We start from the raw sequence: 72,089 nt of genomic DNA, 5'->3' as shown, positions 1-72,089 counted from the left end.
GTAAAAAAAATAAAAATAAAAATATAAACAAAAAATAAAAATTGTAGATCGAAGTAGTAGACACAAAATTTCAAGAAAAATAACTGGATGTCCAAATTAAACATTAGACTTCAGGATAAAATCTACTTTATTTATATGATATTGAATAAATTACTCAACTCTCTGTACCTAATTTTTTTTTATTCCACTTGGAGTTGTTTTAAATACTATTTTTTTTCTTAAAAAGAATATACAATTGCACCAGAAAAATCCTTTAAAAAATTAGTGTCTCCTTTACACTAACTTCAGTCAGCATATAGTGTTTCCTCATTCTCTACCATGAGGAAATTTCTTTCTGTTCCACCTCCTCCTTCTTTGTTTAGGACTCTAAGGACAACATCAATCAGGATTAAGCCACATTATGCCTATGATGCACTGTTTAAATGAATTAAATTGAACCAATAGAAACTGTAAGATTATGATAGATAGTCTCTTAGCAGGTCAAAAACCGTATTATGGAACTTTCAACAGCTTTGTGTTAAATTTCTAAAAGCACATTTTAGAGGCTTTTAAAATTTGTCAGATAAAGGTAAAAAAGAGAGACCTTATGTGAAATTGCTAGAACTTTTCCCCTTGACATTAAATCATCTTTAGGAATAAAACCTTTTTCCTGGGGTAACAAATACAATGACTTTGAATTTATTCTTGGATTCTTGGTGCAGATATGCTCAATAATCTGAGACTGAAATGAGTTGTTTGCTATCCTTATCTGGTAGAAAACTTTATCAGAAAATATTTCAAAATTACATATATACATATTTATATATATAGTATATATATGTATATATACATATATACACACATGTATAAATAAACATAGAATTATTCTATTGTTTTTATGTATACATTTACCAATATTGACATATTCTTTGGATAAGAATCGATTGACAGCCTGTCAAAACCCAGGTCATCTATAATATATTTTTTAGGGATACAGCACTTAAATAAAGTTCCTACTCTCAAAATGACAGGGAAGTGGATCAGGATAGGCATTCCAAAGTTATAAATGTAACTTCCATGCAAACACACAGTGAACACATGTGAAATGTTTACATTACTAAAGAGGCAACCAGCAGAATGGTGATGAGAGAGTGTGAGATGCCAACATATATACTTAGTAAATAAAGACAAGAATGTTAAAATTGGATCGTAAAATTATAACATAAAATCAAAATTGACCATAAAATATATATTTGGAATTATTACTTCTATAAAAAAGAAATTACTAGCATTTCTATCAGAGAAAATTTATTGGCAAATTATCAATATTCTTCAAGATTATCAACTATCATTTTAAACTCTGGGCCATAATGAACAACAAACAAAAAAGGTAAAATGGGATCTTTCCTCTGGCTTCTTCTGAAAATGATGTTAAGCTGGTGTTTTGGACAATTATCTAGGATAATATTAAAAAGATACACAGCTTTTCTTTGCAGTATTTCTAAGTTTAATTAATTGTTATGAATTAATGAGAACTGTATGAGAAAAATGAGTAACTAGAAATTTCAAATAATGTATTGGTGTGATTTGAAATTTAGGAAGTACTCACCTGATATTATCTTTACAAATGTTTTAACCAAAAGAATGACCTGAAAATACTAAGTTCTAAACACGGACTTTGATCATGTGAATGATTTTTAATATTGCTATGTTTCATCCTCTAAAATTTGTTCTTCTGACCTAAAAATTGTAGTGAATGCTTGTGATAATTTTCTTTACTGCCCTGGTGGCCCTCAGTAATTAACTTTTGTTTTCTTCATAATCCACCATTTTAATCTTCCTAAAATGCCATTTGGTAGATGCCAGATACAGCTGCTATCTACCAAAGTCTCCCAATCTCAATGTGGCTGTACATCCCTTATCTCCTCCATGTGCAGGAGGAGATTTGCAGCTTCCATGGTTATTATCTCAGCCCACCCTGTACAACACAGAATCCAGCAGGACTCTCTAGAGTAAAACCCTCTGCTGAGCCATCTGTTCATATAGGACAGTTTAAAATATTATTTGCATTTGCTGGATCCCACAGGAAACAACAGTAAAATTCCCTCCTGGTCAAATCTGTGATATAGATATTAGCACTGAATTTTAAAGCCAAGTGTGTGAGTGTGTGTGTGTGTGTGTGTATTAGTTTTTAAAAAATTTTTTAGTAAGGGATAATACAACACTCATTAACTCAATTGGGAAAGTATTTCAGCCTCCTATTCCCACACCAACTTGTCATCACCATAACCAGATGTTAATACAAAAATAAAAACCATAATACATAAAATCCAACTTAACATTTGAATTAGTGGACAACCATCTCCACACTGAACTTTCTTTTTTTGTTGGCAGATCTCAAAGAAAGAAGATTCAGACAAGCTCAGGATAATAACATGCCTTTTCAATTCTACCTTGATACCAGGTTTGAAATTTAAAAGAACAAAAATGTATGTTGATAAAAAGTAATTAAATAATGACTATAGATTATATTAAGGTTTTAATACTGAATCTGATCAATAAATAGTCAAAACCTTAATCTTTAAAATTAGAACATGTATGTTATCTTTTAGGTTTTTATATTTTCTCCACAGTGCTTAAATAAAGAGCTCCATGTTACTGCTCCATGATTCATACACAAACTATTCCATTATCTTATTCTTCATAAAATAATTGATTCTACTCAAAATATATACTCCCAAGTCCCATAAAGAGTACTGCATCACAGTTAAATACTTGAATATGAAAAAACACATGATATCAGGGAGTCCACTATAAAACATCTGAGGAAATGACATGGCGACCTTGTAGAAATTGCTCCTTTTGTTCAGCTATGCTGATTATAACAATCCAGATGCAGGCTTAATTTTAGGATCTCTTCTACAGATAATGAAACTCCTACTTCTTTAATTTTCTCTATTTATTTTTTCTCAATCCTGTAGTCCTTAAGGCAAGCCTATCGTCTTTAGTTACTATTAATTTTATCTTAAAATCAATTATTATGTTGGATATATTAGTATAGTTTGTTTAGCAAATTAAATGTACGAAAAGAAAAAGAAAAATAGTTAAAATAATTTCTGTACTACTACCATTAGAAAATAGGCATCAGTATTAAGATTAGGTAACTATAATTCCTACTTTATTTTCTTACAGAAAATTGGACCCATACATGAAAGTGGTCTTATAAAAAATTGATAATATTTTTATATGAGGTAATTTTAATGTGAATTCTTAAATTCTACTTAAATCAGTACAAGAAAAATGCTGGATTGAAAGTGAAAAAAATGGCTAAAATTCACATAGTTTCTTCAAGGCAAGAAATTTTAGTTCCTAGAAGAGTTCCTCAAGGGTAATAAGAAAGACATTATAACAAGTTTTATGATTTTGGAATCACTACATTCCTTTTAAATTCATGTCATGATTTTAAGCAATTTCATTCGCCTCTGCTATGAGAAGATTATTATCTCTCACACATTTTTTCTACTCTTCTGTTCTGATTTTTATTAATTCTATTATCATTTTCTTAGGTCCCAACCTTTAAAACATGTTATTATTTTCCCAACAATAATTTTGACAATCATCTAGAAAGTACTTCACTATGTATACAACCAGGGATAAAAAAAAAATGTGCTCTATATGTGTAATAATAATTGTAATGCCTTCCACTGTCCTATATAAATAAACATAAAATAAAATTTTTGAAAAAGAAACTGCTTCACATGTAAATGAAATAACTGCTCAAATTGGTCTTATCCATGACTTATTCATTTTTCAGTCCTGTATTTCCATACGTATCTAAAATGGCTAAATTTATTAGTCAAGTTTTTCCTCCCTCCCTGCCTTTTACCTTCCTTCCTGCTCTCTTCCCCTTTCCTGCTGTTTTTTTCCCCTAAGAGTTAATATATGCTTGCTGACATCTTTTAAGATGTCAATCTCTTTACATATACAGTAATGCTTGGGTTTAATATTTTTGTGTCACGTTTTCTTCATAACTTTATAAGTACTGCTTGAGTATTTTTTTACACTAATGTATCTACAGATGAATTGATATCAGCTTGATTTTAATCCTTTAGTATATTATTTCCTTTTGTAAGTTTCAAATTTTGCTTTCCATTTGTTTTCCTTTTGCATATACTTCACATTTGGACTCTGTGTATCCCTAAGAATATGGAGTATTTCCTCTGTGTATCCCTAAGAATATGGAGTAGAAATTTTGTGAGACAGGTTCTTCAGAACCTATGCTCAGTGGATATTTTGCACAATTTTTTTTTTTTTTTTGCACAGCAGGACACTGGTGATAATTGTAGGCTTTTTCAGTAGTTTATGTACTTTAGTTTTAAACTATATCTCATTGTATGAGTTAATTCTTCTCCAATCTGCTGCTGGTTAGTTTTTACCTGTCTGTTTACCTGTTTTTTTTTTTTTTTTCTTTTTTTTTTTTTTTTTTTTTTTTTTTTTTTTTTTTACTCTGTCTGTACATTATAATAATTTGGAAAGCATTATTTAAAATCTTAATGTCTTGGGCTGGGGATGTGGCTCAAGTGGTAGCGCGCTCGCCTGGCATGCGTGCGGCCCGGGTTCGATCCTCAGCACCACATACAAACAAAGATGTTGTGTCTGCCAAAAACTAAAAAATACATAAATAAATATTTTAAAAATTCTCTCTCTCTCTCTCTCTCTCTCTCTCTCTCTCTCTCTCTCTCTCTCTCTCCTCTCTCTCTCTGTCTTTAAAAAAAATCTTAATGTCTAGAGATACTGTCTTTAAAGATACTGCCTTACTTTGTCTGAAGTAAGATTTGGAAATTAGTAGCTTTTAAGCCTTTGCATCTGATTCCATCTTGCAGTCACATTCAAGCCTCATCCTACTGATATCTTTTGCAGAGGAAGCCTGTCTAATTTATTTTCCTCTTACTATTAATTCCATTGCTCCCCGAGGGTTGGGGGGATGAAACCCTCTCAGCTTGTTCTCCAGGTTTGGGTTCATTGGAAATTATAGGTCTGTCTTGGTTTACTAATCAAGTTTCTAATGTATGAGAGAAGGTTTAGCACTTGACAGCCTTATAACATCCTTATTTTTTATTTAGTTCCTTTGTTGCCAAGTTTAAAGTTATGGTCAATAAGCTGCTTTCTTATTTGTTTGTTCATGAAATTCCTTTTTTTTTCTGCTCAATCTTATCTATTTTATAAGATATTGACAAGCTTTCTTTGGCCATTTCCTTTAATCTGCTTTTGCAGATATATACATATGCTCATTCTATTTATTTTTAACATTTATAATAATGTACAATATAGAATTACATATTAAAAGCTATTAAACTTTTATGTGGAATATGGAGTGTACATCAATTTTTTAAAAAGATGCTTAACTATGAGATCATAAACAGAAGTTTCAATAAATTTCATATGAGCTTCAGAAGAAAGAACATCCACATTAGTATGTGTGCCTTATCCTTTGCACAGGGTTTACAGATAAAATGTCAGTCTCTAATTAAATTTGAGTGTCAGAAAAAAACATTTTTTTTTAATATTTTTTAATAGTTTGTGTATAACTGACATTCAGATTTGACTGGGGACATATATTTTTATTGACTACTCTGGAAACCCTACCTTTGAGAGGACAAGAAAAAAAATGAATAGAATGAGGTGAAAAGAGGTGATGAAGCACAAAGCTACTGAAATAAGTTGTCTTATGTCTGATTTCTTTGAAAAAGTTTTTTTTTTAAATCTTTCTTTTACACCTTTTCTCTTTATCATTATCAGTTCTCACATATGTACCTTGCTGTGAAGTAAAAGTATGTTTTCCAATACTGTGTTCACTTTTAAATGATCTGAATGGTTGAACATGATTAAGGATGTGCATACCATAGAACTTTATTCATAAATGGCAGCAAACAAACTATAGCTACAAAAGCAAGATGAGCAACTGCAACTTGGAAACAAGGTAGTCATAAACAAGAGTATTAGACAATCCCAAATGTACAATGTTCAAACATAGAACAAAATTGTTAATAGACACAATAGTGATACACAATTGTAATCCAAGTGACTCAGGAGGCTGAGGCAAGAGGACTGTGAGTTCAAAGCCAGCCTCAGCGAAAGTGAGGTGCTAAGCAACTCAGTGAGAACCTGTCTCTAAATAAAATACAAAATAGGGCTGGGGATGTGGCTTAGTGGTTGAATGCCCCTAAGTTCAATCCCCAGTACCCACCCCCAAAATCTTTATTAGATATCAAGATAATTATTATTTGTGGGAAGAAGGAGAAAGGACTGTTTGGGAAGGAAACAAGGAAGGTTTTTGAAGTACCAGGAATATTTTATCTTTGAATTAGGTATTTTTAGCATAAGTATTCATGCTGTGATAGATAACTATATATAGATAACTATATATAACTAATACTTTTCTCAATGAGAAATATATTGTAAATTTTGAAAAGTCAAAAAAAAAAGAGAATGGGTTCTAAGTATACAACATTGTTTAAGACCTTGAAACCTCTTAAGAGATGAAACAAACAATCTGTATTATTAGAATATTTTTATTTTATTGTTATTATTGAACTAGTGTATACAGAGATATGAAAAGTTTTGAATGAAGTATAAGAGTTATGAGAAGGCAAATTAGTTTGTTACTTAATGTTAGCCATCAAATTTTGCTGACCTAAAATTATTATCATTAAAATTATATAAATGCAAATTTCAAAGAGAGGAATAGAAAATTTTTATACATGATGTATCATTTATATTTGATTCTTTTCCCTTATATTACTGTTATTTAAATCATACACTAGAATTCACATGATCTTAGGTTATGTTCAACAGAATCTTATCCAATTCAATATATTAGAACTCTCTAGACCAACTAATTTCAATGGTGGCACAAACTGCTCTTAAGAATAAAACACAATTCTTTTACCTACCAGGGTAGAAATCATGTGACCTACTTCATCTTAGTGACTAATCCCAAACCACTCAGCTTACTCATTTCATTGACTGGTTTAATCAATAATGTAAATAAAATCTGCCCTAGTATCATTATCTTTCTCATCATCATCATAATCACGCTTCTCAAATTAGAGTTTAATATATAATGTTATTTAAACCTATTAAACTCTGTATAGAAGGTACTGTAACCATCTTCATTTATAGTTGAGGAAATAAAAGTCCAGAGTTTATGTGGTTTGCCTAAGATCATACAGCTAGTGCATAGCTATTTTATGAGAAGCAACAGAGAGTAAGTTATTTACAAAATTTACTTAGGTTTAAATCTTTAAAAGAAAATCTAAATGTAAAGGAAAAATTTCTTTAGTAAGAAATAATAATTATCTATCTTGTCTAAAACACAATTTAAAAGTACTTTTACTATCTTCCTTATAATAGAATGTGTAAAATCTTAGCAATAAAAACTAGCCTTAAACAATGGACCATTATATCAGCACATACTGATCCATTGTCACCTAAGCAAAGGCAAACAGACTTAAGTCACAGATTCAATATATGTAATTCATCTCATATCCAAAGGTCATTGAAATCTTATGCCATATAATACAGTTTTCTCTATTTTGATTGTAGTATTTATTTTAATTTGAATGTCATCATATCCTATGTACATTAAAGGCTTGTTGTGTAGTTTTAATTTTTTTATCTAGAGAAGAACAAATAGGGATACTAAACTAAAATTTTTTTCTAAACTCTTATTAATAGCAACGACCCAAATAATTCCTTCAGACTACAGGGACAAAAAATAACCATACAATTCTCTCAGTATATCATATATATATATATATATATATATATATATATATTTTGTAGAGTTGTTCCTTTCCACAAAATTTCTCTTTGTAAAATTTTTGGAATTTAATTTTACTTAGAAAATTGCAGAAATTACATAAAAAATTCAACCTAGTGAATTCCCTACGTTCTGAACACTTCCTAGGGATAATTAAAAAGCAGACCATACACACATTATGTGCATGGTCAAGAGCTGGCTTCCTTCCAGTCATCCCAGTTGGAGAAATCATAGGTCTGTGATAGGTCTGTGTGATGTTCTGCCTCATCTCAGGCCCTGGGCAGTGGAACCAGTCAAATGGGCTCACTGAGGTTTAGGGAGACTCTTGAGAGAAAAAAAGATTTGGAAGAAAGTGACTAGATTTTTTCCTAAAGAGTCCGTCTGTCAGTCTGTGTCTCTCTTTCTCCGTGACACATTTGGCTGTAGCAATAGCAGTCACATACTCAGACCTATCTGGGAACAGTTCTCAGGAGCAGTGAGTATTATAAGCCCATCCATTAGCAGATGTAAAATTAGAGTGATCAGGTAGGATGATTAGTGACATTTTTTTTGCTAACTTTATTTCATCAGATATATGCCATGGCTGGATCTGCTTATGAAAATGTTAGTTCTTTTACCTGGAATGTCTCCCAAAGTCCCATGTGTTCAAGGGCTTTCAGGAAATGATTGGATCATGAGGGTCTGACTTCATCATTTGTCCCTTGATGGCTAAATGGACTACTAAGAGTTGGGACCTAATTGGAGGAAGTAGGTTACTTGGGCTGTGCTCTGGAAGGGTTTATCTTCTCTCAAGCTCCTTCCTCACTCTCTTTTGGCCTTTTGGCTGCCATCAACTGCACAGCTCTGATCTGTCATGTACCTGCACTGTGATGTTCTGCCTCATCTTGGGCCCTGAGCAGTGGAGCCAGTCAACTCTGGAGTGGCACCTCTGAAACTATAATCTTAGATAAACTTTTCCTCCTCTAGATTGTGTCAAATATTTTGTACACAGTGACAAAAAAAAAGCAAAAACCTGAATAACATAGAAAATGAAGAGTCTTCTGTTTCTCATTCTGTTTCCTTTTCTTCAGGAAAGCTACTTGACTGGAGTATTTTGGAAAGAAGCAAGAACAACTGGGGGAAAACATATTTTTCTCTCTTTTAGGCTCCAATAGAAAAGTTATTATATACTGATTAAAAAAATTAGAGAGAGAATACATATGTATTATTGCTGTGAAAATACCAGAGAAAATTCAAAAATTGGAACGATATCAGGCCATTACATATGGAACTAAGAAGACAGCAGTGACATGGATGAAATTATGAAAGGGAACACCTATTTTCAAAATAATAAATGTTATAGTTTAAGATTGAATAAGAAAGTCATAGCCTAAGATGATGAATATTTTAGACTTGAAGATAACGTTGTTGGATCTGGGTGCCATAAAATAATCTTCTAAATCTTTTGTAATATCAGAACCTAAACTTAAGAGAGAAGACTTTTCCTGGCAGAAGACCAACCATAAAAACTGAAAGAACATCCTTGAAGAACGGTCTTCATATTGAGAAAGGAAGAAAATTGGTAGATCTAGAAGCAATCTTGTGCATTTGTAGGCAGAGAATTCCACAACCACAAATTCTGGAGCATGGTGGAGAGGGTAGGGTGCAGGCTGTAGATAAATATTCTGTCATGGACTACTTGTCCCTAGAGATAACCAAAAGAAGAGGTATCTTCTGCAAACTTTCTAGAACCAGGGCCCAAATCAGCAAGCTTTGTCACTTGAGTCTAAAACGGATATTGAAAAGATTCCTAAAAATATAGTTAAGTACATGACATTGAGGCTAAACGTACTACAATATGACTTTTCTCCTATTTGTCCTCTGTTATTACTTAACCTATAACACTTTTTAGGCAATAGTCAAAATATAACAAAGAAAATATTTTCTGCTTGTATAAGTATGTAATTTCTCAAAGAAGGATTGTATTGGTTAATGTATGAAAATAGTTATTCTTTTATTATATTGACATTTATTCTAGATCAAATTGTCTGATTCAAGGCTAAAGAAACTGCTAAAGTTATTTTCCTATAGGAAATTTCAGCTTTGTGGAACAGACAGAAAAGAAAACTAGTGCATTGAAGAGTTATGCTATAGGAATTAATTAGCAAAAAGAGTCACCATCAGCAATGTAATCACAGTGTAAGGTAAGATTTATCTTTGAGAGTTATAGTTTAGCTCCAAGTAGATGATGGCTAAGTGGGCTCTGAGAGTAGGAAAGAGGGAAGAAGACTTTTATTTTTTTTTTAGCTCAAAAATAAACACATGGAGATAGAACACATAGTTTTCCAAATCCAAGTTTGATATATTTTATATGGGAAGTTACTGAAAGAACCTGCTTGCCATATTAACACATGACAGAAAAGGAGAAGTAAGACAGGAGAGGGAAGAAGAGAGAGGGAAGGAGAGAAGACAAGAGGGATTGAACTCATTCTTTAAAAAAGGGACAAGTCTTACCCCTGGGGGTGAATCTCTCATGGTCTAACTATCTCTTTGTAGTTTCATATCTTAACGCCTTTGCAATGGCAATTGAATTGAAACATGAGTGAGTTTTGGAGGGAAAAACTGTTAGAGGCCACAATACTGCTCTAAAAGGCAACATTTAAAGCTAAAGGATTTCATAGTGATATACATCTATGCATGTATGTGGATGTGTGTGTTAGAAGGTTTATCAAAGTACTATGGGAACATTTCCTCCACTGATGGAAAAAATAAGATGCAACACTGAAGTATAGTGTTTACTAAACTTTCAAATGAGAGAAAGAGTTGATGTTTTAAAATAAGATTTACTTGGCATAGTCAGGCCATTAAGCAGGTGCAAGAATAAATGGGTATAAAAATAAATAGATAAATAAACCTGTAGATAGACATAACAATATTGATATTGAACTCCCAATCTCCTTCATTTGCCCAATAATATTTCACCTCCCTTGGAAATCAACTCCACAGAGGAATTAGAAAGGGAAATAGGAGTTCATTAAAGTCCTTCCTATTGTTTATATTCTTTCTAATATTAAATATCTAGCCTGGGAAGCATAGATACAGTAAGCAGAGAATAAGGCTAACTTTTCCTAGTTAGTTATTACAAGAAGAAAATTTACTATGGCACATGATTTTTTTTGAATGTAACTCAATTTTGAAAATATACAACTAATATTAAATAAAGGTACAACATTTTACAGAAAAGCTTTGGTAATTTTTAAAATTTGCTGCCCACATAAAATATACTAATATATATTTAAATAAGCAACGTTTATTGTAAGTCCACTAAAAGAAGACAGGAGGAATTATTGTTTCCAGGTAGTTAGAACTTCTGAAAATCGAGAACTAGGAGGCCAGATGGTGACACTAAGTGATGTACATTTTGGAGCAAACTTTTGCTGTTGATAAAAATATAAAATATTCATGAAGTAGAAATCCATATTTTTTATCTAGGAAAAAAATTATATTCTCATACAGATAGATTTTTTTTAAGTAGGCTGAAAATTCAGCATTCAGCCTATGTACAGTTTAAGAGAAAAGATAATGATAAAAGGAAATAAAAACTAATCAGCAGTAACTTAGAAAATAGATAAACGTCACAGGACTACAAATTCACTTCCCTCTCTACAAAAGAAGTAGACTCTACACACTAGTGACTCTGCCAAGGTTTTAACATTCAGTAATATCCCACTAGTGCACACTAAAGAAAATGGAAAGCAAATGCCATGCCAAGATTAGACATTTGCAGTTCTGTCTGCTTTTCCAACTCTCATCACACTCAGACACCAGGGACCGAAACAACATCATTTTAAACTTAAAAGCAAATTTTGTCATGTGAAAATTGCAGATGAAATAAATCCTAGATAACCATGCCCTTTTCTCTCAGGGAAAAAAAAAGTAAACTGGATTATAAGGATCAAATTGCTCCACTGCTTTGAGACATGTTCAAATATTCAGTTATGCACTATGCATTTGCAATTTATGCATTCTTATTACACTTCTGGTTTTGCCATGTACTAATGCTAGATAAACAGATTCTCTGCAAAATAAACTCTGCTTAAGAGATATTAAAGTTAAGACATGTGCACATGAAAGCCAGCAAATGCAAAGCTAAATCTGTCTCTTGGTGTTTAGACTGTCCTGCTGGGGAAAGAACACACATACCCAAATGCAAGGAAAAGGATCAAAATTAAAGGTTAGCATGCTGAAAATATTGTGTATATCTATTTCCATCCTTGAACTTCAAGTTCAGTAATTTGAACTTTTAGTCAAATATTGTCTATTTCAAAAGACAAAAATCAGTATTAGAAAATATATGAAATTATACAGTTTACAAGTTTGATTTTTAAAAATATACTAAATAGCTGTTATTTTTTTGTCCTGTGACAGTGGTTTATTCTCCAAAAGTAAGAATGAGTTGACAACATTAGTATCATCTTGTTTATAATTACTTAACATTTATGAAAACATGACATTTTCTAATTTTTGTAGTTTTGTTGAAGCACAATTAATAGAACATATAATTCACTCATTTTAAATTTATAGTCAATGCTGTTAGTATTATATTGTTATTAGAATTTAGTATATTTAAAGAGTTGTAACCTTTATCACAATCAATTTAAAATAATTTTATCAAAACAAAACAAAACACTAGACCATTTTCAATCTAAGTCCCTATACCTCCCAAGCCCTAGGGGACCACAAATCTATTTTTAGTTGTATATAGATTTTCCTTTTATGGAAATTTCATATAAATGGAATAACATAATATCTTGTCTTATGTGACTGATAGCTTTATTTAGCAAATTTTCAAGTTTCAACATGTTATATCATGGTTTAATAATTAATATTTACCCAAATATTCCAGTTTATGGATCATCCATATTTTGTTATTCGTTCATCAGTTAATGTGTACTGGGGATTATTACATCTTTTGAATATCATACATAATGTTGCTATGAGTATCAGTGTTCCAGTATTTATTTGAATAAATGTTTTCATTTATCTTGAGTATTTACCCAGGAGTAGAATTGTTATGCCAAATGATAGCTCTATTTTTAATATTTTGATGCACTGAGAGCTTTACCAAATGGATGAGTCATTTTTCAATCCTACCAGTAGCATATGAAAGTTCCAATCTTTCCATATACTCACCGGTAAGTGTTGCTATCTGATTTTTTATTGTAGCCATCTTAATTGGTAGAATGTATATCATATCATAGTTTTGATTTACATTTCCCTAATGATTAATAATGTTGAACATATTTTCATTTGCATATTGACCATTTATTTATGTTCTCTGGAGAAATACCTAATCAAATGTTTTGTTCAGTTTAAAAATTGGGTTATTTGATTAATTATTGAATTATAAGTGTTTTATCTATACTAGATACAAGTTCCTTATAAGATATAAGATTTGCAAATATTTTCAGTTCTGCAGATTGTTTTTTCACTTTCTTGGTAATGTCCTTTGAAGTGTAATTTTTTTTTTGGGGGTGGGTACCAAGGATTGAACCCCGGGGAACTCCACCATTGAGCCACATCTCCTGCCCTGTTTTGTATTTTATTTAAAGACAGGTCTCACTGAGTTGCTTAGCACTTCACTTTTGCTGAGGCTGGCTTTGAACTCGCCATCCTCCTGCCTCAGCTATCGGAGCCACTGGAATTACTAGCATGTACCACCACGCCAGGTTTTTTTTTTTTTTTTTTAATTTTGATGCTGTCAAATTTAGCTTTTTTTATTGGGATGCTCGTACTTTTTCTGTCATATCTAAGAATCTATTGTCAAATCAAAAGTCACAGTGATGTACTCCTATAGTTTTCTTCTAAGATTTTGTAGTCTTAGGTTTTGCATTTAGACATTTAGTACAGTGGTATGTGATTGGTATACAACTTCATTGTTTGTATGTGGATATCCAATAGCCCCAGAATCCTTTGTGAAAATCCACTATTTTACTCTATGGAATGTTCTTGGCATCATTGCTGAAAAATCCATTGACAATAGACATATGTATTTCTGGAATTTCCATTCTATTAATCTGTTTAATAGATCACTATACTGTTTTGTGAAAAGTTTTCAAACTAAGAAATATGAGTGTTCTAACCTTACTCTTCTTCAAGAATGTTTTGGCTATTCTGGGTCCTTAATTTTCCATATGGATTTTAGGATCATCTTGTCAATTTCTATAAAGAATCCAGCTCATATATTGAACAGCGTTGTCACAAATCCCTTGATAAATTTGGAGAATATTGCAATATTAACAATATAGTGTTTTCAAATCCATGAATACAGGATACATTTCTGTTTATTTAGTTCTTATTTTTATTTCTTATGATAATGTGTTTTAGATTTCAGTGTACAAGTCTTATGCTATTTTGTTAAATTTGTCCCCATACAGTTTGTTATTTGTTGAAATCAATAATTGAATCTGAATTTCATTTTCATATTTTCATTGTTGAGTGTAGAAATACAATTTATTTTTTATATTGGTGAAATATCTTCATAGTTCTAAATTTTTCTTTAGTGGATCTTTTAGGATCGTGTATACAAAATATTTTGTCAGCTGCAAATAGAGACAGATTTTTCTGCTACCCATCTAAAATTATAATTATGCCTTATATTAATCTTGTATAATTTCCTTAGCTAGGAGTTCCAGTGTCTTACAGAAGTTTTCCATTTGACATATTTCTTACTTTTCTTTAATATGCTTATTTGTCTTCAATTTTAAGAATTTTCTTAAATATTTCTTATAAGGGAAGTTTGATGGTAACAAAATCTCTCATTTTTTTTTCAGTCTGAATTTGCAATTTTTTTTTCAAGTTAGTTTTCCTGGATATAGGAATCTTGGTTAACAGTTTTTTTCTTTGAGCACTATGATTTTGTAATCGTTTTGCTTTCTGGCTTCCTTTGTCTGACAAAGAGCATTATTTTAACTGAGATTTCTCTTGCATATAAGGAGCCCTTTTTCTTCTGTTTGTTTATAAAGGGTTCTCCTTATTTTTTGACTTTCAACATTTTGCCTTTCAACATTCTACTATGAAATGTTTGTAGTTCTTGTATTCTATTGCCCTTCTTAATAGATATATTAACAGTTTCCACTAAATGTTGTAAGTATAAAGTCATTATTTATTTGAATATTTTTCTATTATTTTCTATTATTTCCCTTTTAGAACTCCCATTAATTAAATTAGCATCTAATGGTGCTCCACATTTTTCTGAGACTCCATTCATTTATCTTCATTCCTTTTCTGTTTTCTAGATCATGTAGTCTCTATCTCCAATAGTGTTTACCAGTTATTTTCCCTCCCATTTTAGATCTATTATTGAGGACCAAGGCAATAGTTTATTTTCATTTTAGTATATACTTTTCAACACTGGTATTTCTAATTGCTTATTTTCTAAAAAATATTTCAAACTGTTATTGAAAATCTCTGTTTGTTGAGATATTATTATCATATCTTCCTTTCCTTCTTTCAATAAATTTTCTTTTAGCTCTTTGAACATATTTGTGATGGTCTCTATCATAGTTTGAAAGTGATTTGAGGGTTCCTCAAGGGTCTATGTATTGGGAGCTTGGTCCTCAGGGTTTTGATACTAAGTGGTTGTTGAACGCTTAAGTGATGGAGCAGAGTGGGAAGTACTCATGTCACAATAGATATGAAGTAGATCTCCTGGAAGCCTACTGTAGATCTGATGAAATTATTGTTATGAAAGGAACAAGGCTGGTCCCTCCCTTTCTGTTTCCAAGAAAATGGTTGTAATCTTTTCCTATACCCATTTTACCCAGCCTGTGATTGGCCCTCATCTAGACCAAGTAATGTCATTTGGACTTTGAACATGCAGAACTGTAAGCAGAATAAAACCATTTTCTTAATAAGTAGCTTGTGAGAAGTATTTCATTAGGATAATGAAAAACTAATCCCATCATTTGATGAATATTTGTTAAATCCAATGTGAGATAGCTCTCTCAGGAAGTTTCTGTTGCGTGATTATATTCTGTGAAAGAATTTTCTGTGTCTTTATACACAGAAAAGTCTGAGGTATAGATACCTCAGAGACTATATCATAGCAAGTCTGAAAACTAATCACTCTACAATTAGTGCTTACTATTAAAATTTATTTATCTATCTATCTATTTATTTATTTATTTTTTTAGTGACCAGCTGGAATATCTTAGTGACATTCATTTCCTCAGTTCTTGGAAGGGTCAGACATTGTTTTGGAAAGGGCACAGCCTTTTGCATGCAAATAGTCCCTCTAGAGCACCAGTTGGTGTAAAAAAAGATCTCTTTGACTGTCCTTTTTCTACTGATCACATTAGAATTTAAAGACTGTCAGTTGATTGTTTTATGTCTTCAATAATGTTCCTGGACATTAATTTCTCCATAGATTAATATCAATTAAAACTGACTCCTTTGCAAAAATAGTTTTTTAAGTTTAATTGAAATTTGTTTTGACCCCCAACAGAACTCTACTTAGCTGAATTTTCCTAGTTGTATCCTGTCTAATTTAGTTCATATCTCCAATAAGTTATTAATCTCTTTTTTCAATTTTATTTATTCTAATTTGTTATATATGACAGCAGAATGCAATTCAATTCATATTACACAAAGAGAGCACAATTTTTCAAGTCTCTGGTTGTACATAAAGTAGTCACACCATTCATGTTTTCATACATGTACTTAGGGTAATGATGTCTGTCTCATTTCACTGTCTTTCCTACGCCATGGCCCCTTCCTTACCCTCCATCCCCTATTTCCTATCTAAAAGTTCCTCTATTCCTCTCATCACCCTCCTATTATGGATCAGCATTCTCATATCAAAGAAAATATTCGGCATTTGGGATTGGCTTGCTTCACTTAGCATGATATTCTCAAACTCCATTCTCCAACCTGAAAATGCCATGATTTTATTCTCTTATAATGCTGAATAATATCACATTCTGTATATATACCACATTTTCTTTATCCATTCCTTTACTGAACGGTATCTAGGTTGGTTCCACAATTTAACTCTTATAAATTGTGCTGCTATAAACATTGATGTGACGTGTCCCTGTAGTATGCTGTTTTTAAGCCCTTTGGGTATATATCGAGGAGTAGAATAGCTGGTCAAATGATGGTCCCATTCCCAGTTTTTCAAGGAATCTCCATAGTGATTTCCATATTGGCTACACCAATTTGCAGTCCCACTAGCAATGTGGGAGGCGAAGGGAGGGGGCATGGTGTTAGAAATGATGGTGGAACTTGATAGAGATCATTATCCAAAGTACACATATGAAGAAACAAATTGGTGTGAATATACTTTGTATACAACCAGAGATATGAAAAATTGTGCTCTACACGTGTAATATAAATTATAATACATTCTACTGTCATATATAAAAAAAAATTAATAAAAATTTATTTTTGTCATCTTTCATAAATAGGATATACAACATTATATAGAAAAAAATATCTAAAATCATTAAATGATATTACCAATGTAGTGTTTTCATCATTAAATGTATTTTAACACGTTAAATAATTATGAAATATTTAAAATTCAACCAGTTTGTACTTGCTCACATCTGTATATTTTACATACTTTTTGCATATTAATGTAGAATGAATCAATTCCTGAAATAATTTTTGATAATAAACATCTTCTCTTCTGTTTGTCTTTTCAGACTAATAAAAATTTGATAGAGAACTATTAAGAAACAGAAGAAACACAGGAGATATAGAATGTCACACAAATATGTATATTTCTATTTTTTTACTGAATACTATTTCAATGAAAAGGAAAAAAAAATAGGTATTTTAAGCTAATTTTACCTTTTTTTCCCTCTTTAATGGAGTATTAATTTGATTCTATAATCACAAAGGAAACCAATAATGTTTTTAGCTAAATTTTGTCTCTTTATTTGCCTTACCTATATACATAGTTTATACTATTTAAAACTTATTTTTTTATTCTTATTTTTATACCACCAATAAGTCTATGTAAGGTGCTGACACATGCACATATCTAGCAACCAGAAATGTATTTAATTTTAAAAGGAGGTCAATATCCTTTCCTGGCTATCAAAATCCAATTAAAGCCTATTCTTACAAAATAGACCCAAATTGGGAGATAATTGATAGAACACAAATCTATATACCTACCTGCATTCACAGGACACACACACAAGCACATACATATATCAAAGCATGTATTATGACAAAAATCAAGAATTTAAACCAAATATATATGCAAAGTTTCCCAGAAAAGCAGTTTAAATAAGTGGTGACTTATTATAGATTACCCAATTTAAATTGTTACAATAAAGCCATCTGTGCATATCCACAGATGCACAGTTTGCTGCAAGTACAGCAGTTTACAGAAGGTCATATGCTAAGTTTGGACATCCAGGCCATTTCTTTTCACTGAATTTTCAAAAGCAGATTATGAAGAAAAGTGTTTGAATTTAATGCACATGAACACTTAGCAATATTTTTGCATTTGACATCATCAAAATTGATTGCAGTTTAAAGATGTAGTTACGTGTTTTCTAACCCCATATTGAACATATCATAGGAAGTCAGTTTCAGCGTAATTGCCTCATAAGACATAGTTATTTTCTTAATATGTAATTCAAACTTGTGCCTTGAATAATTTTGTGATTCAATCTGTGATTAAATTTAATTTCTCTAGGTTTTAAAAATCTAATATTCTCTCAATAAAACTGCAATTCTGAATAGAAATTAATTAAAAACCAAGCATTTTATTATGTTGAACACCTTAACCAAGGGTGATTTTCATCCCAAGAGGACTTTTGGCCATATCTGGAGACAACTTTTATTGTCACAGCAGAAGGAGAAGTTGCTTATGACATGTGGTATACAGAGGCCACATAAACTGCTAAACATTCTACAATGTTCAGAATATTCCTCTTTATTACATATTAAACAAAAAATTAAATAATTCTGAGCTTGAAAACCTTATTATAACTTTTAATCACATTTTATTGTCATGTCACTACATCATACAGACATGCATGGCCAGTTTGCTTTGTTACTTGTAAAAACAAGAAGAATTCACTAGGTGGACCTAAAAGTAGACAGAAGATGGCAGGCCAAAGAGTCTGTTAACTTGGACTATTGCAGGAAGATATTCAATCTTAAAAGTGAGAGAACAAAGAGACAGATTAATAATAATAATATAGAGTATGTTAGTGCTATGTGAGACAATATAAGATTTTATTAGCATATAAATGGAATCCCAGAAAAAGACAGTAACATTTTAAAGACATAATGATCAGTTTCCAAATTTCTTATAAGCATCTCAGTAGAATTCCAAAATGTTCAGCGAATTTCAAGTTTAAAGACAAAGGAATGACATTTAAGAATAGTATAGCTAAAGCTTTGAATGTAAGAGACAAAGTGATCTCTAAGATTTCTAGGGTAAAAAGAAGACAAATGATATACAGGGAAATGATAATATAAACTGTAGCTCTGTTCTCTTTAAACACTCTAAAGGACCAAGGAAAAATAACAACATTTTTTTTTAAAAAAGTAGTACTGTTCATCCCAAATTCTATAATCAGCAAAAATATCCTTCAAAAAGTAGAAATTAAGAAATTTTTCAATCAAATGAAAGCTGAGAGAATATTTTGATCATAAATTGCACTACCAGAAATAAAGATGCCATGTTGAATTAGTATTTATATTGTGTGTAGAAAAAATATATTTAATAATAATAGCTAATGTACAGAAGATGAAAAGTAATTATACTGTTACAAGGTTTATATTTTTTTAAAAATATGGAATGTGAAGTGATTTGATAACCTTAAATGAAGTGGGGTAAATTAACTAAAGATTCATTTTGTAATCCCTAAATGTATAATAAAATGCATTTGACTAAAAGTTCTGCATAAAGAATATAAGCCATCTGTAAAGATCATGATAATCCAGAAGAAAATAAAAAGGAGAAAGAGGGAAAAGACAAATTGATGGGAAAGATACACACACAGAGCATATATTTAGACATGAATATAGTGTATAATAGCCGTGTTAAACATAATGGTCTAGCCACTTAAAGACTCTATTACCTTTGGAAATAAAAGTGTAGTATATTTACTGAGCCTCTCTCATTTCTACTTGTTGTTTGACACAATATATTTATTGCTAAATATGGACAGTATAATAAAAATAAGAGAATTATTTGTATCTTTTCTTTGTCCATTATTATTTATGTATTTTAAAGTGCTGTTACCAGGTACAAATTTGGATTATTATATTTTCCTTTTGAATTTGATCTTTTGCAAATATATAGTGCTGACTTTATCTCTGATAGCCTTCTTATTTGATGGTAAAATTTATCTGATATTAATATTGTTATGCTAGCATGCTACAGCTAGCTTTTACTTTTAATCCACGGGTACATTTAAAGTCTATCTCTTTTAATCAGCTTATAGTTGATTTTTACATTTTAAAATTATGTCTGACAAACTATGAGTTTGTTGAAATGGAAGAAATAAAATGAGGATTTTTTTTCCTGAAAAGTAGTAATCAAAAACCATTTTGGATTAACTAATTTCCATGTGTAAATTTAAAACAATGCTTTTGACACACATAAAGATTAAAAATTCTACCAGAGAAGTCACAAAAATAATGCAGAGTAATCTGTCAGTGCTCGATTTGCAGCTCTTTGTTTTCAACACAAATTGATGTAACACAAAAATATTGTGTTCCTGATTTATTCTTTCCACCAGCCAATAGCCAAGTGTCTTCCAAAAATTTTTAGGTATGTACCACAAAAATAAGAATTTTACATTGATAGAGAACACACACACACATACACACACACTCATGCACAAATTGGAATAATAACTTTCATGAAACAGTATACCCATTTATAATAAGCAACAGCTATTTGTTCTACACTATATATTATTTTATTTTATTTTGTTTTGTTTTAGCCTATCCTATTTATTATTTCAGGGATTAGTTCCTTAAATTAATTTTATGACCTACTACTGAATCAGCCCACATTTAAAAAAATTGTTTTAATGCTCCAATGAATATATTTTGTAAGATTAAGCTACGAAAATGAAATCATAATAAAAACTGAAGTATTTGTAAATATTAAGTTTATATTAGTCATATTTAAATTAGAAATATCTGAACTATACTCCATTTAATTAAAAATACTAATAACCTGACAGTTAATATTGCTTCTTCTGTGAAATAGGCACAATTTGCTGTGTACTACTCAGTAACTCTGCCTCTTTTCCTGTTAAACTAAATGGCTTTTATGCATAGAAAGGTTTCTTCTTATGAGTCCTAAAAAATCAATTCTTATAATAACATGTGTGGAAGGAAGGACAACTTGAAATATTGATGAAGAGAATTAGAATACAATAAAGGTCAAGAGAAGAAAATCATCAGAAGAATACAAGGTAGGAAAGAGAAAAATAGGAAAAGCATATTCAAAGTCTGACAAATTGGCAAAGAAGATGGAAAAGATAATAAACTTGATGTTGCCCTTGTGGAATGAGAATTCCAATCTAAAGAGTTTGTGGGAGCAGAAGCTCTTAGTAATGACTGTGTAAATGTACTGAGCACTTCTCACTTGTCAGGTGCTGCTCTAGGTGTTGAACATGTGTCACTCAAAGACTCATAGCAGCCCCAGAAGGCAGATGTAGTTATTATCCTTGCCTCAGTGAGCAACAAAAACTAAGGTAAGGTTTTCAGGGACACACATCTTGTAAATGTTAGAGCCATGATGTGAGTACAAATTGTGTCTCCTGAAAGCCCATATTCACACTGCACAGTGAACACACTGTGAACTAGACAAAATTATATTATTGTCAGTAAAGATTCTCTTAAAGAAATACAAGCCAGTAAATGACAAAGGCCTGCTTCAAAGCCACAGTACTTTTAAATACTTTCAATGTCTATTTTCTTAAGAACTCTGCTGAGCAGAAACTTATTATGAGCATTGACTAGGCCAAACACAAGGCAGTACACTTTATCCACTTTGCAAGGTGCTAATCATCACAACATCCTTTTGTAGAGCTATTATAGTTATCTCTGTTTTGAGAATAAACAAAGATATTGTCACCAATGGCTTTATAGCCTATACAAAGTTACATAGATAATAAATAGCAGAAGTTGTCTTCAAAGTCAGGTCATCTGACTTTAGTGCATTTAATCTTACCTAATATGAGATAAGGATCAACAAAAGGGATGTAGCTACATGATGTCTTTATTGGAGTGTAATGTTTAAAATCATAGGGATTATATATTTTGTAAGTAAATTTTCAAATGGAAATAATTATGGATCATGGTAGAGAAAAAAAGAGGCAATGTTTGCTGGAAGATTTTGAAACTATTACATTTTACAGTGAAAAACGTACTGCAGGATATCATCAGTCCCTGTAAAAGCTGTACATATATCTACTGTTCTGAGAAGTGACTACAGGTCATCGCAGAACTGTGATCATTGAGCACAGTAGATCTTCATTCATATAGAGAAGAGAGTCATCACTGGTTGTTGAAGATAATGAAAACTCTCTAAATTTCTTCCTTCATACCAAATATCATGATGAATTCTTGATGTACTGAGTAGTAAACAAAGAAATAACAACAACAAATGGATGAATTTATATATTGTTTAAAGTTATTTGGGGACCACAAAAGTAAGAAAATTTAAAAAAACTGTAAATTAAGAAGAATATATTTATATAATCAAAAGCAATCAAACAGAAAACTTGTAAAAAGTGCCTGTAAATATGTGACCAAGAAAATGCTGTGAAGCTTAAACTACAAAATGCTCACAAAACTCAATGTAAAGTACACCAAAATCTCACTAGGAAAAAGACTGAAAAAGAGATAACAGAAGGTTGTAATAGTGCGCAAAATCTGTGACCTTCATTTATTCCTGGAAATCTGTCATAAAACAATGTGGTTCATTATTTGGAATCAAAGTGATTTTGAGTTTGGGCTCTGATCTGACATATCTGTATTTGAACACCTCATGGCAACTGTATTTTCCTTGTTTACTTTGCTCCAAAAAGTTTCTTCAGCAATGTAACTGTTTTTACTATTATATTGTTTATATATTTTTCCCCATCTCTTTGATAATCTTTGTATGGTTTTTCTCACTTTATTTCTTTTCCTAGGGAAAAGAAATATGTTTTTATTGTAACTACACTGTATTCCCTCTTTTTTCCCATTCTATTCTCTTATTAACCCTTTCCTCTTTTATTTGCTTTAACATAAGCATTGAAGATTATTGAATGAAAATAACCAGAGAAAATTAACAAAAACCTCAGAGATAGTTCTAAGGAAGTTATTATGCCACATTTAATGCCAAACTTCAGTTAAATGTGAATATCAGATAAAAAATTAAAATTTACATATTTTTACTACTAATGATTTACTAAATATTTCAAACATAAAGAAAAGTTATGCACCCAATAAAAAAATCCTGACATTAGAAAATTTAAAGCTCAATTGTTTCTTAAGGAGTCTAAAATGACAACCTAGTGTTTGGGGATAAATAATTTTTTAAAAAAATATTAAAACAAATCAGGATTTTGTAAAAAGAGAATGTGGTATGGAACATAAAACCTTATTCAGAACTCTTACTGGGTTAGAAGCTGAGCAAGAGTCAGACAAGGCAGGCAGTTTTGATTAGTGCAAATAAAATGGCTGTCTCTAAGGCATATCAGATAAAACTTGGAAGATGCATTGCAAGGAAGAGTCACTAAGGGGAGAAAGATTGGATTTATGATTATGTATAATCCAAACAGACAGAAGCCTAGAAAATATATGTGTTTATGAATGAAAATAGAAGGTTGATGCAGTATGTCAAGTCAGAATATATCAAATGTATTAGTTGAAATGAATGTAAGTATCCTAAAATTCTGTTAGAAGGATGCTGTCAACCATGTGGAAGAGTGGTTTTATCAATTTTTTTAAGGTAATGGTTGTATCAAGAAGCTTTTTTAAAGGCATAAGGCATTTATTTCCTGGGAAATTTGCATGTGAGATTAATACATAAAGTAGATAATAGTGAAACTGCAGTGGTAAAAACAGTTGAGGGACTTAATATCCCAACAAGGATCAAACTTGATGTTTTGCAGCCCAAAATGTTGTTTTCTTCATTATATTGAGACAAACAAACAAACAAAAAACAGAATAAAACAAAATGCACAAAAAGTTCAAAATTTAAAATAACTTTAAATTGCTAAATTGTGAGTTGTTAACTTCTAATTGATTTGTATTTTCAAATTAAGAAAATATTTTACTTATGGGGCATTTGCTTTGCTATTACTTATATATGAACATAGTCTTCCTATCAGAAAATTTAGTTATTGCAAAGTTTATGATGCCACTCTGGCTTCCTCCAAAGACAGTTTTAAATCATAAGATGATATTTGAAAAAAATGTATTTGGAAAGAAGGGAAATAGGAAAAGTAAAGATAGTGGATGAATATGACATAATTTTTCTATACACATACATGAAATACTAGTGAATCTCAAAATGGTGTACATCAAAAGAATGGGGTCCTAATTAGAATAAGATATATTCCATGCTCATATAATCATATCAAAATGAATTCTAGTGTCATGTGTAACTAAAAAGAACCAATAGAAAATGTATTTATGGCTAACAAATGTAAGTTCAGTAAAATGACAGGAACTAATTAGTAGAAAGAAACAAAGTTTTGAAGCCTAGAGTCATTGACACTAGCTTACTTGACTGTTATACTATAACAAAAATATTATTTTGAAAAAAACCCCAAACTTTACAAATTGTACATTGAAATAACTAATTCCTGTTATAAGAAGAGTTTTATAGGGGAGATTAAAGAATTATGAAAGAAAAAAACATTTCATTTTAACAAAGTATAGGTATAATTTAAAATAGAATATGAAGACTTCTCTCAAAGAACAAGTATAAAGTTCTTGTCTTTAAAGAGCACAGGTAGGTATTTCCAATCGCAAAATCATATTATACAGTTCAAAGGCAGAAAATAGAAATTGAAAAAAAAAACAGTCAATAGAAGTACTTCATCTTCACCTACACTGTGTAAGCCTTTCCAAGTATTCTGGTCACAGGTTTTAATTTATTAAACTCCCTGGGCATCCCCACCTGCTCCCAGAACTTCAGGTATCACCTTATGTTGTTACTATCCAGAAATAAAAGACACTTCACTGTGTCGCAGGATAGTACAGAGTAAGTTGGTGAATGTCTGGTGAATAAATGGTAGGAGACCTGCAGCAGTGCAGACTGAATTTGTGTTGCATCTCGGAGTCTGTTGCCTTGTTCTGAATCCAAATGTTACACTCCTTACATTCCATGCTTGCTTTGGGGGTACGTAAACCAGGAACATTATTTTAATTTGGCTTGTCTTTGAAATCTGGAATCTTGTTGGGGATGTACCATAGGCTGTGGGTCAAAGAGTCACTGCAGAGGGACGTTTTGAGGTTTATCTCTCATTTAGTCATCTTCATTTTCATGGAGCAGTTGATTGGAGGCTGAGTTGACAGGTAGCAGGTTTGCTATGGAGTCTGCTGCAGTGGCAGAGCAAGAAAGCGACTCTTCTCTTCTCAGTCAGCAGACACTCAGAAAGACTGCTAGCCTGAGTTTGGTCTTGCTTAGAATATGACAAAAACCTGGGGCCTGGTAGTATTAGCTGCCTATAATGATGAGTACAGAGCCAGTGATCAGATGATCAAGGGATAATGCCTGAATCCATGGATGACATATTCTCAGTATCATTGCTCCTTCTTGCCCATTTATTCATTCATGCCATGGAATTGCAAAGCTATACTCTGCATCCCATAAATACATTCTGCAAAATCTTATGATATGTATATTATAATAAGACTGAGCATCACTTATGGAAACTCTTCACATTATTGCACAGGATTAACTTGATTGTTTGTGGGTATGTAACCAAATAAAGTCAGGTTTATTTTGTTTATTTGTTATTTATATTTTTGTGGCTTTTGCATTTTAACCCTTGAGTGAATTCTCATGAAGAAGGCTTAAGTAAAATAATCAATATTAAATAAGTCTTAATAATATTTAAAAGCAATGATTTCACAGCACTAAGAGTCATACCATAGGCAATTTTTTCCAACTCAGTGCTAGATCTATAAATTCTGTTGCAATTATTAACATATGATGGCAATTATACTATCTCACACACAATCCTTGACAAATTAGCTTCTGGAATTTTGGGAATGGAGGAATTTTAGGAGGCCGTATTGTTCAATGGTAGCCTGAGACCCACTTTTGAAAGTTTCTTTGCATTGAAAATGCTCTTTTTACTTAGAATGAATGCTTATTTGGTAAAGCTTTGGTAGAAATAAACATTTGATGCTTTTCCCACTGTTTTAAGGAATGCCTATCTGAAGCTGTATATTGTGCTTTTAGAGCAGATAAATGCAGAAGTTATGACTGGCAGCTATATGTGAAATTTTATTTATCCAAGAAATATGCAAGTTCATTCTTTGAAAGTTAAACTTGCACTGCCAACTTTCTTTACATTCAGATTCAAATAATAATTGTTGATTGCCATTTATAGACCAACTAGACTGCTAAACTCCTTATAATCATTTTTATCATTGAAATGCCCTTGAAAAATCTATGATGAAAATATTATCATATCCAGTTTCTATATGAGAAAACCGACATTGAAAGCAGCTAATTAAGTTCTGAAGAACAAACAGCTATAAAGATCATAGATCCAGTATTTAACTTTGTTGGTGTTTTGATTCAAATTCTAATGCTTTGCTGTTGTTGTTAGTGGTGTTTTTTTTTTCCTTCTTATTTGTTTCTACCCTGCCTTTTCTGAACCCCACGTGAAAATCAACCAATATTCCCTGTACTCTGACATTCAACCATCTTTCCCTGCTCCCAAAGCCCCTTCAAATCAAACAGATTGGAGCTTTTTAAAGAATGTTTCAAAATGAAAGCCAAAACAAACCCAGCTTAGCTTCATGGCAGATGTTCTAGTTCTAGGCTGAATTAGTTACCAAATCTGCCTCTCTTTTGTATGTTTTCATTGTTGTTGATTTTGGAGAATGAGACCAAGTTAATGAATTGCCTTTCAGATCCCCTCTTGAAAATGTGCTTACAGCCATGGACAGTAGGCCCAGGTGTGGAAGCAGAGTTAATTAACAATGTTCACATGAGATGCATCTCAGAAGGCTGCATATCAATGCAAATTTTTGAGTGCTTAATGTTCATTCAGACTTGTGTAGTGATTGCAGCGTGACACAGGACAAAGCTTGAGTGTTGTGAGCTTATGAGCTTGGACAGAGCTTTCTTGTGAAATCAGGAGAAAACGAAAAGACCCAAGGTGGCGAAATCTTTTGCTGATTACTTTGGAATTGATTCTTATTCCATTAGCCGGTAGGATGCACATCTTGAATAATAATAATTATAATCATTTTGGATGGATTCAGTGCACAATATTCAGTATAGGTTTATATGCACATTGGCTTATTTTAAAGTATCCACTGTCAAATAAAATGCTAGTATCACATGACAAACATAACTAATAATCCTGTTTAGCATTCAATGACTATAACTTACCCTTAAAAATTACTATTTCTAAATTATGCACCCCCCCTTTGTAACAAAATGAGAGACAGACACAAGAGTCTCTGTCAGACAGATATAAATCAAAATAACATTATTCTTACTGTGTAAGCCAGTTGGAAAATGGTGATTTAGATTTATGATGAAATGGCTTGTTGATGCGAGAATTAGGTTAGAATTAGGTAATTACAAGTAGCACTGCACAATCTCAGACTGTCTCTGTCAGGAAGAGGTTTCTTACTACATGGCAGAGAGAGTGAAGAATGAATTCATTCTGCGGATAACATTTCCAAAAAAAAAAAGAATTAAAGTAGAGTCTCCCCACATTTGTTTAATTTTTCTCCTAAATTCACCAGTCAAGTAATTTGGATACCACTTGAAAAGGTCAAATTTTCTATCCCATAATAGAATAGCACTTTGCTTTGAGTTAATGTTTGGAACTCAAATGTTCCCTAATGGTCCACATGCTAAAGGCTTGGTCATAAGTCTGTGGTATTATTGGGAAGCAATGGGATCTTTCAGAGTTGGAGAAAGATCGTTGAGTGTGTGCCCTTGAAGAGGATATTAGAACACCTGCTCTTTCCCCTCTCTCTCCTGGCTTCAAGGACATTTGCTTTCACCGTTATAAGCTATCTCTACACAGGCCCTAGAGCAACAGGGCCAAGGGACCATGGGCTGGCAGCCTTGAAGCCATGAGCCAAAATAAACCTTTCTCCATTTATAAGTTGAATATTTCGGAAGTTTTGTTATAGCAATGAAAATCTGACTAATACTTTGTTAAAACAAACCCCCAAGATATTTAAAGCCCACTAACTAGAAAATTGAGCAGTGATATAAAAAAAAGAAAAGAAATAGAAGAAAGAAAAAGAAAATTAGATAAGACAAATAAACTCTTGAAGAGTTTTTCTTTTCATTTTTTTTTCAATAATAAGTATCAAACTGTCAATAATAAGTATCAAACTATTCTGGTCAGTTAAACACAATGCAGTACTATAAGAATTTAATAGTAACTATAAGGAACTACAACAATTCTCCTTAGCAAGGCCCAAAAGATTTTAAATTTGTAACAAATATAAAACATTCTCATTTAAGACAAGGTGATGCAATTCATGTCTTAAACATTTCATGTTTATATTATATTTATATTATATCATATAGCCATAGTTTCCTATGGCTGCTGTAACAAATAACCAGAAAGCTAGTACCTTAAAAAATAAAAATTTGTTACAAGTCTGAAGGTTAGAAGTGCCAATTTTTCCTTTCTCTCTCTCTCTGAGATAGTTAGAACCTTAGAGAAAGAAACTCATACAAATTTATTTCATAAGAATTTTTGATAAAGGTTTTTGTGAATACATTGGACCCATACCAACTGTACAGTATAAACTCTCCACCTTTTGGTCTCCACAACTATAAAGTCACTTCTGCCATGATTAAGGTCTCAAATTCACATGTTCCATGAATAGGAGAGCTGCATCTTGAATGGGTTTTTTTTTCTTACCTTATGTAAGTGTCTCATTCAGCTAGTGAAGATGACTTTCGCTTGTGCTAACACCAATAAAACTTGACTCTAAGATAATTCAATTGGGAATTTTTTTTTTTTCAGAAGGAGCTGGGATAGATACCTGGATATCCACATGCAGATAATTTAAGTCAGAACCCTATCACACACCATACTAAAAATCACAAAATGTATCATACCTAAATATAAGAGCTAAGACAAGTAAACTTAGAAAAAAGCAAAGGAGTAAAGCTTTATGTCTTTGTGTTAGGTAACGGTTTCTTATATATAACATCAAAAGCAAAAGCCATAAAATAAAAAGACAATAAATTGAACTTCACCAAAATTCAATCTCTTGTTTTTTAGGTGATAACAGTAAAGAAAATGGCCAGAAAACCCATAGAAAGGAAGAAAATACTTTTAAATCACAAATTGGATATATGACTCAAAATACATGAAGAATTCTTGCAGCTGGGTATAGTGGTGCATGCCTCTAATCCCAGTGGCTCAAGAGGCTAAGGCAGGAGGATCCCAAGTTCAGAGGCAGCCTCAGCAAAAGCCAGGTGCTAAGCACCTCAGTGAGACCCTGTCTCTTAATAAAGTACAAATTAGGGTTAGGGATGTGCTTCAGTGGTCAAGTGCCCCTGAGTTCAATCCCTGGTACTCCCCTTAAAAAGGAATTCTTGCAACTCAATGAGATTACAGACAATTTTTGAAGTTCTTCAGTTGAAGTATGAAGAATGGGGCAATATTTAAAATATTTCAAATAATCACAAAATTATGATTGATTCAGCCTATCTCAAGATGTTCTTAAATAATGTAAATTTTTCACCTTTTTATTTACCACATAAGTCAAATACTACTGATGGCTATTGATACCCCCATTAAAACCAACAACTGTTAATGGGTTTGGATTTATACAGGTCTGTGGAGATAATGCCTAGGAACTTAATTACCTATGTGGATATTGACAACTTCTTTAACTTTTATAATCCTTATTTTTTGGTGTGTGTTTTCCTTTAATTTTAATATTAAATGATGTATCAATTCTATAAAAATTATAAAGCACTTGCTTTAATTTTGTATGCGTTTTAAGGACTGGGGGAGTCAGTGTTAAATATATAATATTTAATATTTTAGATATATAAACAGGGTTCTAGAAAGGATTCTTCTCACATTATCATATACATTGTGAGTATAAATTAAAAGTAAATATTATTTTTTCTGTGCATGATGGTACTGCATTTTTGATATTGTAAAATGCGTATAGTAGTTTGGCTGCATCCTTTTAAACAAAAGTTACAAAATTAAATAATACTTGGCTATTTGCACACTCTGAGCATGCCATTTGCTAAAATCAATTTATATGAAATATCCTTCCTTTTCTAATTTGTTTGCAATACTTAGAATTTGGATCTGTTTTAGGAATTACTTATAACTATATTGATCACATTTAAAATTTCATTATTAAATTATTTATAAATGAAAGGTCCATCTCTGGCTTGTGTGGTGAATTTTGTTTAGTTAGCCAACATTTTCTGTAATCCTTGGCAAAAATTATATAAAATAACTTGTGATTTGGAAGTGTTTACATTATTTTTTTTTTGGAGGTAAAATAAAATCACATGTCAGATGGAAAAAAATCTGAAAAGTACCTGAATATTTTGCTTTTTTTTTTTTTTTTTGTATTTGTAGAGGAACAAAAAGCACTAGGAAAATTTAAGGCCAATACAAAATGTGTTTTGAACCGGTTATTAGAGAAATATGAGCAACTCATTTTTGTTGTTTCTTGTTTCACTAGTTTTTACTGAATTTTAGTGTTTTTGTCAAAAACCTTCTAAACCAGAAAAAAAATAAATAAAAGAATAGTTGTATTTAGGACAAACAGTTCTTGCTGTTAGTCATTGGGAAACATAAAGCATAAATCTCTATGTTAATTTTTTTTTCAGATTACCAAGTTGTTTCCCACAACTTTTTTTGACTTTCCATGCAAAGCATGGAAGCCTCAACTGAACTAGAAAAAAAAAATCATGATATTTCTATAAAAGTAGGCAGGGAAAACCATTCTCGAATATGCTGAAGTTATAAAAAAAAAAGTAGAAATAATAGTTGATGATTTTGGAAAGAATAAGTTAGAATGGTCCTAATTTTCATAACATTTACATTATTAAAGAATTTCTAATGGAACATAATAATTTAATTTTTTCTCTAGATATTTCTGTTCACTTGTTAAAATTTATCCTTTAACTTTTGTAATCTGAAAGAAAGATTGTTTACTGAAATTGGCACAAAATCATATATGAACCTATGACTTTAGCAAGGTGAATCTGCCATTGTAGCCAAATGAAAATAGAACAATACCAGATGCCCAGGAACCTCCCTCTACTAAGTATGCTGTGAGTTAATCTACACCAAAGTATCACTAACCTAATTTCTAAAAATAACTCTTAGTTTTTTATGAATATTCTACAATAGCAATCATGTAGTCTATTTTAGTTTTGTCTAAAACTACTATTTCATATAGTATGTATTATTTCATATGAATGCTTTATTTGTAAAATAAAACCATTTTTACATATGTAAATCTTTTCTGTATAATATTTCCTTGTTTACATATGTAGTGGAGCTCATCAATTCAATTGTGAATAAGTTTGCTATGAAGGGCAATTAAAATTATTGCTTATATGAATATACTTTATACATATCTTGTACCTGCCTTTTACACTTCACTAAAAGAAATTGAAGAATTAAGTTGGAGCATTGACCCAACCAAATGTCAAGAACTGCTATAATGCTACAGTGTTTATGACAAAGTGAAACTGGCATAGATTTAGCAAGTAGAAGAATAAGAAGCAAAAGAAGATCCAGGAACAGGAACACACACATATACACACACTTATTTGATTTGTGACCTAGACCTCAATGTCTAGGCTTGTCAATGAAAAGAGCTGGTGCAATTCTATATACTGCAAAGACAGAAAAATCCATGCTCTCTCAACAATATGATTGCAAGTTTCCTGAAAAATGATTCAGTCTTGAGAAGGATATTCACCCTAGCTATATGCACTATAAGATTCATAAACTATATTCATGTCTATATACATACATCTATATCTACATGTATACACACAGATGGATATATATGTACATATACACACATATAAACACATTAATTTTATGTATAATGTATATATATGTATAAAATAAAATTTAAAGTCATGTGGTACAATGACATATGTTCAACAATAGACCAGACCATAAACACTATAATTTTCTAATAAGATTGGACATATGGCTCAAATATATATATATATATATATATATATATATATATATATATATATGTATATATATATAATCTACTGAAAACAAGAGCATATTTTAGGTTGTGTGAAATCTATGGTTGAACAATAAAAATACTATTTAATGATATATTTCTCAAAATTGCATCACTGTTTTTACCAATGCACTTCATTATGATACACACATACAGTTATATGCATACACACATACATATAAATACATGTGTACATACATGCATGAATGTATACACATATACAAACATATGCGTAAACACATATATGTATATATATAGTGTCATATATGTATATATATATATATAGTGTGTGTATGTGTATATATACATATACACTCAGTTTGCATATTACAATTTGTATATCAATTCTACTGTGTATGTCATTTGCTATGGAAAAGAATTAATTAAAATTGTGTTTCCTTCAATATCATCTATATACATCATGTATGTAATGTATTAACAAGTAAAAATATGAACAACCCACTTTTTTAAAAGGAGGAAAAAATCAATATTTCACAAAAATATTGAAATGACTTATAAGCATTTTAAAAACTGATACACATTAGTAGCCACTTTGGAAGTTCAAATTTAAATCATGATGAGACATAATCATACATTTATCAGAATAAGAAAAATTTAAAACATAAAAATATTAAGCATGGATGAAGATAAGTAAACAATGCAACTCTGACACATTACCCATGGTAAGGCAAAACAGTAAAAACCCTTCAGAAATCTAGTTAATTCTACATTCACCATAAAATCAACAATTCTACTCCAAATTATATATCTAAGAGAAGTAAGATCATAAGTGTACAAAAATACATTCAAAAATGTTACAGGAAATTTTTTTCACAACTAAAAAAATGGAAACAATCAAAGGGTACATCAATTGAAAACAATAAACAAAAAATTAAATAAAGTTGCGTTTAAATAATAAAATAATTTAATAGAATAATTCTACATAACACCTTACAAAGGAATAAACACATTTGTTCTGCATAATAAGATAGATGAAACTAAACATAAAAATAGAAAATGTAATACAGTCACAAAAATATACCTACTTTTATTGACAGAAAAGCATACATTTTTATTTATAAGAAGTTCAAGTAAAAGTTGAATGGGATTACATTGGAAAGTGCTATAGACCGGGGATGTATGTAAGCAATGCATTTGGCATATTGAAAGCAATCTAAACCTCCATTGAGGTGGGGATTATATAGATGCCACATATATGAATTACTTAGCTGTACATATTTGAGATTGCCATACTTCACAGGTTGTTATATGAATGTTATTTATCAATTTAAAATAAATAACTATTTCCTTTAGGTATTAGAAAAAGGCAAAATCTTCTTTTCATTTTGGCCTTTTTATTTCACTCTATTTATTTATTCAGGTGTTCTTTGTTTCATTCAATATTATTTTACTGATTTCTTTTTAAGTATTGCATAATTTACCAGATTTCCTCCCCAATTATGTTTTGGTTTGTATTTCTTCAACTAATAATATTTTCAGACTTTTTTCTTGTAGCTTTTTTTTTCTTGTAGCTTTTTGTGACTTTTGTAAATTTTTCAGGCTTACTTACTTAGCTAATATTTCAAGAAAAATTAAGTAGAAGTAATGATATTTGGTGTTCTTTGGTCTGATTCTCAGTCTATACGGGAAAAAATTTTAGCACTTCACCATATGGTTGCTGTAGCTTTTGGAAATTTTTCCCTTTAAAATTCAGGATATCAATTTCTAGTTTTAACTCACTAAGATTCGTATTTTTACCATGAATTTATATTGAATTTTATCAAATATTTTTCTCTTTGATGTGGGGAAATATTTTATCTCTTATTGTTTTCACATAGTGAAATATCAGTTATACAAAATCTTTAACAATCAAGTTTTAGAGTTTCTTGACATATATATGGCCTTTTATACAGAGATTCAGAAAATTCTTGTATATTATCCTCTCCAACATTTCCCCCTATTCTCCCTGTCTTCTGTGGGAATCTAATTTTATATATATATATATAAAATTATATATATTACTGATTTAAATCTTTCATATAAACTTTTCCACATTTACTACATATTATGTCTCTCAGTATTTTTGTTAACTAATTCTTTCTTAGAATTCTTGCTATCATTAATATATAAGGGTATTCAAATATCTCCTGTTGAAGCATGAATATTCAGAGATGAAATTTTTAGATTATGAGAGTTGTAACCTAATCAGTTGGTCCAACTTGAATGGAATGAGTGGTAATTGTAGGCAGGTGAGGTGTGACTGGAGAGCGTGAGTCGCTGGACCATGCCCTGAAAGGGAAAGGGTGCATTTTCCCCTGGGGAGCCTCTCTCTTTCTCTGGTTCCTGATCTTGCTATAAGTTGGGGAGCTTTCCTCCACTAATCCCTTTCCCCATGATGTGTTGCCTCACTTTGGGCCCAGAGCAGTGCAGTTAACCATCTATGGACAAACACCTTTGAAATTGTGAGTTCCAAATAAACTTTTCTTCATCTACATTGTTCTTGTTGTGTAGTTTGATCATAGCCATGCAAAAACTGACTGAACACAGGCTTGTTCTTCTGTTAACTTCATAACCATTTTATATTTATGATATTTTACTTTTAAATTCAACTTATGGTAATTCCCCACACAAGGTTATTTATGGGTCTGTTATATTAGTACTTTTTCAGTTAGTTTTCTTTGCATACATGGTTATTTTTGATAGGAGGGCAGATAATTCAAATTATAGAGGCTCCAGATGTATGTTTATTCCTCTGAAGAGATTTCTATTTATCCTCTGATGAGAAGGGACTGAGTTCAGTAGAGGTTGAATGATTGTTTTAGAGGGACTATACTCACTTTTAATAGTAGAGCCCACCTATACTTCCAACTGAAATCTAAGATATTTTCTGGACTTTTCCTGTTAGAATTTCTTGGTAGTGCATGCCTGTAATCCCTGCAACTCATAAGGCTGAAGTAGGATTGTAAATTTGTGGTCAACATGGACAATATAACAAGACCATGTCTCAAAATTTTTAAAAGGAGGGTAGGTCCAGGGATTCATATTAGTGGTAGAGCACCTTAGATTAAATCCCTGGTACTAAAAAATGAAAATTCTTGATTTCTATTTTTTTCAGTATCGTAGTATGAGACTGCAAACTCAGCTCCACTTACCAGGGTCCTCTGTAACAAATTATAATAAAGAGGAGACACAGGCAAGTACTAGGGCCAGTGAAGGTGGCAGAGTGGCTCTTTGTCCAAGCAGCCACATTTATTTATATCAACAGGTTACATCAGGTCATTAGTACCATAACCATATTATGTTTAAAGTGTCAGTAAAGTTGCTTATGCTGAAGTTACATTTCACAGTTATAATATGCAATGTTATGAGCTGCCTGCAGTTCTCAAGAAAGTCCATTGTCTGAAGTTACTATTAGATGGGCAGCTCCAGGAGCACTGGAGGTTGATGAAACATTTTAAATTTTCTATTCCCAGGAGTTATGTGCCTAAGATCAAGGCCAACCCTGGTGAAGAGCATTGCTACAGTGGCCAGGCATCCAATGCTTTGACACAAGAGTTTTCTAGTAGCCAGGCATTCTGTACCTTTGCATAGAAACTTCCCAGCAGTCTAGCATTCTGAACCTTTGCACAGAAACTGTCTAGCCATCTAGCATGCCACAATCACAAAAAGTATCAGAAACCCAATCACAAACACAGAACTCCTACAGTCCTCTGTTTAACTTCTTATCCTATTGCCATAGACGCTTTTAGAATTCAATACACTTCCAGTATAAAACCCACAGTACCAGTATCACTTTGCTGGGTCTCTGTTCTTAAAAGGTGAAGGCCTACCCTCTATTTCCTGACTACTTTCACAGGTCCAAAGTCAAATTTATTTTCTCCATCCTTAAAAAAATTGCTGAAATATTCACAACTTAGCTATATGTTTCCTAGGTAATATTCTTTGATGCCCTTCTTAGAAAGTTCTATATCTTAGCTTGCATTATTATATTTGTCGTAAAACTGGTCATTTTCAATATGGGAAGACTTATTTGTCTTGCTATGGGGGAAATGTAAAGCAATAATGAATCTTTATAATGTATTTCATAACAGCTGAAAAACAACTTAAAATAGGTTTACATTTTTCTCTGAAAAATTTAGGCAAGTAAGCAATTTCTACCATAAAAAAGATTGTGAGCACAAAGACATAAAATGGTCAAATTAAGAAACATTTATAACCTAGCTACAAACATTTAAAATCTTAATAATAGCCTATAGCATTTCTTTAACCATGAAGTAATTCTCATATATTCATAATACAGGAACCAATCTATTTTCTTGTTTGTGTTTGTTTCTTTTTGATGGTACTAGAGATCCAAACCCGAACTCTGCACATGCAAGACAAGTGCTCTACCACTGTGCAACACCCTGAACCTAGCAATTAATGTTCTTAAAGTAGCAAACAAAGGTGTCATAGTAAGTGTTAATGGTTTGAACATGAGCTGTGCCCCAAAACCTCAGGAGTTAGAAAATGCAAGAAGATTCAAAGGAGAAATGAGGTACAAAATGTTTTAAATGTTTGCATTATGAAAACTTTAACACAATCCCTAATGGGGATTAATTGAGTGTTACTGAAGGCAGGTAGGGTGTGGGTGGAGGAGGTGGGTCCCTATAGGCTTGGCTTTGGGGTACATATTTTGTATCTTGTGAGTGGAGTCTTTCTATCTCTGCTTCTTAATCATTATATGAGTCCCTTCCCTCTGCCACACTCTTCTGCCATGATGCTCAGCCTCACCTTGAGCCAGGAGAAGGGAGCCAGCTGTTGGTAGACTGAGACCTTTGAAACCATGAGCCTCCAAATAAACTTTTCCATCTTAAAATTGTTCTTGTCAGGTCTTTTATTCACAGCAGTGAGAAAGCTGATGAAAGTAGTCAGCATAAAAAGTAAATATTTCCTAGTCATTGATAATAATAGATATGACTTTTAAAAGTTTCTTGGATGATGTTAGGAAAACAAAAACAAAAACTGAGAGACACTCCAATATATAATACTGCAGAATAGTTCTAGGACTAGGGAAAGCTTAGAGAAATTCTTTAGGTGAAATTATGTCTTACTCCATTTGAACTCCTATAACAAAATAGTCAGAAGCAGTGTGGATTTTAAAGAACAGAAATGTATTTTCACATTTATGGGAGAAAGGAAGACAAGGCATCAAAAATGTCTAGTGAGGGCCATATTCCTCTTAGACAAGGGCTTCTTGATGTACCCTCATAAATTGAAGGAAAGAGGAAGCTCTCTAGGACCTTCTGTGTAAGTGAATTGATCATAGTCATAAGGTCTCTTCCCTGGTGATCTACTTATGTCCCCAAATGTCCCACCTCCTAATACCAAGACCTTGGGAGAGGGTTTCAACAAGTGAAATTTAGGGGGACACAAATGTTCAGATCAAAGCACATTGCAATCATTATTTAAAGAAGAACTTATAATGTACACCCTGAGAAGAAGATAGAGCAGGCAGGGGAGTATACATGCAATGAATAGCAGGAAATTCTATTCACAAGTGAAGAAAATGGATTACATGGCCACATCAGACAGCTTCTCACAACTGATCCTGTAATTATATTCATTCTTGGTTGGTATTTACTAAATGGATCTGCAGTTTTACTCTCTTCAAAACATTCTCTGAATCTGTGGAATTTAATATAATTATCAAATCTGAAGAAATAGAACTGGAAATATTACAAAGTAGTTGCACGTCTCTAGAAGTTAAAGTTTTCAATTTTTTATACTGTTAAGTCATTTTCCGTCTAACATGTTCTTACCTGCTTTATGACTTATTGATGAGGAACTGGGAAAATATGGAAACTAGGAAAGAATATAATTCTTTAGCGACTTTAGTTTTCTTTAGTTCTTATTTTGTCTGCACCTCTAACTTTCATCAGGGCTGTGGGTAACAGAGTCAATGTAAGCAAAAGAGGCTCATGAATCCTCAACCACAGGGAAGATCTTTCCTGAGTATCATCCCTAGAAACATCGACTTTCAGATGTGAGAATGTTTGATTTGTAAGCATTGCTAGGAGAAAAGGACATGCTTCTAGGTATCTCATAAGAAAGCATGTTCCCCAAAATCTTTCAGCTCAGGGTTGTTGCTGTAGCATTTCACATCAGTATAAAGTTAAGGACTTTATCTGAAATGAGCTTCTGAACCTTTCAAGCTTTCTTACATGGTTTTGGTACAAAACACATTTTCATTTGTCACAATCTGGAATGTGGAAATACCCTCTCAGTGAACCAATGTCAAATGTGACAGTCTGTCTGGCATTAGCAAAACATTTATTTTATTTTTCTAAAAACCCATCAATCACAGAAATAAAGTTAGGGGAGTTGATGGACTGTACCTATATTCCAGTGTGCTAATGGATTTTGTCAATAAGGAAAACTCATGAACTTGAGTAATTCATATTCTCTCTCTCTCTTGCTCACACATACACATACACACAGATACTCTTTGTACAAAAAAATATTAAAACTCTTTAAGAAAAAGATACTCTTGAATCTATATTTTTCTCCCTATCAACTTAAAATGTTGCTACCGTTGACTAAGCTCATGACAACATGAGTTTGATCTCAAATTATATATTATGTTGGAAGATGTGGGAGAAAATATTGAAATATGAAAAATAAAATAGCAGTCATTGAAAAACTGTTATTTATTAAAGTATTCTATGATTATTAACTATCACTTTACTATGAAATGATTTTATATTTCCAAAAATATAATGTGGAATAGTATTTCCATAAGCTTTCATCTAGATTCTTCTGATATTAACATATTATATAACGGTAGTACATATATTAAAACTAGTTTATTATTGTTACAATAATAAACTACAAATTTGATATAAATTTCATGTTTCCTATCAATGTCTTTTTTTCTCCTTTTACTGAATCTAATCCAGGATACAGCATTGAAATTTGTCATTAGCCTCTTACATCTGTGACAGTTTTTTAAAGTTTCCTGACTTTTATGATGTGGACACTTTTGAAGAGAACTGGTTAGGTATTTTGAAGGAACTACCTCAGTAGGGTTTGTCTTATATCACTAACTTCAGGTATCACTTTCTTATGATTGGATTAAGGTGATGGGTTTGAGGATTAAGTCCACAGAGGTGAAATTCCATTTCATCACATCATGTATCAGGAAATGCATGATATCAACATGCCATTACCAGTGATATTATACTTGGCTATGTGGTTAAGGTAGTATTTTATAGCACTCTCCACTATAAAGAAGTTACTATATTTTTTCCCTTTCCATACTCTCTTCTTTGGATGATAAAGTATGCCCATCCATAATTGAAACTAAATGGGAGTATTTAGGAGATATGAGATGCCACCTCCTGGGTGGAGGAGGAAAGTATCAAAATATGTCATTGAAAATTCTACTCTTAGAATTAGATGACATTTATCTATATTTTTTATTCAATATTTTTATTTTAGTATAAATTCTTCTATATTTATGCTCTTTTGTAATATTATACCATAGTATTACTTATTTTGTTGCTCACAGTTTTGAGATTTGACCAGTCAGGGATCTTTCAAGCTGGCTCCTATATCTGTTTGACTTACCATATTGAAGTATGAAAAATGAAACAGCAGTCATTGAAAAAAAACCCTGTTAGAGGCGATCGTCCCACGGCTGGAGTCTGTGGCGCGCGCCTGGGAGCTGCAGGGTGCCGGAGCTGGGGAACAGCGATACGGATCCGGGGGGGCTCCCGCCAGTGGTACATCGGAGCCCTTAGTGCTGAGTTCCGGCTTTGAAACAGAGGAGAGAAGCGGCCCAGTTTGGTTCCAGACACTGGTCGGACCACAGTGGAGGACAGCAGCCGCCATTTCAGAGAGATGATGTAATCATCCCCATGTCTACTGATCTCAGCCCATTCAACTACGGAACAGGTGATTTCAGGCTGGTATTTGCCTGCGTCTAGCAGACAGATTTCTTGCTCAGGCTCGGGACTGGGGATCTTGTGGAGAATACTCCTAGGGGCTCGTGCCTGGCAAGGCGTGCGTTGGGCACTGAGCAGCTGGATTCTGGTTCCCGGGGCTAACCTGGCCCAGGTCTGAGGAAACTGCGGAGACTGCCAGTGGAGGCCAGCTCCAAGTGGAGCGTGCACTGAGCTTGGGGCGACTGAGTTCTGACAACCGGAACAGTTTTGGCCTGGGGCTGGGGAACCCGTGGGGGTCGCTCGCTGGAGCCAGCTCCCAGCGGAGAGTGTATCGGGATCGGAGAGTCGGGGTTCCGGCTACCTAAGCTGCTTTGGCCCAAGGCTAGGGAACCGGCGGTGACTGCTTCTCAATCAGGGTCCGGCGGGGTGCTGTAGGGGCAGAGTGGAGCTTCCACCTGCGCCCAGAGCAGGCCAAGTGACCCGCCGGCGTGGTACCATGACACCCCAAATGCAGCTGGGGCTGAAGAGAGTAGCCGCCCACGCCTAGAATAGGACCAGCGACTCCGCGGCGCGGTAGCCAAGTAACCTCATTTGGAGTAGGGGCTGTGCAGAATTGCCATCTGAGCAAGTAGGGCAGGCAGACCTGCCGCCAACTGGCAAGACAGGCCAGGTAGCTTGCCAGCGTGGTGGACACGTAACACCAAGGCAGTCGCGTCACACTGGTTGGAGTGGGGGTGGAGCAGGGTCGCCGCCCGGGTCCGGAGGGGGCTCAGCGACCCGTTGGAGAGGTAGTCAGGTACCCCCATTGGGAGTGGGGGCTGTGCAGAACTGCGACTCACTGGCCTAGAGGTCTGCCAGCGCAGTAGACACATCACACCAATTGGAGTGGGGACCCAGCAGAGCCACCACCTACATCCAGATCAGGACCAACGACCCCAGGGCGTGGTAATTACGTTACCACAATTGGAGTGGGGGCAGAGCAAAGCCGCCACCTGTGCCCGCAGCGGGGGCAGACCTGCGACCGATCAGCGCGGTAGACAGACCACCATAATTAGAGGAGGAGCACAGCCACTACCCGCCCTGCAAGGGAGACTTCCCAACTATACAAGAGCAACATAAATAAATAGGGGGTAAATTTCAAAAACACAACAGTTGCACCAAGCAGAAAGAAACGCCAGCAGTATGAAAAGACAAGGAAAGAAAGGACCACAAGCAATGCAGGTCAACTCAACTTTAGAAGAGGTAATAGCTGCAACAGATGGAATGTCAGATAAAGAGTTCAGGATTTATATGCTTCAGATGATCTGGAGTCTCAAGGAAGACATGAGACAGCAAAATCAGACAATGAAAGATCACATTGACAAACAAATCCAGGAAGTAAAAGATCAATTTCACAGGGAGATAGAGGTAATAAAAAACAAACAAATAGAAATCCTAGAAATGCAGGAAACAATAAACCAACTTAAAAACTCAATTGAGAATACTACCAGCAGAATAGATCACTTAGAAGAGAGAACATGAGACAATGAAGACAAAGTATTTCAACTGGAAAAGAACATAGACAGCTCAGCAAGTCTGCTAAGAAACCATGAGCAGAACATCCAAGAATTATGGGACAATATCAAAAGACCAAATTTAAGAGTCATTGGGATACAGGAAGGCACAGAGCTCCATACCAAAGGAATAAAAAGTATATTCAGTGAAATAATACGAGAAAACTTCCCAGACTTGAAGAATGAGACAGAATCCCAAATCCTAGAAGCCTACAGGACGCCGAATGTGCAAAATCATAAGAGATCCACACCTAGACACATTATAATGAAGATGTCCAACATACAGAATAAGGAGAGAATTTTAAAAGCTACAAGAGAAAGAAAGCAGATTACATTTAGGGGTAAACCAATCAGGATAACAGCTGATCTCTCAACACAGACTCTGAAAGCTAGAAGATCCTGGAATAACCTATTTCAAACACTGAACGAAAATGGGTTCCAACCAAGAATCGTGTATCCGGCGAAATTAAGCTTCAGGTTAGAAGATGAAATTAAAACCTTCCACGATAAACAAAAGTTAAAAGAATTCGCAGCTAGAAAACCATCTCTTAAAAAATCCTTGGCAAAACATTACAGGAAGAGGAAATGGAAAATAACATTGAAAACCAACAATGGGAGGTAGGACAGTAAAGGGGGGAAAGTAGTCAAAGAGGATAACAAATCAGGGTTAGTAACATCAATAAACAAATATGGATAGAAGAACAAACCATATCTCAATAATAACCCTATGTTAATGGCTTAAATTCACCAATTAAGAGACACAGGCTAGTAGAATGGATCACAAAACAAGACCCAACAATATGCTGTCTACAGGAGATGCATCTGATAGGAAAAGATATTCATAGACTGAAGGTGAAAGGCTGGGAAAAATCATACCACTCATATGGACTAAGGAAACAAGCAGGAGTGTCCATACTCATATCTAATAAAATAGATTTCAAGCCAAAGTTAATCAAAAGGGACAAAGAAGGACACTTCATACTGCTCAAGGGAACCATACACCAACAAGACATAACAATCATAAATATATATGCCCCAAATAATGGTGCAGCTGTGTTCATCAAGCAAACTCTTCTCAAGTTCAAGAGTCTAATAGACCACCATACAATAATCATGGGAGACTTCAACACACCTCTCTCACCACTGGACAGATCTTCCAAACAAAAGTTAAATAAGGAAAATATAGAACTCAATAACACAATTAACAACCTAGACTTAATTGACATATATAGACTATACCACCCAACATCAAGTAGTTACACTTTTTCCTCAGCAGCACATGGAACCTTCTCAAAAATAGACCATATATTATGTCACAGGGCGACTCTTAGACAATATAAAGGGGTAGAGATAATACCATGCATCTTATCGGATCATAATGGAATAAAACTGAAAATCTATGATAAAAGAAGGAAGGAAAAATCAAGCATCACTTGGAGAATGAACAATAGGTTGCTGAGTGATCAATGAGTTTTAGAAGACATCAAGGAGGAAATTAAAAACTTCCTAGAGTTAAATGAAAACACAGACACAACATATCGGAATCTATGGGACACATTGAAAGCAATTCTAAGAGGAAAATTCATTGCTTGGAGTTCATTCCTCAAAAAAAGAAAAAACCAACAAATAAATGATCTCATACTTCATCTCAAAATCCTAGAAAAAGAAGAGCAAAACAACAGCAAAAGAAGTAGAAGGCAAGAAATAATTAAAATCAGAGCTGAAATTAATGAAATTGAAACAAAAGAAACAATTGAAAAAATTGACAAAACTAAAAGCTGGTTCTTTGAAAAAATAAATAAATTTGACAGCCCCTTAGCCATGCTAACGAAGAGAAGAAGAGAGAGAACCCAAATTACTAGCGTACGGGATGAAAAAGGCAATATCACAACAGACACTTCAGAAATACAGAAGATAATCAGAAATTATTTTGAATCCTTATACTCCAATAAAATAGAAGATAGTGAAGGCATAGATAAATTCCTTAAGTCTTATGATCTGCCCAGATTGAGTCAGGAGGATATTAACAACCTAAACAGACCAATAACAATAGAGGAAATAGAAGAAACCATCAAAAGACTACCAACTAAGAAAAGCCCAGGAAAGGGATGGGTATACAGCAGAGTTTTACAAAACCTTTAAAGAGGAACTAACACCAATACTTTTCAAGCTATTTCAGGAAATAGAAAAATAGGGAGAACTTCCAAATTCATTCTACAAGGCCAACATCACCCTGATTCCGAAACCAGACAAAGACACTTCAAAGAAAGAAAACTACAGACCAATATCTCTAATGAACCTTGACGCAAAAATCCTCAATAAAATTCTGGCGAATCGGATTCAAATACATATCAAAAAAATTATACACCATGATCAAGTAGGATTCATCCCTGGGATGCAAGGCTGGTTCAATATACGGAAGTCAATAAATGTTATTCACCACATCAATAGACTTAAAAATAAAAACCATATGATCATCTCGATAGATGCAGAAAAAGCATTCGACAAAATACAGCATCCCTTTATGTTCAAAACTCTAGAAAAATTAGGGATAACAGGATCATACCTCAACATTGTAAAAGCAATCTATGATAAGCCACAGGCCAGCATCATTCTGAATGGAGAAAAATTGAAGGCATTCCCTCTAAGATCTGGTACAAGACAGGGATGCCCTTTATCACCACTTCTGTTCAACATAGTCCTCGAAACACTGGCCAGAGCAATTAGACAGATGAAAGAAATTAAAGGCATAAAAATAGGAAAAGAAGAACTTAAATTATCACTATTTGCAGATGATATGATTCTATACCTAGCAGACCCAAAAGGGTCTACAAAGAAGCTATTAGAGCTAATAAATGAATTCAGCAAAGTGGCTGGATATAAGATCAACACGCATAAATCAAAGGCATTCCTGTATATCAGCGACAAATCCTCTGAAACGGAAATGAGGAAAACTACTCCGTTCACAATATCCCCCCCAAAAATAAAATACTTGGGAATCAACCTAACAAAAGAGGTGAAAGATTTATACAATGAAAATTACAGAACCCTAAAGAAAGATATAGAAGAAGACCTTAGAAGATGGAAAAATATACCCTGCTCATGGATAGGCAGAACCAACATCATCAAAATGGCGATATTACCAAAAGTTCTCTATAAGTTCAATGCAATGCCAATCAAAATCCCAACAGCATTTCTTGTAGAAATAGATAAAAGAATCATGAAATTCATATGGAATAATAAAAGACCCAGAATAGCAAAAACAATGCTAAGCAGGAAGTGTGAATCAGGCAGTATAGCGATACCAGACTTCAAACTATACTACAGAGCAATAGTAACAAAAAGAGCATGGTACTGGTACCAAAACAGGCGGGTGGACCAATGGTACAGAATAGAGGACACAGTAACCAATCCACAAAACTACAACTATCTTATTTTTGATAAAGGGGCTAAAAGCATGCAATGGAGGAAGGATAGCATCTTCAACAAATGGTGCTGGGAAAACTGGAAATCCATTTGCATCAAAAAGAAGCTGAATCCCTATCTCTCTCCATGCACAAAAGTTAACTCAAAATGGATCAAGGAGCTTGATATTAAATCAGAGACAAGGCATCTGACAGAAAAAAAAGTTGGTTATGATCTACATACTGTGGGATCGGGCTCCAAATTCCTCAATAGGACACCCATAGCGCAAGAGTTAACAACTAGAATCAACAAATGGGACTTACTCAAGCTAAAAAGTTTTTTCTCAGCAAAAGAAACAATAAGAGAGATAAACAGGGAGCCTACATCCTGGGAACAAATCTTTACTCCACACACTTCAGTAGAGCCCTAATAACCAGAATATACAAGAACTCAAAAAATTAGACAATAAGATTACAAATAACCCAATCAATAAATGGGCCAAGGACCTGAACAGACACTTCTCAGAGGAGGACATACAATCAATCAATAAGTACATGAAAAAATGCTCACCATCGCTAGCAGTCAGAGAAATGCAAATCAAAACTACCCTAAGATACCATCTCACTCCAGTAAGATTGGCAGCCATTAGGAAGTCAAACAACAATAAGTGCTGGAGAGGATTCGGGGAAAAGGGCACTCTTGTTCATTGCTGGTGGGACTGCAAATTGGTGCAGCCAATTTGGAAAGCAGTATGGAGATTTCTTGGAAAGCTGGGAATGGAACCACCATTTGACCCAGCTATTCCCCTTCTTGGTCTATTCCGTAAAGACCTAATAAGAGCATGTTACAGGGACACTGCTACATCGATGTTCATAGCAGCACAATTCACGATAGCAAGATTGTGGAATCAGCCTAGATGCCCTTCAATAGATGAATGGATAAAAAAATGTGGCATTTATACACAATGGAGTATTACTCTGCATTAAAAAATGACAAAATCATAGAATTTGGAGGGAAATGGATGGCATTAGAGCAGTTTATGCTAAGTGAAGCTAGTCAATCTTTAAAAAACAAATACCAAATGACCCCTTTGATATAAGGGGTGTAAACAAGGACAGGGTAGGGATGAAGAGCTTGAGAAGAAGATTTACATTAAACAGGGATGAGAGGTGGGAGGGAAAGGGAGTGAGAAGGGAAATTGCATGGAAATGGAAGACGATCCTCAGGGTTATACATAATGACATATAAGAGGAAAGGAGGGGTAAGACAAGATAATACAAATTGAAGAAATGATTTACAGTAGAAGGGGTAGAGAGAGAAAAGGGGATGGGAGGGGAGGGGAGGGGAGGGGGGATAGTAGAGAATAGGACAGACAGCAGAATACATCAGACACTAGAAAGGCAACTTGTCAATCAATGGAAGGGTAACTGATGTGATACAGCAATCTGTATACGGGGTAAAATTGGGAGTTCATAACCCACTTGAATCAAACTGTGAAATATGATGTATTAAGAACTATGTAATGTTTTGAATGACCAACAATAAAAAAAAATTAAAAAAAATTAAAAAATAAGAAAACCCCTGTTATTTATTAATTTATTATTTGATTATTAACAATCATTTTATTATGAAATATTTTTAGATTTCCAAATGTATAATGTGGAATAGTGTTTCCATAAGCTTTCATCAAAGTTCTTTTGATATTAACATATTATATAACTGGAGCATATCTATTTAAAACTAAGAAATTATTATTGTTATAATAATCATTTACCAGATAAATAAATTGTTTTGGATAACTCCATTACATCCCGGCACCATGAGTTGTTTCAGGCCCATCTTATGTTTTTCTTGCTCCAAGTCCTGTTAATTTTAATGAAGAATGCTATTTAGAAATCAAGATTTCATTGTTCCTGAAGTATCCCTAACTTCAGGCACACAGCTGGTAGAGCAAGCAAACCTAAGAGTATGCAATAACACGCACACATGAGCATGAGCATGTACACACATACCAACACTCCTCCCCCCCCCCCCACACACATTTACTGCATAGGTCCATATCTACCTATCTCCATCTACCTATCATCTGTTGTTCTTCAATGTATCATGATCTGTCACCTTTCTATATTAAAATAAACAAGTTCACTTGGGTGCTTTACTCTAATCCAGCACTATAAGGTTCATTCTAGTGCACCCTCCCCCAGCTATTTATAACTTTATTCTCTTGACAATGAAAAGTTTTGCTCCAATTATTTATAATTTATATATCTATTTCTTCAAGCTTTGTATATATATTGTTGGTTCATACCCTTTTAAAAGTTATAAATAAGAATTTGGGTAATTTTTTCCATAAGGGACAAGAAAATTAGTACTTTAGATTTGCAAGTCAAAAAATGAGGAAAATCAGGTCACTGTTCTGGCTAAAATAGTTTTTTTGTTTATGTTTTTACCTTTTTATTGTAAAATGTGAAACCATTCGCAAGTTTCTGGCCATTTAAGTTTTGAGGGTTTTGTTTGTTTTTGTTTATACCCTACAATTTAAAACAGGAAAACCTTGGTAGCCACATAAAAACAGGAGTAGCAAGTTCTTGGTCAAAGGCTACTTTGAGTTAAGTATCCATCTATATTATTTCCTTAATGTATTTCAAAAACCATTTTCCAGTCATTTCAGTCAGCTTTTTGTGGTACCCCTTTTAGTAAAATGATATTATACAAGTTTTAAATTTATTGTCAAGACCCAATTAGATTCTCTACTTTAACTTTGTATTTTAAGCATTCTCTACATCATAAAACTTGTTTTGTTTCATATTACTTCATAAATCCTTTAACTATGTAACACATGTAATTCACTAAATAAAAAAATAAACAGAGCATTTATGTACATGAGACAGAATGGGCTAACAATCAGATGAATGAAAATGGTTTTTCCAAGCACAGACTTGGAGAAACTAGTAAAAAGAATGGTATCCACTAAGTTCTTTAAAAATCTATGTCTTTCTTCATGTCAAGACCCAAGAAAAATAGATTAAAACTAAGATTTGGGAAGCTTTGTACTATGGAATCTCCATCCTTAATCTTAACTCTAAAGTTAACATTATAGGTTTTGTACAAGATAAGAAAAGTTCTGGCAGTAAATCCATCTCTTTTTTTTTTCTTCCCCATTTTATTTTTTTCTTCAAAATATTTTTCCTTTTATTTATTTTTATTTTTTCCTTTGAAGGGTAAAAATTTTATTTTTAGTTACACATGACAGTGCAATGACCTTAACATATCATACATTTGAATCAGATGGGATATAATTTCCCATTTTTCTGAGAATACAGGTTGCAGAATCACATTGGCCATACAGTCACGTATATACACACAGTAATAATAATGTCTGTTTCTTTCTACTATCCTTTCTATCCCCCATCCCCTCCACTCCTCTCCCATCACTTCTCTCTACCTAATCTAGGGTAACGCTATTCTTTTTTTTTCCTCACATCCATCTTACAGTGAAGAAAGCATTTAAAAGAATGTAATGATGCTATTATATCATTTAAGTGGAATCATGCAGTGTTTGTCCTTCTGTAAAGTAAGTTTTGTCTCATGTTATTTCACTTATAATGTTCTCCAAGTTCTCAAATATGCCAGACTCAGAAAAGCAGGGTAGAATGGTGCTTGCCAGAGGGTGAGAGAAAAGGACAACTTGTAGTCGTCACTTGTCAATGGGTATACATTTTCAGTCAGTTATGTGAAATAAATAAATTCCATAAATCTGCTGCATAATATTACACCTATAAGTAACAACATTATTAATCATGATTAAGCCATATTGTATAGCACAGTTAACCTTCATATAGAAAGACTATATGAGGCATAATGTCATGAGCCATTATGCAGAGGGATTTCTCAAGGTGACTGAGGAAGTCAAAGATTTGAACTTTAAATATAAATGAAGCACAGAATGGATTTGATACACTATTGCTGATCATTGATTGAGTGAGCCACACAATAAGGAAATGAGGACGTCCAGTTCTGTGACTACAAGGAACTAAATTCCGCCAACAACAAAAACGAGCTTGGAAGTGGATGTTTTTCCCAGAACCTCCACCTCATAGGAAGTCACAAGATCAACTTATATGCGATTCCAGGCCTACCTTAGCATTCCTGTTCCTTTTACCTAATTTATTTTTATATCCCAGGACACACACACACAATCTACACACACACACACACATACACACACACACACATACACACACACACACACACACACTCACACACATTGCTTGTTTATTGTCTAATTATATGAGTTCTTGAGTTAAAATGATAGGATGTCATCTCCAAGTAAGTAGAAAGTTTGTTATTGTTGTTTATGACCACTCATGAATAGAAATCCCAGGGTCTTACACCATGCCTAATACAAAGAGATACTCAATAAATATTTGATGAACTTCAGAATGAATATGGTGAAACTATCAGGGAATAGGGAATATTAGGAAATTTAATAGGAAACAAAAAACCAAATTACAGATGAAACAACCAGGAATTATAAAGATTTAAAAGTTCTAGTGAAGCTAAGTTTCCTCACAATTAAAACAAAGTTAATTCTTCCCTGAAAATTTTCCTGACTGCAAACATTACATGATTTGTCATAGTATGATTATTATTTTTATTTGTTATGCTTTTGTGTATGTAAATGTGTCTATGTGCATGCTAATGCATCTGTGTGTGTGTTGTGGGGATATTTTAAAATAAATTTAATTGACAACTAAAAATGCAATTTGTATTATTGCTTCAGAATAAATGACAAAAGCATTTCCAAAACAAACTGTCATTTTTAAGGTGCTTTCAGAAAGTTTTATAAAAGTGTACTTAAAAATATATTATCAACAAATACTCATAAACCCTCATGGTTATGTTAACTTTAAATTTTATAGGAAGATTTTAATAATTATTTAAAGTCTGGTAATGATTAAAGAAAAAAATTCCATCTTATAGAAACATAGGCCACTGGCATGCTAGATAGTTTTCAGAGCATATGATTAACAAATCTCAGTACTTTAGCTGATAAAATATTTGCTGCAAGATGTTATAGGGTCGAAACTATACTCCAATTATATAATTCATTATAATTTGGCCTTATTATAGTTTTTGAAGAATTGCTTTTCTTCAGTAATTTATACTCAATGTATTTATCGCAATTTACATATATTTTCTGCAACATTTTCATCAACCTGTTGATGTGTATTACCACTCCCATTATATGCATCAGAAAACAGACTACTAGAATTCATGTAAGTTGACCAATATTACAAATCGCTTTAATTGTAGATATATATCTGGTTCTAAATTCATTTTTCATGTACATAATTGGAGCATATTTTCCAAATTCCCACTGCTGTCACTGTTTCTTACTTTAATCCTTTTATCTTACTGCATTGTACTTATGTCAATAAACTACCTGACTTTTGAATAAGATGAAAAGTAGATAGATATATAGAAAAAATGCATTAATAGATTAATGCCAGTATCAAATATCCATTTAACAGATAAAGTAAATAAAAATGAGATTGAAGTCTATTCAACGGATTCATAGTGATTGTAATGTTTTATGAAGCAGGTTTCAAGTAGATGTGACTCTGAAATTCTTTGTATTGTTTGCATTTTATTTATTTTCAAATTTTTGCAGCACTGGAGAATAACCTGGTGGTGCTTTACCACAGAGCTACATCTCCAGTCTTTTTTATTTGTTGAGATACAGTCTTTTTAAGTTCATATGACTGGCCTCAAACTTGCAATCCTTCTGCCTTGGTTTTCTGAGTCACTGGGATTACAGGGATGTACCACCATACCAGCTCTGTTTTTATTTTTATAATCACTTCATACTACTGATAAAATTATGTAGACATTTTCAAATTTTAGTAAATTGTATTCCTGAGTGTCTTAAATTTTTATTTTTTAAAACAATCTATTTTTCTGATGAGATTCAGTTATTTGTTCATTGTGTCTATATTTTATTTTACTTTGTGTAAGCTACTTTCATTGCTGCATTAAAATCCTTTCTATCAATTTTCATATATGTCCAATTTTGTCCTTCTTCATAGTGTCTAAAATCCATTAGCTCTTGCTTGGGTTATGGCAATTGCCTCCTGATTATTCCCCCTAGCTCCACTTTAACTGATCTGCATTCCATTCTCTACAACATAGGAAAATCTTTAAACAATAAAGCAATGACACTATCTTACTTAAAATCCATGGTATTCCATGGCATTATATTGCATGTAACAAAATTAAAACATATCATTTGGCTAAAAGACCCTACCTGTTTTATCACAAGCCCACCTCTCTGCCCACAGTTAGGACTCTTTCTTTTAGAATGACAAATCCATCAACCTCATCTACACTTATTTTATTTCTCTTTCTAGAATACATACAGCATCTTCTAGTTTTAGGAATTTTATACTACTTGAAATCTACCTGAAACACTCTTCACTCATATGTTTTCATGATTCATTCTTTCTTAACCCTGAATAATTAGCATAAATTTCATGCCTGCCCAAGGACTACTTACTGCCTATTATTTATTCATTATTGAATTAATCTGTTTAATTTATGTTTCTACTACTAGAAATAAGCTCCAGGAGAGTAGATAACTTTGTTGTTTTTTTTCCACACTGCAAAAACTACAAACAGTCAAACGCTGTAAGAATATTTCATACATTGTAGGTACTCAATACACAATTCCCGAATAAGGCAATGAAGGATAAACCTCCCCAATTTGTACAGAAAACATTGGACAACTCTCTGTAGGAGGAGAAACTGCTATTAGAATTTCAAATTAGAAATATTTTCCCAGTTATCCTTTCATGATGAACTGAAAAAAATTTGTTCCCCTGACAAGAATAACACAGTATATATGAGATCACATCATGTAGGAAGAAGTTTGCCTTGGTGATTCCAGTTGCAACACAGAATTTAAATGTGTATGAGGTAATGTTGTTTCTTAGTAAAGCCTATGATTAGTTCTGGAAGCCTCTCAATACTTGGTATTCTGGTAGTCTTTAAGAAATGTCTAAGTATGAAGTCATGAAGCTAAAAACAGATTTAATCCTTAGGCTGCAAGATGGATCATTTACTGTTTGACCAGGTGCCTCAACCAGTCAGTAAGTACTTGCTACACTGGACTAGCAAGACCTGTATTGCATGCAATCAATATCTGTTAGCAACTTTTTATGACACTGACCAAAGCAATATATAAATTGATTGTGTAGTTATCATTCCACTTTATATTTGAAAATATCATTGAATATTTTGGATTGAATAAGCTATGCTTGGGGTTCTTAAATGATTCCAGGCAAGGGTAGTCTCAGGAGAAAAATAATGGATTTCCTGTTAATAGGGCCAGGAGGAGGTCAATGTGATTAAGGGAAATCATATGACTACATTTGTATCCTGAAAAAATAAGTTAGGTTTACCCAGTTACATATACGATGAAATGTGTATCACAATTATAAAGTTTAGAGAAGTGTTTCATAGAATTGGAAAATATTTAAATATAATGCTAAACAAAACATAATGGGTTTCAAAGTCATAAATATTCTAACTATATACAAAATACTAAAAATCACTAAAATTATATATATTTGGTTGATGGTATGATGTGGGATTGTGATTTTCTTTTTCAAAAATTTCTTAACATATGAATGAAAATGTTGTACATAATAAGTTAAATATCTTTAATAAAAATAGTAAAATTCACATGATTTCTATACTTTACAATGGTCTGGTCTTTCAAATACAGGAATTCAGTTTTCCTAAGAACTCAAAGAGATAATACATAAGTCATATTTCTAAAATATTTGTTTTCAGTTATTCCTCAAATTTTACTTTCATGTTCTAAAAAAAAATTAGATTCATCCAATTACTTTAGTCCTTTGAAATTTACCTGGTATTATATTTTGATTTTATTTCACAATCTCATGAAATTTGAAGACAGATTCTTCAAGGCTATTTGTATCTGTTTTTTTATACAATCCCTCTCACAAGGACAACTTGCTGTAAATTATCAGACAAAATATGCAAGAAATCAAATTAATTACTAATAGCAATGTTAGCTTTACACAGTGTTTTTTTCTCTTTCCTATGATTAATCATATTATACCTTAAAATATTCATAATTTGGGGACAAAGGTATGAGGTTTTAGCTGTACCTAGAAACACAGATGAATGTTGCAAGATAAGAAAAAAAATCAATAAAGAATAGTGAATTGAAAGCCTGACATTTCTCAGCAAAAAAAAATGTTCATTGGAACTGAAGAGTAATAGTAAGGTTAAAGATGTTGCATGGACTAAATTAAAAAACTAATCAGATAATTCATAATTTAAAATTATAGTTGGTAAATTCATCACAGTTTATTCACAAGGTCAAAGAAGAATTGGAAGAGTACCTGGAAATTATTGCAATGAAATCAATAATAGGTACAAAGTGGCACCAAAGATGGAGAGGATGAAAAATTACACAAGTTATTAAAATAAAGAAAATTCTACAGGATCCTCTAGAAAAAAAAAAGAAAAAAAGTATTTTTTTTAATCCTATGACAATACTATGAGACAATTCAGTTTATTTCCAAAGTAGAAATGAGAGAAAATATTTCAGTTAAATCAGTGAGTGTGTTAGTCAATATTCAACAACTATTACTGAACACCTATAGAAATAGGTACTGTAATAGATTAATCCATAGAAATTTGAGGATTATCTTTTAGCTGGGAAGAGTGGCATTAAACAGACCATTTCAGGCACATAAATTGATAACTAGCAATCCAACCACTGTGAAAGGAATTCTAGAATATCACTTAAAATACCAGGAATAGATTCTGTTTCTAGCTTTCTGGTTCAGTGCAATTTATAGAAGAAGCATGGAAGAGTGTGTCTCAATTTCTTAAAAATCAAATATTTCAAAATGGTAGATTAGGAAGAAATTCATTCACAAAAGCTTTCAGAAAACAGTAAACTTCAGTTTAATTTAATTTAATTTATTTTTGTGTGTGTGTGTAGTTGTAGATGAACAGAATGCCTTTATTTTGTTTATTTTTATGTGGTGCTAAGGATTGAACCCAGTATCTCACACATGGTAGACAATCACTCTGCCACTGAGCTACAGTCCCAGCCCTCCAATTTAATTTTAAATGTCTATAAAAGTCTTCATTGTGCTCCACTGAGCTTAAAAATATATACACTTTTATCTCAATTTTAAAAGAGAAGAAAATTTTTCTACTATAATGGGCATCATTCTTCTGAATCATGCTGGTCTCTTGAGGGAAAAAAATGGAAAATTTAAGATACTGATTTAATATTGTTTTTACCACTACATAAGTTTGTTTTCATCATAATTCAGAATGACAAACACATCAATACATGTGAATACAAATAAGGGCAGGTGTTTTTATAATTTATAAATTATGAGAGGTAAATTATTGAGTAGACATGTCTAATGGCAAATTATGTAAAATTTGATTTAATATTTTGAAATGAAAATTGTACATTTTGATAAGTATATTTTCTTTTTGAGAGTTTGTCAATCATATCACATTGTTTCTATGAAGTATTTGTCTCCAAGACATGACAACTAATCAGAATACATTTTCCAAAAATAATTATCACTAAACATGTAGTTCATTTTACCATAAATATTATAAAAATCAAACATCATGGTAAATTTTATGCTATTTTATTTCATTTCTAGCAAATATAAAGAGGAAACATAATAAAAACCAACAAACAAAACCTAAATCTTTAACAAGTTTATGCTTGTTTTCACTAATGAAAAATATTTATTTATTCAAAATGTGAGTAACCAAATATATTTCAGGGAACTTGCTAAGCAATAAGAGTTTACCAGGAACAAAACAGAGATTCTTTCTACTGCCCTGAAGCTACATGCCACTTGGCAATTCAAATATTAAATAAATACTCATATAAATAATTGTATAATTGGAATTCTGTTAACAATTCCATAAGTAAACTTAGGAAAATATAAAATCATATTATAGGGTTCCAAAGGGAAGTGGGATGAGAGTTAGGAAAATCAACCTGAGAAACTAACATTTCACTGTGCATTAAAAGAACAAATAATATTAACTCAGATGAATTATTTTTGAGGGAAGGGGAGATAATGGTCATGTAGCTTATGGATAGAATCCAAGGCTTTATATATTGTAACGGAAAAGTGAATATATTCTGAGTCCCAACACATAAATTACCAGTGAGTCAATTTATTTCATTTAAGTTTTCTTTGTAATGTGTATATTTTTGTAAAAAAAAAAACACAAATGAACATCAATATAGCAGTATTTCAGTTAAACAAGTATTAACCCATAAAATAGAGTAATCCTTTAAGACTACTATTCTCATTATAAAATTTTTATAAAATAAATAGTACTAAATTCTGTTTTGGTTCTAGATTTATAATCATCTTATTTACTATACTAAAAATATAAAGGGAAGGACACTTTTTGTATGGTTTTCTCAACATAGAATCCAATTGTTGTTGAAGGATTTAGGGTTTATGGTGATTTTGATAAGGGCTTCTGCCTGTCTTCATAATTTATTCATTTATAGAACTGACCAAGTGTCCATGCAACAATCCTATTTCCCTCCAGGCATTCACTTCCCAGTTTATTTCATAGACTTACTATGGAAGAATTTTGAACTCAATGTTGTGTTTTCATTTAAATTATCACATCTGGTGCAGAAAGGGATTGATTATTTGTGGACTGTGCACTTTTGAATATAATAAATGTTTTCTTAAAAAAAGTTAGGCAGTAACAAGTAGTTTTTTTTTTAGAAATTCAGCTCTAACATCCTTTGTAAACTTATACAGAAATAACACATTACAAATCAAGTTTCCTGATGAATAGTTACAATTATCACCATGTTGTCAAGATTTTACTATATACACAAATATTCTATGTCATAGGATTTCATGGTATTGGCTAACTCAAAAGGAGCATTATGCAAGTCTATGTGAAATAAAGCTTGTAAATTTCATAAGCGGGCATAAAATTTTTCCCTCCATGTGACCCTGTTTGTAGGGCCTTGTACTCACTCTATCCTAGAATTCTTTGGGAATATATGTAAAGAATCAACTGAAGGCAGGTTGTTTTTTTCTTATATATTTTGGATTCTTCTTTTTGTTCTTCATGGGTTTCTTAAGATTTATTCTTGCAGAGAACATTAAACTCATTTCTTTAGTGATACGGTTTACTTAAGAATACTTTCAATTTTTATTTTCTGTTGATATGGTGTATAAAAATCTCACTTCCTTATCATTCACATCTAATATTTTGACTAATCCTGTTAATTTTTCTCCTAAATATATTCTGAATTCACCCGTTTATTGCTCTCTCATCTTTGGTATAACCAATCATCAGTCATCTACACTTCTGTACTGGAATCTTAACTTTTGACCTTATACACACTTTACATTTATCCTTCTTGAATTCATTCTCAGAAATGCTTTCAGAAGGAAACATCTTTTAATATGCATGATATCGTGGCATTGAATTATTTAAGACAGTTTGGAGGCAGTGAAGTTTTCCTTAGGTGATGATCATAAACTTTCATACAGCCCATAAGACTTAGTTTAATCTGATAAGAACTTGATTTCAAGTTCCTCTCACTCCAATGAACACTTTGGAAACTAACATCCCATCACATTTGTCTTTTTAGTTCCTGACACATCCCAAGCTTCCTTCATTCACTTCCCTAAGTCCCTTAGTGAAAAGTATCTGACATTAAATAGATATTCAGTAAATGTTTATTAAATGAGTGAAGCAGTAAATGAGTGGATATTAGTTTTTGGTAATACTATGCTCAGTATCTTTAGATCTACTTTCATGAATACATTCTTTCTTTATTCCTTTATGTTATCTCTTTACTACAAAACTAATAGAGACCACTTTGTTGTTGTACCACTCATTTATTTGAACCAGGTCACACATCACTAGTCTTCATAACCCTTTTGTACATTAGTTATTTAATGCTAGTCCAATCAGCTAGATTCCTAATGAAGGAGTCACATAATGCAGAATATGAGTCTTCTCATTAGAAAGCTCTCAGTAGATATAACCCAAATGTCTTGCATGATTTTTCTACTTTTATGGCTGTTTTTCAGCTTTTTTAACCTTGATTCCTTGTTTCCTTGATCAAAAATCTTGGGCTCTGTACTAGATGTTTTCACTTTGTTTTCAGTTTCATTCATTTTAAAATCTCATGGTATTAAAACTCATCTGTATAATTACAACTACTATTATCATTTGGATCTGAAGTGAGTTGAGACTTAGTCCTAAATGTAGCAATGTTCAGAAGTAGAACCTTTGGGAAGTGATTGGAACATCAGAGGGTCCAACTCCATCAGTGGATTAATCCATTTTTGAATTCATAATTTGAATGAATATTGGAAGGTGATAGAAACAGTAGAAGATGGAACATGGTTGAAGGAAGTGGGTCCTTGAGGTCATGCCCTTGAGAACTATGTGTTATGCCTGACTGCCTGACTCCTCACTGTCTATTTCTCCCTCCTCCCCTCTCTCCCCTTCCTGTTTGCCATAAACTAAGCAGCAATTCAGGAGCCACTTGTCAAAAGAAAGGAACTTTATTTTTAGAACCACACAGGCCAAACAAAACAGCTCATCAGGAAAAACCCTAGGAGCCCAACTGCCACCACTGGCTTCCCACAAGCCTCTCACCCAAACACAAGCCTCACCACCTCCCACAATCCTCCTGCTCTTGAGGCCGATTGGCTGGGTCGCGTGGGCAGAGCCAAAGAAGTCCCCCAATGAGCATCACCGCAGAGGAGCCAATCAGCTAGATGTTGCTGGGGACGCTGTGAGCCAATCATCAGCTGGCAGTCTGAAAGTTTGCTGGCAGCTGGAAGTTTGCTGGGGCCCCTTCGGCTGTGGCTCTCAACATCCACACCTCTGTGACCTTTCACCATGATATACTGTCTCAGCACAGATCCAGAAATGATGGAGCCAGCAGATTGTGGACTGAAAATTCTGAGGTTGAGAGCCAAAATAATTTTTCTTCCTTTGAATTGATTTTCTCAAGTATTTTGTCATACTAATAAAAAGCTTCCATTACTACCAAATGTTTATTTTTTATTTGGTATTCCACTGGAATTTAGATGGGTATTTCAACTTTTTCTTGGTAACTTCTTGCTACTGTCCTGTCCTGTTAACTACTGAAAACATATCATATTCAAGATTTCACTTCTACTATAACTTCCAAATATGTTTTTCCTGCTTTTTGCCTTATTTCAGCAAATGTTAATTCTATACTTCTTATTAATGAAGTCATAAATTTCAGTGTGACTCTTAGCTTCATTATTTCTTTCACTCCCAACACCAAATCTACCAGCAAATCCTGTTACTAAACATTGAGAATACAGTAAAAATTATATTATTATTATTATTATTATTATTATTATTATTAATACCAGGAATTGAACTCAGTAGTGCTTACCCACTGAGCAACATCCCCAGTCCCTTTTTTTTTTCTTATTTTTAGCCATTGTTTCACTAAGTTTCTTAGGGCCTTGTCAAGTCCCTGAAACTTGGACTGTGATTACCAGCCTGCACGTCCATGCCTGGCACTACATTATCATTGTTAATCTGAGCCACCATCATTGTATACTATTGTGCTCCCAGCTTTCACCCCCGCTTCTTTTGTTCTATTCTGAACATAGTAACTAGAATGACTCTTAAAACATGTCTTTTCATCTCAATATACAACTTAAATTACTCCAATATTTTCCATCCTGCCGAGAGTAAAATTCAAAGTTCTTGCAATAATTTGTGAGATGTCTCCTGTAATTTCTATGACCTCATGAGTTCCTATTCTGTTACAAATTCTCTCTTCTCTAAAACCACTATTCTCCTCCCTATTTTCATAATGCACCAGACATGCTTCTTCCTCATTTTCTCTTCCCAGGTTGTTTTGCGGTCAGATATTCCTGTAAGTCCCAGATCTTTAATTGAATTGCACCTTTCTCTTTGAGTTTTTGTTGATCACTAAATATAAAACTGTACCCCACTCTCAATCTCAAAATTTTTAATCTTTTTTAATCATTCACAACATTATCAGTTAATAATGCATATTATATTTCATGTTTGCTTACATACTAAGTCTTTTTCATAAAAGTGTAAGCTCCATAATGGTAGAAATGTTAATGGGTTTGATCCTGATATAATGAAAGTGCCCAGAACTGAACAGACTGTTTACCAACTGTTGAATGAATGAATGAATCAGTGAATGTAATTATCTCTCTAGAATCCATAAAGAGGAAGAACTACTAACATAGTGTGATTTCGATGTGGGTGTAAAAAATTGACCCACAAATATTTTTCCTATTCATTTTTTCTTTAAAATTTCCAAAGAGATGTATAACTCATGTGTTGAAAATTATTCACATAAAATTATTGTGCATGTTATTTCTGAGTTGACATGGGAAGAATGAATAAGGGGAAAGAGACTGGATTATATACTAATTTCACTTTATAATATTACCAGTTTGTAGGCATAAAAACCAAATGATGGCTAAATGAAAGGCAGTTGTTATATACTTGCAACTGATTTAGCATGAAAAAGTGGTATCTTGTGTTAATCTTTCAACTGGACACAGGTATTTTGCCTACTGCAGAAAGCAGGCACAAGTACATTACTATTACATGAACTGTAATCTCTACTAGTGAACATAGATGTTGAAAAAGTAGGAATATTGACAGAAAAGACAATGTAAACATAATTTATAAGTTTGAGTTGAATGTGGTACCTTTCATGCTCACATTAATCTTCTAATTCTAATCAGGTACCTTATTAATGGAGAAAACACCATCATGTTCTTACCATAATGAATTTGTATGCTAAATTACATGGTGAAAAAACAAAAATCAAAAAGAATTTTTCATTTAGAAAAAGTTGGGTTTGACTGTGTTGGAGAGGTGAGATAGATATCTTTGCAGCAATGGAATGCATGTTACCTGGCAGAATGAAGAATATTCATTAACCAATATATTTATTTCCATTCATGGATTTATAGAGAGTAATGGAGCCTCTTGAGGAAAAAGTTTTGAAACTATAACTCATAACTCCTGTAAAGATAAAAGCTATAAAACTTATTACAGGAACTGGGGGTGACCCTTGTGTACAAAAGAAATATGTCATCATCAGGGTCTGAACCAGGGAAGAAACTGGTTCCAGTGCAGCATATGATGGATGTGGAACCAACACTCACTTGACCTCTATGATGCCCTATCCATTTATTTCGATGGTTTGATTTTATTAAAGCCTTTATATTATTTTAGAATAGTTTTACAGAAAAGTTTCAAGGATGTCGCACACTAATTTTTTTCATTATTAACAATATACTATAGTATCGTTTTGAAACTAATATTATCACATTATAATGGATTAAAATTCAAGCTTGATTTGGATTTCCATAGTTTTCCCTAGTGTCCTTTTTTTTCTGTTTCAGGATTTCATATTACATTTATTTACCATGAAACCTTAGAATCTTCTAAACACTGGAATTTTTTTTTCAGTCTTTTATTTTGAGGACCTTGAAACATCTGAGAAATGTGAGTAATGTATTTTGTAGAATGTTCTTAGATTTCATTTTGTTTTATCTTTTTTTCCTCTCAAACTTAGACTGGAGTTATTTGTCATATGTGAGCACCAGAAAAGTAAATTGATCTTAACCTCACATTGTATAAAGGACACATGTTATTTACATGACATCATTGATGTTGTCCTTGATCATCTGGCTGAAGAAGTTTTTGTCAGGTGCATCTACTATAAAGTTGATTTCCTCCTCCATTCTATACTATAATCATAAATAATGAAACTGATGTGAAGTCCAATTTAAGGGATGTGGAGTAATGCAGCACTGTTATAAAGGGTGTCTAAATAAATATTTTGGAATCTTCAACTTTATTCTCTCTCATGGATTGATTTATTCGATCATTTATATCAGTATAAATTAATTTATATTTCTTTTAGATTTTGAGTTATTAGGTAATACTATGAATTTCTTTGGTTTCACAAATTTTCAGGTAAGGTTATTTGGAGCACTCTAAGATGGATCCTGTGTCCCTTGACATACCTGCATAATTTTGGTTTTGAGCACTTTCTGGAAATGTTTCTAGAATTGACAATTTCTCCAAAACTCTCTGCAAATTTTGTTAGAATATGGCATTAATGATTAAGTCCTGGGCATTGGGTGTGTTTGGTGTTTCTTGGGCATCATTGTTTAGCAGATAAAGTTAGGAAATATATGTTAGTATGCAATCCATGTGAACATAGATTTATCAGTTAGTCAGTCTGGCTGTCTATCTACCCATCCACAGATACATCTACCTACTTGTATGTACATCTATGTATCATATGTCATGAAATGTTTATGTTGTTTAATAATTTGTCCTTTAAAATCCCTGTATCATATGTGAGTTAAGCTATACCTTGAGTTCATATTCGTAAATTCAACTCTAATCTAGTACCAAATGTTTCAAGGTAGCCTTTACTCTTTTCTTATATGTAAACTCTCACTCTAATACTGAGAAAATTCACTTCTGCACTTCTATCATCCACCATTCATTTACTTATTTGTTTATTCACTATGCACAGGAATAGAAATTTCAGAATTTTTAACCTGTTATTCTTTTGGGAAACAGCTTTATAAATAAAAGTACAGGAGATATATATATATATATGAAAGTACAGGAGATATATATATATATATATATATATATATATATATATATATCTCCTGTACTTTTGTTTATAAATATATACACACACATACACACGTATATAGTTTTTTTAGTCTTCATCCAGTGTTTAATTTTCTGTTCATTGTTAAGTTTACTTAAGCCAACACCTTTTATTTTTTCCTCATTCTTTTCAATGATATTATGTTAGCAAATTCTAATATAGTTACATTTATGGTCTTTTCTCCCAGACTACATTTCATCTGGAATTTCTCAGTCTTATTTTTAACATATTTATGTTGTTTAATAATTTGTCCTTTAAGATCCATCAGTTTTTTAAAAAAGGCAAAGTGCATGTTGCTACCACTATAATATCATACACAATAGTTTCATGATCATAAAATATCTCCCGTACTGAACCCACTAAACACTTCCCTAGTACTTCCAAAATCCAAGGAATCACTGATCTTTATTTCGAATCTCTATAGATTTTCCTTTTCAGGAGTATCATAAAGAATCAGACATTATTTAGCCTCTTTGGGCTGCCTTCTTTTACTTAAGAATATGCAATTAACATTCACCTATACATTTTGCAGCTTGATGGTTCAGGTTTTTGTTAATAAATAATATTCCTCTAAATGGTATACCACTTCTGTTTTTCCTCTATTGAAGAAGCTCATAACTATTTCCAATACTTGACAACAATAAGTAAAGCTTTGATAAATATTCTCATGAAAATTTTTGTAAAGACATAAATTTTTAAATATGGCTGAATATCTGTTTATAGCTTCTTTTCTAGTACTTTATCTGTTTTTGGTACCAGAGTAATGTGTTTTTTTTTTTCATAAAATAATTTGGGTAAATTTACCTTGCTATTTTCAAAAACAGAAAAAGTAGAAGAGGATTTGATTTTTGTCTTAAGTGTTAAGTATATCTTCAATAAAACCATTTGGATCTGGGGTTTTCTGATTTAAAGACTTATGTATATTAATTATTTTTTATAGACCTAGGGCTATTCACTTTACTGCTCCTTGAAGGAGTTTTACTGGCTTTATCTTCTAAGTCATCCCAGTTTATAAAACTTTTCATATTTTATGGCATATTTTTTTATAAGATCCACTGATTAGACTTTTAATGTCTTCGGGATTTGTACTGATGCACACTGCATTATAGCTGATATTGATATTTTGTATCTTTGATATTGATAAATGTTATCTTCTTTCTTCTTCATTAATCTGACTAGAGGTTTATAATTCCTATTACTCTTTTTTTCTTTTCTATAATAGGACACTTATCTCATATTTTTCATGTAGCTTTATAAGGCAAATGCTTAAGTTATTTAGGATATTGATTCCATATTGTATTGTTTTCTAATATCCTTAAATATATGCATACATTATTCATTGCATTTTCATTTTCAATTAATTCAAAATATTTTATTTTCTATATTTGGTCCACAGAATTCCAAATATATGAGAATTTTCAAACTGGTTTTTGTGGTTGATTTCTACTTGACTCTGTCATGGTCTTGGAACATACTTGGTGTTAGTTTTATATTTTCACATTTGTAAAGGTATATCATGATTTAGGCCATGTCTTTCTTGGTGAAAGCTCCATTTGAGCTTTAGAGAAATGTAGATTCTTCTATGCTCTAAGGAGTATTCTTTAAATATTAATTAGAACAAATTAGATAAAAATTTGATCTAGATCATTTTTATTTTTATCCTTAACCTGAATGATCAATTAATCACTGTAAGATAGATATTGAATACTAACTCTAATGGAAATTGTCTATTTACTCATTTAATCATACCATATATTTTGCACTCTGTTGTTAGCTACATAAATATTTAGAATGTTTCTGACTTCCTAGATAAGATATTATCTTATTAAGATATTAAGATTATAATCTATCATGACAAACATTTTTCCAATTTTTGTTTTTTTTCTTTTTATTTATTTTTTGCTTCTATAAAATATTTTATGATTTCAGTATTCTTTCCTCTCTTGGGAATCATTTATACTTCCTTTAAAAAAATTAGTGGGTTCTCTGGAGTTTCCAGTACACCTTTTTAATTCTCCAAAACTATATTCAAATAACAATGTTATTTCCTGTGTAATTAAGTTACTTCTTAATACAGCAATCACTATTCTTTCTTGTTCCTCATGACATTTATGCTATCTAATCATTCGTATACTAAAATTACTCAACACATTGTTATAATATATTCTACCTTTATTTAGATCAGTTAAGAATAAGAAAAATATCTTACGTTTGAATTCCTCCTTTGATGGTTTTACATTTTTTAAGCATTTTTTTTTTTTTGCAAAAAAGTGATGAATTGAGAGAGGAAGAACATGGCCGCCGGCGAAGAGGCAGCACATTCAATGCGTCCGTGGTAAGGGGATCAGAGAGACTCATTAATACACCCACAGGCGTCAGGCTGAGAAACTTCAAGCAAAATTCCACTGAAAGGAGACCTACCGGGAACTAGTAAGTTTAATTGGAGGTGTCTGCTTGTCACAGACTACTGAATCTCGGCAACGCAGAGCAGGGGCACAGCCCCGCCAGCCGCCGCCAAATGGCTGCTGCTCACTCGTAGCAGCAATCTAAGGAGTGGGCGGGCCTGCCTGGGCCCACACCGGGCCTGGCTCTGTGAACCGCTGCTGGCCGCTGCCAGACGAGCGGCCCACAAGGTGCACCCAGCTTAGGAGCGGGAGTGGCCTGCCTGGGCCCACACCGGCCAGGCTCCGTGATCCACCTCCGGCCGCTGCCGGGTGGCTGCAGCGAACGTAGGAGCAGACATTGACCACCTGGGCCCCCGCCGCCGGGTTCTGTGAACCGCAGCCAGCCGCTGCTCACACGTAGCAGCAATCTTAGGAGCGGGCGGGCCTGCCTGGGCCCACACAGGCCCGGCTCCGTGATCCACCACCGGCCGCTGCCGGGTGGCTACAGTCCACAAGTTGCAGCGAACATAGGAGCGGACATTGACCGCCTGGGCCCCCGCTGCCTGGTTCTGTGAACCGCAGCCAGCCGCTGCTCACACGTAGCAGCAATCTTAGGAGCGGGCGGGCCTTCCTGGGCCCACACCGGCCTGGCTCTGTGAACCGCTGCTGGCAGTGCCAGACGAGCGGCCCACACGGTGCACCGAGCTTAGGAGCGGGCGCGGCCTGCCTGGGCCCACACCGGCCAGGCTCCATGATCCACCACCGGCCGCTGCCGAGTGGTTGCAGTCCACACGTCACAGCGAAGGTAGGAGCAGACATTGACCGCCTGGGCCCCCGCCACCCGGCTCTGTGAACTGCCGCCGCCCACACGCTACAGCAAACTTAGGAACGGGCGCTGCCTGCCAGGGCCCACGCCCGCCGCGGCTTTGTGAACCACAGCCGGCTGGCGCCAAACAGCCGCTGCCTGCAACCTTGCAGTGAGTGGGGGAGCGGGCGCTGCCTGCTCGGCCTCAGCTGGCCCGACTCTGTGAACCTCCTCTGGTGGTTTGGAGCTACAGACGACCACCCCCCACCTGCCAGCCCAGTGCTGCAAACGACCCCTGACCAGCTCTGGGAAAGGCCCCGCCCACAGCAGGAGTGGAGACTCGCCCAGTCTGGGAGGAAGAACTGCTGCACAGTGATTGACTCCCGCCTACTGAGAGGAGAGACTTGGCCCGGTAGGCATAGCTCCATCTACTGGAAGAGCAGTTAATTGAACTCTAGGACTACATTTATAATTTTTTTTTTTTTTGCTGTCCTTTTAAATGGTTTTTTAATCCATCTTATTTTATTTTATTCTATTTTTTTAATTTCATTTTTCATTTCTACTATTATTATTTTTTTAAATTCTTTTAAATTTTCTATTTTGTTCTTTCCTTCTTTTCTCCTGCCTTTACATTTCTTTTCAATTTTCTTATTCCCCCTTCCTTGAATTCTACCTGCTTACTCTCATTCTCTTTAGTGACTTCTTCCCATCCCTTCTAATACCTTTCCTCCCAAGCATCAAATAAATTTATAGGAGTAAACAGTAACTCAGCAGTCAAACAGAACAAGAAACAATATGAACAGCATGAAAAAGCAAGGAAGAAAAGGAGTGCAAACAATGCAGGGCAGCCTAAATATTCAGGAGGATATAGAGTCACCAGAAAAATGGTCATATAAAGAACTCATGGATCACCTGAGACAGATGGAACGGAACCTTAAAGAGGATACGAGACAGCAAATTCAAGCAGCGAAAGACCACATTGAGAAGGAATTACATAAACAGATAAAAGAAGAAGTTAAGCATCTTTATCAGGAGATAGAGACTATAAAAAAGAATCAAACAATGATCTTAGAAATGAGGGAAATTATAAACCAAATTAAAAACTCAAATGAGAGTATCATTACTAGAGTGGAGCAAGTAGAAGCCAGAACGTCAGATAAGGAAGACAAAATATATCATCTGGAAAAGAGTCTAGCCAACTCAGATAGGCTGGTTAAAAATCACGAGAGAAACCTACAAGAGATATGTGATAATATAAAAAAAACAAATTTAAGAGTCATTGGGATAGAGGAAGGGATAGAGATTCAAACCAGGGGAATGAGTAATCTACTAGATGAAATAATTGCAGAAAACTTTCCAGAAATAAAAAAGGAAACAGATATACAAATTGTAGATGCATACAGGACACCGAGCATACAAAATCACAGTAGACCAACGCCAAGACACATTGTTATGAAGATATCCAATATACAGAACAAAGAGAAAATATTAAAAGCTGCAAGAGAAAAGAGAAAGATTATATTCAGGGGTAAACCAATAAGGTTAACAACGGACTTTTCAACTCAGAGGCTGAAAGCGAGAAGATCCTGGAACAACGTATTTCAAACACTGAAAGACAACGGATGCCAACCAAGAATTCTGTACCCAGCAAAATTAAGCTTCAGATACGACAACGAAATAAAAATCTTTCACGATAAACAAAAACTAAAAGAATTTGCAGCCAGAAAACCAGCTTTGCAAAGCATCTTGAGCAAAACACTTCATGAGGAAGAAATGGAAATCAATAACCAAAGCCAAAAGTGGGAAGTACCTCAGTAAAGACAGACGGAGCGGGGAAAGGTAATCATGGAGAAACAAATGAAATATTAAAAAAAAAAGAGATAAATAATCAAACATGGCTGGAAGTACAAACCATATATCAATAGTAACTCTAAACATTAATGGTTTAAACACTCCAATAAAGCGACATAGGCTGGTAACATGGATTAAAAAAACAAATCCAACAATATGCTGCCTCCAGGAGACACACCTGACTGGAAAAGACATACACAGGCTGAAGGTGAAAGGTTGGGAAAAAATATACCACGCACATGGTCCGCGCAAGCAAGCAGGTGTGGCCATCCTCATATCGAATAAAATCGACTTCAAGACTAAGTTAATCCAAAGGGATAAAGAAGGACATTATATACTGTTAAAAGGAACCATTAAACAACAAGATATAACAATTATCAATATTTATGCACCAAATAACGGTGCTGCGAAATACATAAAACAAATTCTCCTCAAGTTCAAGAATCAAATAGATCACAACACAATAATTATGGGTGACTTCAACACACCTCTCTCACCATTGGACAGAACCTCCAAGCAAAAGTTGAATAAAGAAACTATAGAACTCAATACCACAATCAATAACCTAGACTTAACTGACATATATAGAATATACCAACCATCATCGAATGGATATACTTTTTTCTCAGCAGCACATGGATCCTTCTCAAAAATAGACCATATATTATGCCATAGGGCAACCCTCAATAAATATAAAGGGGTGGAGATTATACCATGCATTTTATCTGATCATAATGGATTGAAACTGGAAATTAATGATAAAAGAAGGAAGGGAAAATCCAATATCACATGGAAAATGAACAATATGTTACTGAATGATCAAGGGGTTACAGAAGACATAAAGGAGGAAATCAAAAAATTCTTAGAGATAAATGAAAATTCAGACACAACATATCGGAATATATGGGACACAATGAAAGCAGTTTTAAGAGGGAAACTCATCGCCTGGAGGTCATTCCTCAAAAAAAGGAAAAACCAACAAATAAATGAGCTCACACTTCATCTCAAAGCCCTAGAAAAGGAAGAGCAAAACAATAGTAAATGCAGCAGAAAGCAAGAAATAATTAAAATCAGAGCGGAAATCAATGAAATTGAAACAAAAGGAACTATTGAAAAAATTAACAAAACTAAAAGTTGGTTCTTTGAAAAAATAAACAAGATTGACAGACCCTTAGCCATGCTAACGAAGAGAAGAAGAGAGAGAACTCAAATTACTAACATAAGGGATGAAAACGGCAATATCACAACAGACGCCACAGAAATACAGAAGATAATTAGAAATTATTTTGAAAACCTATATTCCAATAAAATAGAAGATAGTGAAGACATCGATAAATTTCTTAAGACATATGACTTGCCCAGACTGAGTCAGGAGGACACACACGATTTGAACAGACCAATATCAATGGATGAAATTGAAGAAGTAATCAAAAGACTACCAACCAAGAAAAGCCCAGGACCGGATGGGTATACAGCAGAGTTTTACAAAACCTTTAAAGAAGAATTAATACCAATACTTTTCAAGTTATTTCAGGAAATAGAAAAAGAGGGAGTTCTTCCAAATTCATTCTATGAGGCCAACATCACATTGATTCCGAAACCAGACAAAGACACTTCAAAGAAAGAAAACTACAGACCAATATCTCTGATGAACCTAGATGCAAAAATCCTCAATAAAATTCTGGCGAATCGGATACAAAGACACATCAAAAAAATTGTGCACTACGATCAAGTAGGATTCATCCCTGGGATGCAGGGATGGTTCAATATACGGAAATCAATAAATGTTATTCACCATATCAATAGACTTAAAGATAAGAACCATATGATCATCTCGATAGACGCAGAGAAAGCATTCCACAAAGTACAGCATCACTTTATGTTCAAAACATTAGAAAAACTAGGGATAACAGGAACTTACCTTGACATTGTAAAAGCTATCAATGCTAAGCCTCAGGCTAGCATCATTATGAATGGACAAAAGTTAAAGGCATTCCCTCTAAAACCTGGAACAAGACAGGGATGCCCTTTATCACCACTTCTATTCAATATAGTTCTCAAAACACTGGCCAGAGCAATTAGACAAACAAAAGAAATTAAAGGCATAAAAATTGGAAAAGATGAACTTAAATTATCACTATTTGCAGATGACATGATTCTATACATAGAAGACCCAAAAGGGTCTACAAAAAAACTACTAGAACTAATAAATGAATTCGGCAAAGTGGCAGGTTATAAAATCAACACGCACAAATCAAAGGCATTTCTGTATATCAGTGACAAAACTTCTGAAACGGAAGTGAGGAAAAACACTCCATTCACAATATCCTCAAAAAAAATAAAATACTTGGGAATCAACCTAACAAAAGAGGTGAAAGATTTATACAAGGAAAACTACAGAACCCTAAAAAGAGAAGTAGAAGAAGATCTTAGAAGATGGAAAGATATACCCTGTTCATGGATAGGCAGAACTAACATCATCAAAATGGCAATATTACCAAAAGTCCTCTATAGGTTTAATGCAATGCCAATCAAAATCCCAATGGCATTGCTTGTAGAAATAGATAAAGCAATCATGAAATTCATATGGAGAAATAAAAGACCCAGAATAGCAAAAGCAATTCTGAGCGGGAAGTGTGAATCAGGTGGTATAGCAATACCAGATTTCAAACTATACTACAGAGCAATAGTAGCAAAAACAGCATGGTACTGGTACCAAAACAGGCGGGTGGACCAATGGTACAGAATAGAGGACACAGAGACTAATCCACAAAGTTACAACTATCTTATATTTGATAAAGGGGCTAAAAGCATGCAATGGAGGAAGGATAGCATCTTCAACAAATGGTGTTGGGAAAACTGGAAATCCATATGCAACAAAATGAAACTGAATCCCCCCTCTCACCATGCACAAAAGTGAGCTCAAAATGGATCAAGGACCTAGATATCAAATCAGAGACTCTGCTTATGATAGAAGAAAAAGTTGGCTAAGATCTACATATTGTGGGATCAGGCTCCAAATTCCTTAACAGGACGCCTATAGCACAAGAGTTAACAGCAAGAATCAACAAATGGGACCTACTTAAACTAAAAAGTTTTTTCACAGCAAGAGAAACAATAAGAGAAGTAAATCGGGAGCTTACATCATGGGAACAAATTTTTACTCCTCACACTTCAGACAGAGCCTTAATATCCAGAGTATACAAAGAACTCAAAAAATTAGACAATAAGACAACAAATACCCCAATCAACAAATGGGCCAAGGACCTGAACAGACACTTCTCAGAGGAGGACAAACAATCAATCAACAAATACATAAAAAAATGCTCACCATCTGTAGCAGTCAGAGAAATGCAAATCAAAACTACCCTAAGATACCATCTCACTCCAGTAAGATTGGCAGCCATCAGGAAGTCAAACAATAACAAGTGCTGGAGAGGATGTGGGGAAAAGGGTACTCTTGTACATTGCTGGTGGGACTGCAAATTGGTTCAGCCAATTTGGAAAGCAGTATGGAGATTCCTGGGAAAGCTGGGAATGGAACCACCATTTGACCCAGTTATTGCCCTTCTTGGTCTATTCCCTGAAGACCTTAAGAGAGCGTACTACAGGGATACTGCCACATCGATGTTCATAGCAGCACAATTCACAATAGCTAGACTGTGGAACCAACCCAGATGCCCTTCAATGGATGAATGGATTAAAAAAAATGTGGCTGTTATACACCATGGAGTATTACGCAGCTCTAAAAAATGACAAATTCATGGAATTTGCAGGGAAATGGATGGCACTAGAGCAGATTATGCTTAGTGAAGCCAGCCAATCCCTAAAAAACAAATACCAAATGTCTTCTTTGATATAATGAGAGCAACTAAGAATAGAGCAGGGAGAAAGAGCAGGAAGAAAAGATTGATATTAAACAGAGACACGAGATGGGAGGGAAAGAGAGAGAAAAGGGGAATTGCATGGAAATGGAAAGAGACCCTCATTGTTAAAAAAAAAACTACATAAAAGAGGTTGTGAGGGGAATTGGAAGAAAAAACAAGGAGAGAAATGAATTACAGTAGATGGGATAGAGAGAGAAGAGGGGAGGGGAGGGGAGGGGGGATAGTAGAGGATAGGAAAGGTAGCAGAATACAACAGTTACTAATAGGGCATTATGTAAAAAGGTGAATGTGTAACTGATGTGATTCTGCAATCTGTATTTGGGGTAAAAATGGGAGTTCATAACTCACTTGAAACTAATGTCTGAAATATGATATGTCAAGAGCCGTGTAAGGTCTTGAACAACCGATAAAAAAAAAAAGGCAAAAAAAAAATATATACTGTTTCCATAAATGTTCTCAGCATATGCATTGCATGTCTTCAATGGACACGTTGCATATATCAGATACATTCACCTTTGTACATTTTGTATGATATAGAATTCATATCTTCAACAAATGTGTTCATGTACATTTGTAAATCATGTTTTCTTGTTCCAGAAAGATAAGTAACAGAAGTGAAGCTGGTAGATTTATGGAATAATATTTGAAATTTTGATGCATGTAAATAAATCACCCTTGCAAAAGTACTGACAAATTTCATTTATCCAACAGGACAGAAGAATGTATTTACCCTCATAATTGCCAAACTTGATTATCATTTTAAAATAAATGTGTCAAAATATATATTAAAAAAAAGTGATGAATTCTTTTAAGTTTTTTTCCTCTACATTTTTTAATCATTAATTTTTAAGGAATAGTTTAATTAGATATGAATTTTATTTGCTACTGTGTATTAAAACTATATAAATACTTCACTCTCCTCTCTCTCTTTTTTTTATTTTTATTTTTTGGCTTTTTCTTTTTTGGCAGTACTGGGCATAGAACCCAGGGGTGCTTTCTCACTGAGTTACAGCCCAATCTGTTTTTATTATATATAAAATATTTATTATATATAAAATTATATATATATTTTAAGATTTTGACACAGGGTCTTACACAGCTGCCCAGGCTAGTCTCAAACTTGGGACCCTATTGTCTTAGCCTCCAGATGCACTGGGATAATAGGAATGTGCTACCACATTCAAATTTTCCTGTCTTCTTGTTTGCATAATTTCTGACAAATTTCAG

Source organism: Urocitellus parryii, chromosome 10 (assembly GCF_045843805.1).
Source record: "Urocitellus parryii isolate mUroPar1 chromosome 10, mUroPar1.hap1, whole genome shotgun sequence".
Lineage (NCBI taxonomy): Eukaryota > Metazoa > Chordata > Mammalia > Rodentia > Sciuridae > Urocitellus > Urocitellus parryii.
This window is presented reverse-complemented; position numbering follows the sequence as displayed.